Source organism: Erythrolamprus reginae, chromosome 2, assembly GCF_031021105.1.
Source record: "Erythrolamprus reginae isolate rEryReg1 chromosome 2, rEryReg1.hap1, whole genome shotgun sequence".
Lineage (NCBI taxonomy): Eukaryota > Metazoa > Chordata > Lepidosauria > Squamata > Dipsadidae > Erythrolamprus > Erythrolamprus reginae.
In genome coordinates, this window is record NC_091951.1 from 42,042,134 (window position 1) to 42,100,061 (window position 57,928).

At 40.9% G+C, this 57,928-nt stretch overlaps 2 protein-coding genes across 2 annotated transcripts in view; both read left to right on the plus strand.

The window, feature by feature from the left end:
• The window catches only part of LOC139160260 (zinc finger protein 135-like), an 11,587-nt gene extending 772 nt beyond the window's left edge, over positions 1–10,815 (plus strand). The window contains exon 2 of the mRNA XM_070737955.1: positions 3,372–10,815. Within this exon, the coding sequence (XP_070594056.1) occupies positions 3,399–4,589 (1,191 nt within the window). The 5' untranslated portion in view covers positions 3,372–3,398 and the 3' untranslated portion in view covers positions 4,590–10,815. The remainder of the gene's footprint in view (positions 1–3,371) is intronic.
• A 17,645-nt stretch (positions 10,816–28,460) lies between these two features.
• On the plus strand, positions 28,461–53,321 carry LOC139160268 (pantothenate kinase 3). Its single transcript, XM_070737968.1, has 7 exons — positions 28,461–29,130; positions 36,564–36,916; positions 37,963–38,216; positions 39,150–39,326; positions 42,841–42,964; positions 45,542–45,667; positions 45,997–53,321. Exons 1-7 carry the CDS (start codon positions 29,103–29,105, stop codon positions 46,045–46,047), a joined length of 1,113 nt encoding a protein of 370 aa, XP_070594069.1. The 5' UTR covers positions 28,461–29,102; the 3' UTR covers positions 46,048–53,321.
• Positions 53,322–57,928: the final 4,607 nt, after the last annotated feature.

A 57,928-nucleotide genomic window follows, 5' to 3' on the forward strand; every position in this document is an offset into this window, starting at 1 on the left:
GGCTTAGGTTCTTTCTTTCGTTCTTTCTTTCTTTTTCTTTCTTTCTCTTTCTTTCTTTCTCTCCCTCCCTCCCTTTCCTCCCGCTATTTCTTTTTTTCAAAACATAGAAGATTGACAGCAAAAAAAAGACCTCATGGTCCGTCTAGTCTGCCCTTATACTATTTCCTGTATTTTATCTTAGGATGGATATATGTTTATCCCAGGCATGTTTAAATTCAGTTACTGTGGATTTACCAACCACGTCTGCTGGAAATTTGTTCCAAGCATGTACTACTCTCTCAGTGAAATATTTTCTCATGTTGCTTCTGATCTTTCTCTCAACTAACCTCAGATTGTGCCCCCTTGTTCTTGTGTTCACTTTCCTATTAAAAACACTTCCCTTCTGAACCTTATTTAAATGTTTTGATCATGTCCCCCCTTTCCCTTCTGTCCTCCAGACCAGAGGTCTCCAACCTTGGCAACTTTCTGAGGTGTGGATTTCAATTCCCAGAATTCCTCAGCCAGAATGGACTAGCTGAGTCCATGAGCATGGCTGGCTGAGGAATTCTGGGAATTGAAGTCCACACCTCAGAAAGTTGCCAAGGTTGGAGACCTCTGCTTCAGACTATACATATTTCTATAGACCTACCTTCCTTCCTTCCTTCCTTCCTTCCTTCCCTCCCTCCCTCCCTCCCTCCCTCCCTCCCTCCCTCCCTCCCTCCTTCCTTCCTTCCTTTTTAATTTATTATTTTAATTTAATTTTAATTTAATCTTGTTAAGAATGTATTGGTAGTATGCAAAAATATAACAATGTTTATATACATAACACTAGTAATAGAGAAACATTAGGACAGGGGTTGGAAGGCACTCTGGTGCACTTATGCACGCCCCTTACTGATCTCTTAGGAATCAGGAGAGGTCAACAGTGGATTTGGGGGTTAGGTGATGATTCCTCATTTGCAGTCCTGACACATTTTCTGAGGGCAATTCCCCTCAAACTAAGCACAACAAAGTGGCAGAAAGCTTATCTTGAATGTCAGGGCTCAACCCCTGAATTATGGAAGAAAGAGGGTGGGAGAGGAAATAAATAGAGAGCATCTTTACTCCACCCTTGTGTAGTCAATAAATAACGTTGCGTGAAACACTTCCCATCTTCTTGTTTGGAATCAATTTTTTTTTAAAGTAGAATCTCTATAGAAGTGAACAAAAGCAGGACCCAAAATTGCAGGATCAAGCTCGTCATGAAGATGGATGGATGAATAAAAGTTCTACTGCCATCCTTAAACCAAGCCACCTCTTTTCTTCCAGTTGTAGTATAAAAGCAGCTTCCAGATTTTCCAGTCAGAAAAGTCTGTGGTCATTGTTAGCTGTTGAGCTGCAATAACATTCCTGAAGGGCATCAGATTGAAAAAGATTAACTCATATTTGTACTTTGTGGATTAACAATTTTATGGGATTGTTTAAATTGTCTGTGAATGGCAATTGGGGAGTTCAAATAGGTTGGGTTATGTAGTTTCCCTTTGATATGACATGCTTGAAGTCAATTTTGACAAGAAGCATTCCCTGAGATTCCTTTCAAGGTCAAGGGACTGAAACACAGAGTTTCCTACAAATGACCTTGTCAAAACAATGAAGAACTAGATTTCTGATTGCAGGATTCCTAAAACATGTATCTTAATATCCAGAATAGGCAGCTTTAGAGATTGGGGGCTCAGGTTCATCAGCGCAACCAGCTAAGGACAGAGAGATTTTTGACATCATTGGAAGGAGAAAACTGAACATGTTTGGACCATATTTTTTTTCTTTTTTAAAAAAATGGTTTTTATTGATTAAATACATTAAAAACAACAAAAATAGCATAACATATTATTTAAAAAAAGCAACATAATAGCAAGAGAAGCAAAGACTGACGAAGCATTTCACATAGACGTAAACAGTAAATTTGTCAATTATACTGTGGATTGCTAGTTTGCAACTTTCCAAATTAGATACTATCAAAATTTTCTACATGTTTTTGCTATATTTACATTTTGCAACTGTCAGATAGTCATCTACCAAGGGGTTTACTGTTCCTCTTATCTGAAATATAATGATTTTTCTTTTTGAAGTAAGTTGTATAGAATTTTAAATTATTTGTTCATTTCTTTTACCTTTTTAATGCATTTATATTGTTTTAGCCAATTATACCATATTTTTCATTATATTTGGTCTTTTGAAAGTTTATACAAATTTAAAATAGGAATACAGTGATACCTCATCTTACAAGCCTCTCGTCATACAAACTTTTCGAGATACAAACCCGGGGTTTAAGATTTTTTTGCCTCTTCTTCCAAACTATTTTCACCTTACAAACCCAAGCCGCCGCTACTGGGATGCCCCACCTCTCTACTTCTGTTGCCAGCGAAGCGCCTGTTTTTGTGCTGCTGGGATTCCCCTGAGGCTCCCCTCCATGGGAAACACCACCTCCGGACTTCCCTGTTTTTGCGATGCTGCAGGGGAATCCCAGCATCGCAAAAAACGAGCAATTCGCTGGCAACAGAAGTCCGGAGGTGGGGTTTCCCAGCGAGAGGAGCCTCAGTGAAATTGCAGCATCACAAAAACATGGAAGTCCGGAGGTGGGGTTTCCAGGACTTCTGTGTTTTTGCGATGCTGCAACGCATTAATTGCTTTTCCATTGATTCCTATGGGAAACATTGTTTCATCTTACAAACCTATCACCTTACAAACCTCGTCCCGGAACCAATTAAGTTCGTAAGACGAGGTATCACTGTATTTAATTTTCCTTCTTATTTCGTAAAAATTGTATTTCCATTTTTAAGTCAATTAAGTCTTGGAAATCAGGCCAAATTTCAGCAGGACAATTTCAATATGTTCTGAGATGATCCCTACTGAAAATAATAATGTTGTAATGGTTATAATAATGTAATAAGTATGCACACTTAAAATCTGTACTGATTACTCCGATCCTTAGAAAAATCCTATATATTCATCAAATAATTTAATTTAATTGTTTTAATATGCCGCCCAATCCCGTAGGACTCAGGGCAGCATAAAACAATAAAATAATACAATAATACAGTAAAAGTCAAATATTAAGCAATAAAAACCCTGTTTCAATAATTAAAAAAACCCCCAGACTAAAACTATGCAATCATGCACTCATACATACCAAGCAAACCATGATTCGGCCAAAGCAAAGATGTTAACTCTCAAATATTAGATAGTAAGGATTGATTTAATAAAACCTCACAGTGTAATTTATTTAATATAGAAAATCTGCTCCGTTTAATTTTTTAACTTTTGTTTGCCTAATTCCCCCCCCCCCCCGCCCTTCCCTTGTGCTGTTGATTTCCTAACTTCAACTTGCTGATGCTATGGCTTGTATATTTCAGGAATCCTTTTGTTCAAGCGGGTTAAAGATGATGAGAGAAGAGGAGCACCAGGTGAAACAGGAGGAAATTCTTTCAGAGGAGGAGGAGGAGGAGGAGGGGATAAAGGAAGAAATGCTCACAATTATACAGGACGAGGGACCCCTGGTGAAAGAAGAGAGAATATTTGAGAAGGAGGAGGAGGAAGATGAAGAAGAGGATGAGGAAGACCTGGTGAAAATAGAGGTGATTCTCCCAGAGGATGAAGAAAACCTAGTAAAAGAAGAAGTTCTTCTTCCAGAAGAATCTTCCCTTCTGGAAGAATATGAAATCAACGTTTTTCAAATCCAAGGGGATGAAATACCCTGCGACAGTGAACTCGGTCCCGAAATCTCAGGTTATATTCCAAGAAAGAGACTTTGTAAAACTATGCCACGGGCAGGAACAGTTGGAGAACCCAACCAAGCCACAGCCCGGAAGGGTGGGAGAGTCTACAAGTGCCCCGACTGCGGGAAAATCTTCAAGCGCTGTTCGCCACTGATCAGACACCGAAGAACCCATACCGGAGAGAAACCGTACATGTGCCGCGAATGCTTGAAACGTTTCAGCGACAGCTCGGCCCTTGTGAAGCACCAAAGAATCCACGCAGGAGAGAAACCGTACACGTGTCCCGAGTGTGGGAAGAGCTTTTCCCAAAGCTCAACCCTGATCGCCCATCAGAGAATCCACACCGGAGAGAAACCCTATAAATGCTCCGACTGCGGGAAGAGTTTTAGCGTGAGCTCGAATCTTGTCGCTCATCAAAGGATCCACACGGGAGAAAAGCCTTTTGGGTGCCCCATCTGCTTGAAAGGTTTCCTGGTCAGCTCCCACCTCATCAGACACTTGAGAATACACACGGCAGAGAAGCCTTATATTTGCCGGGAGTGCGGGGAATGCTTCACCCAAAGCTCTCACCTCGTCGTTCACAAGAGAATCCACACGGGAGAAAAACCCTACCTGTGTTCCGAGTGTGGGAAAAATTACCGCGGGATCTCCGATCTGATCCAGCACCAAAGGATTCACACAGGAGAGAAGCCCTACAAGTGCGCGGAATGCGGCAAGTGCTTCAGCCAAAGCTCATGTCTCAAGAAGCACCAGCGAATCCATACAGGCGAGAAGCCCTACATGTGCCTCAGGTGCGGGAGGAGATTTAACCGGAATTCACATCTGACGAGGCATCAAAAAACCCACGCGGAGTAATTTCCAGAGAAGGGAATTCTCTGCGGGTCCCTCTCTATTACAGCCCCTGAAGAAATAAGTGATGGATGTCTCAAACAATAGTCTATTCCTCGTCTCCTGTAGGATCTTTTGTCCAAATCCCTTGCTATAAAAAGATTTGGATATGTCACCAGGATGTCTTCTTTTCTGGCACTGGTTAAGATCCTGTCTAGCTTCCCTCCTTTTTCCATCCCAGATTCCAAATAGGATCTTAGAATCTTCCCTGGAATATCCCTATTTTTCCTTGTTACGATTATGAAAATGACCCCCCCATTTCAAACACCTTCAGATATATCAGCCCTTAATTTTCCCCGGATTCTGAGAATATCTTAACCTCCTTACTATCCCTTACTACTCCACAGTGAAAGAATAGGAAGCTGTGAAAAGTTGCATTGATAACAGTGGAGGAGAAACAGTTAGCACCCATATCAAACTCTGATGAGATCGATCTCTCTTATTCGTCACGCAGTAGCACACGAAAACAGCAAATATTACCACCGCATGAAATTGACATACATCCTCCAGTGGACTGCTTCGTGGTTCCGTGCTGCCGTTTTTTAAAGCCAATGGAAAATTGCATGTGAGAAAAAACCTGCTTTACTTTGCCCATGATGGGGGTCTGTCATAAGGCAGAGAAGTGGTCGGGATTTAGCGTACTTCCTTGACCCAATGATCCACCTTTATTATTATTTTTTAACAGTAGCCTATAGAAATTTGACTGCTTGGAATCTTGAGTTATAAACTTAATCGTCCTGTGCTTGGTGGTTCTTCATTGTGGCTGTTCCCAAAGCTGGTAGGTGGGTGAGTGCGTGGGAAGGTCATAGAATACTTGCTGAGAGCCCATTTTTGTATGTAGCAGATCCTGGTTTTAATCCCTTGCTCTTTTTTTCTTGGATAACATGAGTGGGAAAGACTGTTGCCATAGAACAGTGCTGCTAATCAGAATAAGAGTGCTGGGTGGAACAGCTGAACAATCTGATCTAAGCTCCGGTTCTTGGCATGTGCCGCCACGGATGTCATGTTACACCCTAAGAAGCACAAAAGGCAGATGGCCTTCCTTGGTATTACTGAAAAACAACCTGGCATCTTATGTAGCCTGGCCATTGCCATGCATTTGTAGGCTTGTAGTGACAATACCAGAGGTTAAAATTATCAACGCAATTATTTTTCTTATTTTTTTTTCTTGTTTTACTCGTTAGTGGAGCTTATTGAACATTTTGGAGTAGATGTCTCTGTCAGGTGACAATAGGAAAGTAGCTAAAAGACTGAAGTATGTATGGGAAAGGCTTCGGTTTCAGCCTCCTTCCTTTGACAAGTATTTTTTTGGTGTAAAAGCCAGACCCGTAAAATATGCAGTATGGGGATTATAATCCTCATTGGCTTATAAAGTTGGGGCAAAAGTTATAAAACTTGAACATCTTAAATGTGACCTCTGAGCACATTATTACTGTGTTTCTCCTTGGGTTTGGGATACTTTTCACACCCTTTGATGAGAAAATGTGAGTTCTTCTAATACTGGTAGTCCTCAAGTTATGAAGGTTGGCCGTTTTTGAAGTTACAGCAGTACATCAACCCCCTCCCCACCCCACATACAACCTCAGTCTAAGGTTATAACCCCTGCAGTGCACTCCTAGACTGACCAACTGCAGAGATGCTGCAGCATGTCCACTGACTTGTTCCTGCTTCCCCTCCTCCTCCATTTTGTCCTGCAAGGTCCCCACAGACAATAGGCCCTGATTTGCCGCCCCACCCGGTTCCGCATACAGTGGTACCTCTACTTACGAACTTAATTCGTCCTGTGACCAGGTTCTTAAGTACAAAAGTTTGCAAGAAGCAATTTTTCCCATAGGAATCAATGTGAAACCAAATAATGCGTGCAATTGGGGAAATCATAGGGAGAGTGGAGGCCCTATTTCCTCCCAGGAGATTCCTAGAGAGGCCCTACAGAGGCTTCTCTCTGCCTTTTCCAGCTCTGTTTCCTCCCAGGAGATTCCTAGAGAGGCCCCACGGAGGCTTCTCCCCACCTTTTCTGGCCCTGTTTCATCCCAGGAGATTCCTAGAGAGGCCCCACAGAGGCTTCTCCCTGCCTTTTCCGGCCCTGTTTCCTCCCAGGAGATTCCTAGAGAGGCCCCACGGAGGCTTCTCCCTGCCTTTTCCGGTTACAGTTTTAGAGGGTTGGGTTTGTAAGTGGAAAATGGTTCTTGAGGCGGCAAAAAAATCTTGAACAGATAGTTCTTATCTAGAAAAATTCGTAAGTAGAGACATTTGTAGGTAGAGGTACCACTCTATTCTGGCCCACCCCACTTATTTTCCAAAGAGCTTCAGAATTCAGGAAGTCAGGGTAGGGAAGGAAGAAAGGCTGCTCTGGGCCTATTGCTAGGCCATGTGACACAATTGAGGGAAGGAAATCCTTTTATCACTAGTCTTGGCTCCCCCCTGGCTTTTGTGACACTAATTTTATGCTAGTGCTCGGGGAGCCAAGATTAACAACAAAGGAAAAAATGGCCAGATTTCTTCTTCTAGAAGTTGCCATGTTGTCCAGGAACAGATTGGGCCTATCCTCCTTGGGCCTATCTTGATCTCCTTACCTCTGAGGATCTTTGAAAGATAAGCATGCAATTATAATGGAATGAGATAAGGAGGTGGGGAGGGGAGGTCCATAAGGCTGTGGGGACCCCAATGGGCGGGAAGTGGAGCAGGAGGTCTCTTGGGGAAGGGAGACCCCTTGGGAGGCCCAATGCCACCACTTTTGAGACACCCAACCTAATGACAAATGTATTGTCGGCATCGGACCAGAATATCTCCGGGTCCGTCTTCTGCCGCACGAATCCCAGCGACCAGTTAGGTCCCACAGAGTGGGCCTTCTCCAGGTCCCGTCAACTAAACAATGTCGTTTGGCGGGACCCAGGGGAAGAGCCTTCTCTGTGGTGGCCCCGGCCCTCTAGAACCAACTCCCCCCAGAGATCAGAATTGCCCCCACCCTCCCCGCCTTTCGTAAGCTCCTTAAAACCCACCTCTGGGGGAATTGAGATATACCTTCCCCCTAGGCCTATACAATTTATGCATGGTATGTTTGTGTGTATGCTTGGTTTTTAATAAGGGCTTTTAGTAATTTAAATATTAGACTTGTTTTATGCTGTTTCTTATTATTGTTGCTAGCCGCCCCGAGTCTACGGAGAGGGGCGGCATACAAATCTAATAAATAAATAAATAAATTGGGGGGAAAGCGGGAGTCATCAATTTCTTTAGAGATCATACTGCTTACAGCAGGGGTAGGCAAAGTTGTCTCTTCTATGACTTGTGGACTTCAACTCCCAGAATTCCTGAGCCAACCATGCTAGCTCAGGAATTCTGGGAATTGAAGTCCACATGTCATAGAAGAGCCAACTTTGCCTACCCCTGGCTTACAGTAATAAGCAGGCTCCATTACCATTGTAACTCAAGGACTACCTGTATTCCTTTGTGAGGGCTGCCCTGGTTAGAAAGGTCTTTACACAAATAAAGGTGGCCCCTAGAACCTACATAAGGAAGGCAACGGTCCTTTAGCGGCAGAAAACCTTCAGCTTTCAGTTATTTTTCTTGAAAGAACCTTATTGGAATAAGAGAGGGCTTCCCGCTATGGAAACCTTCCTTGGCACTTACAGAACTTTGGTAATGGGGGAAGGAGAAGACAGGAAAGATGGTAGGCTTGCCCCCAATCTCTTTATAGGACAAGAATTACAGGGAAGGAGTAAAAAAATCAGAACATCGTACAAATATGTTCTGAACACGAACAAGAGAAGTTCTTGCCTTCCCTTGAGGCAACTGAGTAAGCTGAAGAGCAGATGGAAGACTCATTTTCTGAGAAATAAGGAGGAAAAAAGACTGATGCCTTAATTTGGATAGCTGCAGAATACGTAAAGTAGTATTTGAATGTTTCTCTTCTTTAAAGCCCTGCTCTATTTTGTATCAGATTGATCTCCATCCCATGATGGTTCAGATATATTATTCTGCATGTACCTTGCAAAAAAAGAGTACCCGATAATTTTCTACTTCTGGTATTGAGAAGTGTGTTGTAGCTTTTGTTTCTCTTGGTCCTTGAGCATCCAAATAAGACGGTGTGTTACTTACACTCCTGAAATATATACATGTCATATGCTTACCAGTGATTGTACTGTGTAGCGCATGCCCACCCATGCTTTTTCAGAAGTTCAGTGTATTTGCAGAGATTTTGTCCAACGTATGTATATAAAGGAAGGAAGGCTACCGTATTTCAAACACAAAAAACAGAATGGTTTTTAAATTTAAAAAAATAATAATTAAGGCTTCCCAATTCTATATTCTTACTTCTGACGTACTGCGGCAAATATTCCATAGTGTAGTTAGTTTTGTTTTAAATTGAAAGTGTGGCAAACCATTTTAGTCTTGTTTGCAATGCGTTAATTAAAGTGATGTTGATAGAGGAAAGGAAAATAGGAGGGTGTATCATATAATAGTGACATAAAATAATATGTATTTGAGCCCTTGTGTAAATTGTACAGGACTGGTGGCCAAGGGACATAGTGAATTGTATCAAATCTATGGTCTCTGGGTCAGAGTTCAAGCCATCTTCCATTTGTCTTGTATTTCCTGCAAAACAATCTTGAGTCCCATTTTTTGGATAATCCGTTTTTTTTCCAAAACGAGGTGTGCTTTTAAGGACTAATTCAAGCACTAGTTAGAATTTTGTAAAAGCATCATAAGGTAGATATTGTACGTAATACTCATTGCAAGTATTCGAAATAACTAGTCAAGCACAGTGTTAGATTCACTTAAAGATACTGTATTATAATCTATTTTTACATTGTTTGCCACCTCTGCAGAATAACTAAGAAGTTCAAAGGGAATGTAAATTTAAATGGAGGCCCATGTAGTAAATGTACGTAGGAAATATTGTCATTTCTGTGCTACATAGGGAAGGTTATCACCCACTGCTGACTGAAAGCTGAGCACAGAAATCAACCTATGATTTGAACTTTACAAATGCACGCTGCTTTAATTCTGATAAATATCTGAGGAGATCCAGGTCATGGTTGCCCCAAAGGTGCTTTTTCAAAAGGCAACTGAACCTCGTTTTTCCTTGAGGACATTTCATTTCTCATCACAGAAGCTTCTTCAGTTCTGACTGAATGGTGGAGAAGGATTTATATCTGGTCATTAGCATTCTTTCTGAGAGTTGTTGAGGCCACTTGGAAGTTAATCTGTACCCTCGGAATCAGCTGGATAGTGCAAATAGGTGTGGAACTTTTTTGGAAAGGCTATCATTTAATTCTGATATCAGTTTTGACAAGTATCAAAGGACTGGATATTGTATTTTTCCTCTTTTGAAAATATGTGGAGGATTGAATACTCCTTTAGCATTAAAAGTGGACATACAGTATAATATATTGAAAGGCTAGGTCCACACAACTTACAAGACTAGGATATACAGTGTTCCCTCAATTTTCGCGGGTTCAAACTTTGTGAAAAGACTGTACCACGGTTTTTCAAAGATATTAAAAAACACTGCGGTTTTTCCCCCCTATACCATGGTTTTTCCCACCCGATGATGTCATATGTCATTGCCAAACTTTCGTCCGCCTTTAATAAATATTTTTTAAAATAAACTTTAATAAATAAACATGGTGAGTAATAATCTAAATGGTTGCTAAGGGAATGGGAAATTGCAATGTAGGGGTTTAAAGTGTTAACGGAAGGCTTGTGATACTGTTCATAGTCAAAAATAGTGTATTTACTTCCACATCTCTACTTCGCGGAAATTAGACTTTCGCAGACCGTCTCGGAACGCATCCCCGGCAAAAATCGAGGGAACACTGTAATACTCAAGGGGAATTTATGATTCAGCATCTTATAGAAATCCAGATACAGTCTTAACTTCCGATGAACTACACTACCACTTTAAAGAATATGTGATTATTCTTTTTTAAACAAACCTCTTGGGCAATGCTTGTTATGTGAACACAGCAAATGTATTTTTAATCCAGTTTTTAAGTACTGCATTGAGCCATTGTATATACCAGATTTCACTCTGATAGTTCACTGGTCAAGATAATTCATCTACCCAAAAATGCTTAATCAAAGTGTTATGAAATGTATTTTAAAAAAATTAAAAAATGATACAAACTAGCAGAATGCCAAATCAACTGTCCCTGAAAGGTCCTTCTTTCAATAAATTTTCAATAATGCTGGTTTTTATCTTTTCAAGCACTATTTCTGTTCTGCAGATTGTAAGAAAGCCGTGTCAGAGAAAGTAGCATAGACCAACTTCTAAATGAAATGAGCTACAGTATTACTTCATTTCCCTTGAAGCAAATATCAGACAATATGAAGTGAAGCCACGAGTGAAAATATAAACTTCAGAATATTCTTGCTCAGAAGTTAAGACTTGGCATGGAAAACATTTAATGTCCTAAAAAGCTTGCCTTAAAATAAATCTTGGTCAGTTCTGTATTTATCTTTCATTATCTTTAAAATGTACCTTGGATGCATGGCTCACCTCCTACTTTATCTTCACAACTATCCTGTAAATTAAAGTAGATTGAGAAATGATTACTGTAAGCTTGTTAATGAAGGAGTAATTTAAATTCCTGGTTCACAAACTCTACTCATCACTCAGGCTGTAACCAGGAAAGTTCATACAACTACATTCTCTTTATCTTGTTTCACATAAGTCTTTAATTGTGATCAATGGTTTCCTTATTTCCAGTTAATACTCATCTGAATTTGAAAGTTTACAATCTACCTTTCAGATCCTGCAAACAAAAATTGGCAACCGCCCTAAATTGTGTTACAGGTACAGCATGGGAAAATATGGACCATGATTAAGGAGCTATTCAGGATGGAGATAAAGAGGTAGAACATTCATTCCCAATAACCAAGCTAAGTAGCTTTGCATGTGGTATGAATCCATCTCCTTAACTGAAACCTAATTACTGTAATCTATCACGTTTTGGATTGTGTCTCTTGGAAAAGATTTGGCTCCAAGGCTGCTCTGATATGAAAACACTGACATGTAACACAGGGGTGTATATATGTTTGAGGGACCTAAGAGTGGAACATGTTCTCCTGAAGTTACGGATTTGGACCCAAATCAGCATGGCTTTACTGAAGGCAAATCATGTCAGACTAATCTCATTGATTTCTTTGACTATGTCACAAAGGTGTTGGATGAAGGTGGTGCCGTGGATATTGCCTACCTGGACTTCAGCAAAGCTTTTGATACGGTTCCACATAAAGAGCTGATAGATAAATTAGTGAAGATTGGACTTAATCCCTGGATAGTTCAATGGATTTGCAGCTGGCTGAAGCGTAGACATCAGAGAGTTATTGTTAACGGCGAGTATTCTGAGCAGAGTCAGGTTACAAGCGGTGTGCCACAAGGGTCTGTTCTGGGTCCTATTCTTTTTAATATGTTTGTGAGTGACATAGGGGAAGGTTTGGTAGGGAAGGTTTGCCTATTTGCCGTTGACTCTAAAGTGTGCAATAGGGTTGATATTCCTGGAGGCGTCTGTAATATGATAAATGATTTAGCTTTACTAGATAAATGGTCAAAGCAATGGAAACTGCAGTTTAATGTTTCCAAATGTAAAATAATGCACTTGGGGAAAAGGAATCCTCAATCTGAGTATTGTATTGGCAGTTCTGTGTTAGCAAATACTACAGAAGAAAAGGATTTAGGGGTAGTGATTTCTGACAGTCTCAAAATGGGTGAACAGTGCAGTCAGGCGGTAGGGAAAGCAAGTAGGATGCTTGGCTGCATAGCTAGAGGTATAACAAGCAGGAAGAGGGAGATTATGATCCCACTATATAGAATGCTGGTGAGACCACATTTGGAATACTGTGTTCAGTTCTGGAGACCTCACCTACAAAAAGATATTGACAAAATTGAACGGGTCCAAAGACGGGCTACATGAATGGTGGAAGGTCTCAAGCATAAAACGTATCAGGAAAGACTTAATGAACTCAATCTGTATAGTCTGGAGGACAGAAGGAAAAGGGGGGACATGATCGAAACATTTAAATATATTAAAGGGTTAAATAAGGTCCAGGAGGGAAGTGTTTTTAAAAGGAAAGTGAACACAAGAACAAGGGGACACAATCTGAAGTTAGTTGGAGGAAAGATCAAAAGCAACATGAGAAAATATTTTACTGAAAGAGTAGTAGATCCTTGGAACAAACTTCCAGCAGACATGGTAGATAAATCCACAGTAACTGAATTTAAACATGCCTGGGATAAACATATATCCATCCTAAGATAAAATACAGAAAATAGTACAAGGGCAGACTAGATGGACCAGGAGGTCTTTTTCTGCCGGCAGACTTCTATGTTTCTATGTTTCTAAGTACCACAGGTTGCCACAGACCATCCAGAGATATTGTCTAAAAGGAGTAGTAGCATTTGGGGGGGAAGACATTTCTGGACTCCAATTGGGCAATGTCAAGCGAAGTGACTGGGGTTCGTCTTAGTCCTGTTATGTAGGATGAGTTTGACCCTGTAACCCCGATGAAGAGGACAAGGCCATAGGAGCGATGAGCGCCTCCACTTGTTTCTGTGACTGGTTTGTGGACCTCCTGGCTGCTTTTGGCCAGTGGGGAGGTAACACGAGGCTGACTCCTTTCCGTAACCTTTAAAGAAAGTGGTTGTGAGGCTTCTCTTCAAGGATCCTTCCCTGGACCCATATTCATTGAATAACTATTGTCCTGTCTCCAAAACTTCCCTTTGTAGGAAATTGCTTTGGTCACGCTGATGCATCATATCTGGGGGGCCCGGGATAGAGGTCACTCCTCTATCCTGGTGCTACCTGACCTCTCAGTTTTCAATACCATTGACCATGGTATCCTTCTGCGACAGCTAGAGGGGTTGGGAGTGGGAGGCACTATCTTATGGTGGTTCTCCTACCTCTCTGACTAATCGCAGTCATTGTTATTGGGAGGACAGAGGTAGCCCCGTTATGCCCCTCCTACGTGAGGTGCCTCAGGAATCGGTCCTCTCTCCTCTCTTATTTAATATCTACATGAAACCACTGGGTGACATCATCTGATGACATGGGGTGAGTTACCAACAATACGCTGATGACACTCAGCTGTATATCTCCACCCCATGTCAGTTCAGCAAAGCAGTGGAAGTGATGTGCCGGTGTCTTGAAGCCATAAGGGTCTGGATGGGGGTTAACAGGTTAAAACACAACCCTGGCAAGACTGAGTGGCTGTGGGTCCTTCCTCCTAAAGGCGATTCCATCTGCCCATCTTTGGTGTTGGGGGGAGGAAGCAATTTCCCCCTTAGATAGGGTCCGCAACGTGGATGTCCACCTAGATCCACAGCTGAGGCTAGAGCAACATCTCTCAGCTAGGGGGACTTTTGCACAAGTCCGTCTTGTCTACCAGTTGCAGCCCTATCTTGACCAGGAGGTGCTCCACACAGTCATACCCTCATCACCTCTCGTCTTGACTATTGCAATGCACTCTACATGGGGCTACCCTTGAAGATTGTTCAGAGACTTCAGCTGGTGCAAAATGCAGCGGTGCGTGCAATAACGGGTATACCAAGATATGCCTGTATTACTCCCAACTTTATGCGAGCTGCATTGGTTGCCAGTTGGTCTCCGAACACAATTCAAGGTGTTGGTTATTACCTTTAACACCCTAAATCGCTCAGGGCCAGTCTATTTACAGGACCACCTCATACCTCGCTGTGGCCAGTAAGGGCCTTCTCCAGGTCCTGTCCGCCAAACAATGTTGGCTGACGAGCCTCGGGGAAGAGCCTTCTCTGTGGCGACTCCGACCCTTTGGAATCAACTGCTCCCAGCGATTCACACTATCTCCACCCTATCAGATAATCAGGAAGCCCTATTAGATGCAAGAATAAGAAGGATGAGATCGAGACAGGAATATCTCTCTAAAAGGGGTCATTGGAGTTGAATATTTCTGTGGGACATTTGGCCATTAAGAACTGAATTTTCCGGCAGGCCTGGAATTAGGTTGATTGCAAATACAGTGGTACCTCAAGATACGAACCCCTCGTCTTACGAACAACTCGTGATACGAACCTGGGGTTCAGAAAAATTTTGCCTCTTCTTACGAACTTTTTTCGAGTTACGAACCGGTGTTTGGAGACTGCTGGGAAGCCGCGCGGCTGTTTTAAAAGGTGACAGCCAGGCGGCGGGGCTTCCCAGAAGCCTCCCGAACGCCGGTTCGTAACTCGAAAAAAGTTCGTAAGAAGAGGCAAAATTTTTCTGAACCCCGGGTTCGGTTCGGGAGGTTGCTGGGAAGCCCCCCAGCCTGGCTGTCACCTTTTAAAACAGCTGCGCCGCTTCCCAGCTGTCTCCCGAAGCCGAACGCGGAAGTTCGGCTTTGCCGTTTGGCTTCAGGAGACAGCTGGGAAGCGGCGCGGCTGTTTTAAAAGGTCGCAGCCGGCCTGGGGGGCTTCCCAGCACCCCCCCGAACCCCGAACCCAGAAGTTCGGCACAAGTTCGGGGTTCGGGGGGGTGCTGGGAAGCCCCCCAGGCCGGCTGTCACCTTTTAAAACAGCCGCGCGGCTTCCCAGCAGTCGCCGAAAGCCGTTTTTTTGCGGGGGTTTTTTGGTTGCACGGATTAATTGACTTTACATTGTTTCCTATGGGAAACAATGTTTCGTCTTACGAACCTTTCGTCTTACGAACCTCCTCCTTGCACCAATTAAGTTCGTATCATAAGGTATTACTGTATGTATGATTTTTTTAATGACATTACTGTTTTTATTGTATTGTTGATTTTATTATTAGATTTTACCTTTTTTTAGAATTGCAGTTGTATTTATTTCTGCTGTTAGCCGCTCTGAGTCCACTTTGGAGTGAGCGGCACATAAATACAATAAATAAATAAATATGTACTGTAAATAAATATATTTGTAGAAGGTGTTTGAGCAGAAAGCTTCTGAAAGGGACACCATTCACACACCCCCATTGAAATCGCTGGCAAGTAGACCCCAATGCCCATATTGTCTACGGAGAGGGGCGGCATACAAATCTAATTAATAATAATAATAATAATAATAATAATAATAATAATAATAATAATATTTGGAGGCTAATTCAGAGGTGACACAGGTGGGGTTGAGCAGTAGAATCTGGCAGCCGAATCTCAGAGCAATGAACTGCTTCTGGACTTTGGCTAGGAGCTTTTTATATCTATAGTCTTTTGACCCTTCTTGCAAGACACATCACTACTAGCTGTTTCTGCCAACTAATAGATATGAGCAAGGTAAGATACTGCTATATCCCAATTCCTACCATTTTGTTGCAAACTAGGGAAGAGCATTCTAATCACTTTTCTCCAGTTTAGTGTAGTCTTTTAAAGCGTCAGCCAGGAAACCAGAAGTGAGTGAGTTTTAGTCCCAATTTAAGCATGAAAGCCAACTGGGTGACTTTAGGCCAGTCATTCTCTCAGTCCATAGTTTATAGTTTATAGTTTATTAGATTTGTATGCCGCCCCTCTCCGAAGACTCAGTGCGGCTCACAACATAATAGTAATACAATATATTACAAATCTAATAGTAAAAGTTAAATCAGTTTAAAAACATTAATACATATTAAAATCCCTAACTATACACATTCAACCTAATCCATCATACAGCGAGGACGAAAACATAAAAATGGGGGAGAAGGTGGTAATTATCCCCACGCCTGGCGACAAAGGTGGATCTTCAGCATTTTACGGAAGGCAAGGAGGGTGGGGGCTATTCGAATCTCTGGAGGGAGTTGATTCCAGAGTGCCGGGGCCACCACAGAGAAGGCTGTTCCCCTGGGTCCCACCAGCCGACATTGTTTGGTCGATGGGACCCGGAGAAAGCCAACTCTGTGGGACCTAACCGGTGGCTGGGATTCGTGCGGCAGAAGGCGGTAATACTTAATCGATCCACTGCAGACGGGGGAGTTCCTACTTAACGCCACTACCGGTGCGACGCACGTACAGCTCTGCATCACCACTGTTTGTGCGCATCCCAGCGAGATTTTGTTTCTGCACATGTGCAGGAAGTAAAATCTCGCCAGAGGACGCGTGTGCACGCAAGATTTTGTTGCGCAGAAGCAAAAAAATTGCCAGAATCACATATGCGTCCCCTCACATGTGCAGAAGCAAAATATCCCTGGCATGCATGCATGCATATGCTGGCGACATGGAGCTGCCACGTCGCTCTATTTTTGCTACCAGTGCACAATGTTTTCCTAATATGTATGTATGTATTTATTCATTCATTCTATTTTTATGCCGCCCTTTTCCTTAGACTCGGGGGCTTACAACATGTTAGCAATAGAACTTTTTAACAGAGCCAGCATATTGCCCCCACAATCCGGGTCGTCATTTTACCCACCTCGGAAGGATGGAAGGCTGAGTCAACCTTGAGCCGGTGGTGAGATTTAAACCGCTGACCTGCAGATCTACAGTCAGCTTCAGTGGCCTGCAGTACAGCACTCTGCCTGCTGCGCCACCCCGGCTCAGTTGTCTGACAACAGGAAGAAACCAAAAAAACCCGATAATTTCCCCCCTGGTTGTAGTATAGTGGTGAAAAGGATAGTATAGATGGCATAGTAACAAGGATAATTCAAAGGATTCAGAGAGATTACAGTATTTGTCCCTGCTGAATTAATGTATTTTATTGACTCGCATCACGCAGAACCAACTCAAAAAGAGTGAGATTTGCACAACTTACAAAGCTTCTACCTCCTAAATACATAAAAGTAAATAATAAATTACAGTTGGTATTGTTCTGTGGCCGGATCAATGATCAGGAATAAATACCCAATTATACTCTGATTCAGAAGCAACCGTAAGCAAAGGCAGAAATCAAAATCCAGGGGAATAGGAAAAACTCTCAGCCCCCAGGCTCTGCTCTCTATTTCCCAACATTGTTTTTCCGCACTCCCTTTTCCCATCAGCCTGTCTTATATACTGCCAGGTATGGCCAAATGTCTCATAGAGATATTCAACTCCAATGACCCCTTCTAGAGAGATATTCCTGTCTCAATCTCATCCTCCTTATTCTTGCATCTAATAGGGCTTCCTGATTATCAAAGTCCCCATCATCCTCTGACTCAGACAATATTCTAACAGGGTTCTACAGCCTCTTGTGGTCCCTCAGTCTCTGACTCTTCGCTCTCACTCTCTGCTGGCAAGAACACTGGCCTGCGATGCCAGTACTCTTCCATCTCCTGGTCCTCGAAATCCATGACCAGCTGAGTTGGACGTGCACCACTGAGAACACATATAACAGTTAACGGTGCTGGACTAGAAAGGAGACTCTGAATTCTAGTCCACTCTTGGGCATGAAAGGCAGCTGGAGGACTTTGGACCAGTTATATCTTTCAGTCCAACCCACCTTTTTTACAGAGTGATTGTTGTGTGAAAATTAGAAGGTAGGAACATTGGGTATGCATGCTGCTTTGAGCCAAAATAGAGTTTAGATAAAAAGTGTAACTAGTTAGGTAACACAACACAACTAAAAGTTTACTTTCTACTTTATATTATTTCTTTACATTCAACTAGAAGGTTGGGTTCCCATGGATCTTTTAGCCAAGCAGATTCCTTCAACAACAATACCACCACCACTCCTTTCTACACATAAAAATTATTCAAGACCCCAATCCAGCATGGCATGGTAGGAAATTATGCCTCCCAAACTATGCTACTTCTCAGTAGCTCTGGTCCTATTTCCAGCATTTTTTTTTTACTCTTCTGTTCTTTCTTCCAAGTATTTTCTCGATCTTTCCTTGTTGCTTTGCCACCACTGAATGCTGAATTCAGTTTTAATCTCCAAATTAGCAATAGCACTAGCACGTATATACCGCTTCACAGTGCTTTACAGCCCTCTCTAAGCAGTTTACAGAGTCAGCATATTGCCCCCAACAATCTGGGTCCTCATTTTACCCACCTCGGAAGGATGGAAAGCTGAGTCAACCTTGAACCTGGTGAGATTTGAACTGGTGAACTACAGCCAGCAGTCAGCAGAAGCAGCTTGCAATACTGCACTCTAACCACTGCACCACCAAGGCTTATATTAGCTGTTAGCAGGTTATTTATTTATTTATTCATTCATTCATTCATTCATTTATTTATTGGATTTGTATGCCGCCCCTCTCCGTAGACTCGGGGCGGCTAACAGCAGTGACAAAAAACAGAATGTAAAAATCCAATACTACAACAGTTAAAAACCCTTGTTATAAAACCAATCATACATACAAACATACCATGCATAAATTGTAGAAGCCTAGGGGGAAAGATTATCTTAACTCCCCCATGCCTGATGGCAGAGGTGGGTTTTGAGGAGCTTACAAAAGGCAAGGAGGATGGGGGCTATTCTAATCTCTGGGGGGAGTTGGTTCCAGAGGGCCGGGGCCGCCACAGAGAAGGCTCTTCCCCTGGGCCCCGCCAACCGACATTGTTTAGTTTAGTGTTTTTCAACCAGTGTGCCGTGGCACACTAGTGTGCCGCGAGACATGGTCAGGTGTGCCGCGAAGACGGAAGCTCAGGTTCCGGTTTCGCAACTTTTTGCTGAGAGAGTGAGTGAGAAAGAGAGAGAAAAAAAAAGCAAGAGAGAGAAAGAGAGAGAGTGTGAGAGAGAAAGCAAGAGAGAAAGAAAAGAGAGAAAGAGAAAGAAGGCAAGAGAGAGAAAGAAGGCAAGAGAGAGAGAGAGAAAGCAAGCAAGAGAGAGAAAAAGAGGAAGGGAGAGAGAGAGAAAAAAATGAGCAAAAAGGGGAGGAAAAAAGAGAATGAGAAAATGATTGAGGCAGAGAATGACAGGAAAGAGAGAGAAACAAAAGAGAGAAAGAAGTGACTCTTGATTTAAAGCATATGATAAAAAGCACCCAAAGAATAAGAGAGAAAAACCCCCAGCCCTCACCTGTTTTTGGAAATGGTTCAAGAATATGTATACACACACACAACACACACATACACACACAACGGTGGGGAGGAGACAGGGATGGAAAAAGAGAGGAGAGTGTCTTAGAGTGTCATTTTTTGTCATTTTGGTTGGTGGTGTGCCCCAGGATTTTGTAAATGTAAAAAATGTGCCGCGGCTCAAAAAAGGTTAAAAATCACTGGTTTAGTTGACGGTACCCGGAGAAGGCCAACTCTGTGGGACCTAACTGGTTGCTGGGATTCGTGCGGCAGAAGGCGGTCCCTGAGATAAACTGGCCCGGTGCCATGAAGGGCTTTATAGGTCATAACCAACACTTTGAATTGTGACCGGAAATTGATCGGCAACCAATGCAGACTGCGGAGTGTTGGTGTGACATAGGCATATTTAGGGAAGCCCATGATTGCTCTCGCAGCTGCATTCTGCACGATCTGAAGTTTCCGAACACTTTTCAAAGGTAGCCCCATGTAGAGAGCATTACAGTAGTCGAGCCTCGAGGTGATGAGGGCATGAATGACTGTGAGCAGTGACTCCCAGTCCAAATAGGGCCGCAACTGGTGCACCAGGTGAACCTGGGCAAACGCCCCCCTCGCCACAGCTGAAAGATGTTTCTCTAATGTGAGCTGTGGATCGAGGAGGATGCCCAAGTTGCGGACCCTCTCTGAGGGGGTCAATAACTCCCCCCCCAGGGTAATGGATGGACAGATGGAATTGTCCTTGGGAGGCAAAACACACAGCCACTCCGTCTTATCAGGGTTGAGTTTGAGTCTGTTGACACCCATCCAGACCCCAACAGCCTCCAGGCACCGGCACATCACTTCCACTGCTTCACTGAGTGGACAAGGAGTGGAGATGTAAAGCTGGGTATCATCTGCATATTGATGATACCTCACCCCATGCCCTTGGATGATCTCACCCAGCGGTTTCATGTAGATATTAAATAGTAGGGGGGAGAGGACCGACCCCTGAGGCACCCCACAAGGGAGTAACCTCAAAGTTGACCTCTGACCCCCCACTATCACCGACTGCGACCGACCGGAAAGGTAGGAGAACCACTGAAGAACAGTGCCTCCCACTCCCAACCCCTCCAGCCGGCGCAGAAGGATACCATGGTCGATGGTATCGAAAGCCGCTGAAAGGTCAAGAAGCACCAGGACAGAGGATAAACCCCTGTCCCGGGCCCGCCAGAGATCATCCATCAGAGCGACCAAAGCAGTTTCCGTGCTGTAGTCGGGCCTGAATCCTGACTGCTGAGGACCTAGATAATCGGCTTCTTCCAAGGACCGCTGAAGCTGGAGCGCCACCACCTTCTCAACAACCTTCCCCATAAAGGGAAGGTTGGAGACTGGGTGATAGTTGTTGAGAATGGCTGGGTCCAGGGAAGGCTTCTTCAGGAGGGGGCGCACAAGTGCCTCCTTGTAGGGAGCCAGGAAGGACCCCCTCCCCAGAGAAGTGTTGACAATCTCCTGGACCCAGCTCCGTGTCACCTCCCTGCTGGCCGAAACCAGCCAAGAGGGACACGGATCCAGCAAACAGGAACTCACAGCTCCAATGGCCTTGTCCACTTCATCAGGTGTCACCAGATCAAACTCTTCCCAGACAGATGGACAAGTATGGGCCCCAGTCACCTCGACTGACTCATTGTCAGTCGACTCTGTTTCCCAATTGGAGTCGAGGTCCGCCCGAATCCGAGCAATTTTATCAGCGAAAAATGTGTTCAAGTCCTCGGCACTACTCTGCAAGGGCTCCCCAACTCCCCCCTGGTTAAGAAGGGAGCGGGTCACCCTAAACAGAGCGGCCGGGCGGGATTCCGCTGATGCCATGAAGGCGGCATGATACGCGCATCTTGCCGCCTCGAGCGCCACAGTAGTGCAGTACAATAGTAACTCAGCTATTTAGTGAGCCCTTGGCACAGCAATTCACAGCATGCAAATCCACTAAGAACCCAATGCTCAAGTGCTTGAAGTTTTCTAGGACATCTCCCCAATGACTGAAAATAACAGGCTTCCAGATCTCAATATTTGTACACAACAGTAAGCATTAGTACAGTCTGCACCCAGCTGCACATATTCCTTGAGGCATCAGATAGTCTGCCTGTCTTTTAATTCAGCCTGAATTTAGTCGTCCCAAGAATTCCCTGAACCTTCCGTGATATTTATAACCTAGACTCTCATTCTACTTGGCTTCCTGCTTCTAGAAATACTGTCAACTAGCATTAGGTGGAGAGGCTGCTTGCGTAAGAATGCCCTGATTGATTTTATGAGAAGTTAAAGCATAATATAACTCTGAAAGATAATAATCTAAATAACCATTATGTTAATATGTAACCTAATATAAACCTTATCACAGATATAAAATGATTAATATAATTGCCTTTCTAGCATAGGCTATGAAAATCACAGAGTAAGAATATTGTTGCCAAAGAGAACAAGTACGAAGAGCGCAGATAGTAGCAAATTGCACTCAATAGCAACCCTCTGGATTCTGCCTATAAAATCACAAACAGCAGTAGAATTCTAAACACTAGTCAAACATTTTTTTTTTGCCAAATTGAATTCAGGTTTCAGGGAAAACCAAAGTAAACAAGCAAGTCTTTAGCCTTTTTTTCCTTAAAATATACAGTGAGGGGCCAGCAGTCCAAGGTCTGGTGCTACTTTGGAGAAGGCCCATTAATGTACGTACAACCTCTTGCAGGATAAAATCATAACTGTTCAGGTTGCTTCACCCATACTGACCATTTTGTAGTCTCTCAGATATTGGTATCAGAACCAGTTCAGGCTTACAGGCAGGTGATCAGTATTATACTGAGAAGTTTGAAAATGCTTAGGTGTTTTCATTTTAATTCCAGTATTCTGAAATAGATTTTAAGGATATTTTTCAGGCAAATGGAAAATGAAATAGTGATTGTCTTTCAAAGTAAATAATAGAATATGGAGTCCATAAAATTAGACAGTCCCCAAATCATATCACAGTACAGTACTGTAGTTGGTGAGCTAATATGAAAGCAAAGGCTGTTACAAAGATTTGTTGCTTAATGGTGGTATGTGATGTTTGAAGCAGATAAATTATATACTGTGTGTGTGTGTGTGTGTGTGTGTGTGTGTAGATTGTTCTGAGTTCGGGTTTTGCCCCGTGTAATATTTTGAGTGTCTACGAATATATCTATTCGAATATATCTATTCGAATATATCTATCTATCTATCTATCTATCTATCTATCTATCTATCTATCTATCTATCTATCTATCTATCTATCTATCTATCTATCTATCTATCTATCTATCTTGGCATATTCGGGTTTCTTCCTGTGTAGGAATTTCTGAGTTCGGGTTTTGCCCCATGTAATATTTTGCATGTCTATGTGACATTTTGGTGAAATCACATTCACCATCATCAGGCTGAAGTTGTAAGCTTCATGCTGTTGTAGATATAGTACTATATATATACTGTATATTCCGAAATGTTTCACAATCTGCAAAGGTTAAAGACCTGAATGTTCAAGTGCAGCAATAAAAATCTTATGGGAACAAACAGATCAGAGAACTTTGATGCTCAAACTACGGATGTTGAAAGCTGATGCAGAATATGGAAGTAGATGGAAGGTCACTGTTAAAATAGCAGAACAAGGGAAGGTCAAAACTTTTTTTGAAGTGATTAAAATATATAATTTTTGAAGAAATCTAAAAAAATACATCATTGTTAACAAAATGTAAATTGCATACATTTTTGCTGTTGTTCATCTTGCCTTCAGAAGTTATGTGTGCTCCATCACTGGAGATTTTAAAGAAGATCTCTTTCAGATCAAAAGCCATTGATCTGAAACAGTACAAGGTCTTCCTACTTAAGGATTGGATAATAAGACATTCAAGGTCCCTTCCAACTGCTATTCGGTTATCTTGAGAGCTTGAACAGGTAAAATGCTTCTTAGACTTAGACTAACTTTGTCACTTTGAATGTGCACTAATCAGCATACATTAAAATGAAATACAGCTCTCAGAAGGTCACCATATCCATGTAAACACTACATCAACATGACAGAATAAATACAAAATTATGAGTATATCCACATATAAAATGCATACAGGGCTTTACCAAGAGCAGCTGTGGGCCATTCTGATCATTGCATGATTCACCTTGTACCTGCTTACAAACAAAGATTTAAAGCCACAAAACCAATAATTAAATCAGTGAGGACTTGGACTGAGGAAGCAAAGTTAAAGCTACAGGCTTGCTTTGACTGCACAGACTGGAATATTTTTAAAGACACCTCTGCAGATCTAGATGAACTCACAGATATTGTAATATCATATGTCAGCTTCTGTGAAGACCTATGTGTACCAACCAGGAACTTGAAAATATACAGTAACAATAAACCTTGGTTCACAGCCAAACTCAAGCAGTTACGTCATTCCAAAGAGGAAGCCTACAGAAAAGGTGATAGAATGCTGTACAATCAGGCCAGAAATATATTAACAAGGGAGATCAGAGCAGCAAAAAGGAACTACTCTGAAAAGCTAAAGAATCAATTCTCAACAAATGAACCAGCAAATATGTGGAAAACTCTCAAAAACATCACCTGTTACAGCAAACCACCTTCCCAAGCTGAAGGAGATCAGCAATTGGCAGATGACCTGAATGTGTTCTACTGCAGGTTTGAAAAGAAGCCTCAACCACTTATGTGCAGAACCTCCATCCCAGACACACCAACAACAGCTAAATCTTCTACAACTGAACCCATCCCATTGTGTTTACAACCCCTAGTGATCACAGAAAAGGAAGTGAAAGATCTATTTCTCAGACAGAAGCCTGGAAAAGCACCAGGCCCAGACAAGATAACTCCTTCTTGCTTAAAAGTCTGTGCTGACCAATTGGCCCCCATCTTCACCCAAATCTTCAACAAATCACTAGAGTTGTGCTATGTTCCTTCCTGCTTCAAACGCTCGACTATCATCCCAGTGCCAAAGAAGCCCTCCATCAAGGAACTGAATGACTACAGACCAGTTGCTCTAACATCTGTAGTTATGAAAACCTTTGAAAGGCTAGTGATGTTCCATTTGAAAGCCATCACGGATCCACTGTTAGACCCCCTGCAATTTGCATACCGAGCAAATAGATCAACAGATGATGCTGTTAATATGGCTCTACACTACATCCTTCAACATCTTGAATCTCCAATGACCTACGCCAGGGTCCTCTTTGTGGACTTCAGTTCAGCATTCAATATCATCGTACCGGACATTCTCTTAACCAAACTAAATCAGCTAGCGGTACCTGAACACACTTGTAAGTGGATCACAAGCTTCCTAACAGACAGGAAGCAGCAGGTGAAGCTAGGAAAAATCACATCAGATATATGTACAATTAGCACAGGTGCCCCCCAAGGCTGTGTACTCTCACCACTTCTCTTCTCTCTATACACTAATGACTGCATCTCATACGATCCATCTGTTAAACTACTGAAGTTTGCAGATGATACAACAGTGATCGGACTCATTCGAGACAATGATGAATCCGCATACAGACGGGAAGTTGAACAACTATCCTTGTGGTGTGACCAGAACAATCTAGAACTGAACACACTCAAAACCGTAGAAATGGTGGTAGACTTTAAGAGAAACCCTTCCACCCTTCCACCTCTCACAATACTAGACAACACAGTATCAACAGTAGAGACCTTCAAATTTCTAGGTTCTATCATATCTCAAGACCTAAAATGGTCACCTAACATCAAAAACATCATCAAAAAAGCACAACAAAGAATGTTCTTTCTGCGCCAGCTCAGGAAGCTCAAACTGCCCAAGGAGCTGCTGATTCAGTTCTACAAAGGAATCATTGAGTCTGTCATCTGCACCTCTATAACTGTCTGGTTTGGTGCTGCAACCCAACAGAACCGACACAGACTTCAGAGGATAATCAGAATTGCAGAAAAAACAATTGCTGCCAATCTGCCTTCCATTGAGGACCTGTATACTGCACGAGTCAAAAAGAGGGCGGGTAAAATATTTACTGACCCCTCGCATCCTGGACACAAATTGTTTCAACTCCTACCCTCAAAACGTCGCTACAGAGTACTGCACACCAAGACAACTAGACACAAGAACAGTTTTTTCCCGAACGCCATCACTCTACTAAACAAATAATTCCCTCAAAACTGTCAGACTTTCTACTAAATCTGCACTTCTATTCTACTAGTTTTTCTCATCATTCCTATCACCCATTTCCTCCCATGTTGACTGTATGACTGTAACTTGTTGCGTATATCCTAAGATTTTTATTAATATTGCTTCTTCATTGCTTATTTGACCCCTATGACAATCATTAAGTGTTGTATCACATGATTCTTGACAAATGTATATTTTATTTTATGTACGTTGAGAGCATATGCACCAAGACAAATTCCTTGTGTATCCAATCACACTTGGCCAATAAAAATTCTATTCTATTCTATTCTATATGACATTAAGAAACAACAGTCTAGTTTGAATGTATATATGTACATGGCAAGAGAATTCAATTGGTCAATTGCAAGCAAACTGACAAAAAGTGGTTGAAATATTCAACTTCTGCAATTTAGCTAGTACTATGTTCTGCTACCTACACCACTCACTTTTTCCTTCTACAATCCAAAGCCCATTTATGAAGCATCCAACTATCCTCTATTCAAGAGCCTCAGTGGTGCAGTGGTTAGAGTGTAGTACTGCAAGCCACTTCTGATCACCGGCTGCCAGCAGTTTGGCAGATCGAATCTCAGTAGGCTCAAGGTTGACAGCCCTCCATCCTTCCAAGGTCGGTAAAATGAGGACCCAGATTGTTGGGGGCAGTATGCTTACTCTCTGTAAACCGCTTAGAGAGGGATGTAAAGCACGGTGAAGTGGTATATAAATCTAAATGCTATTGCTAATGCTGTGGTGTGCTTTTCTTGTCTATGTGAGATGATGCAAATAATTGCCTTTTATTAGCAGCTTTCCCTCCGTTGTCTTACACAACTTAAGCTACCTCTCTGAAATTATGTGTCATTCTGTCCTCCTGCTGGTTCTTGCTTTTGCACAATTTCCACTGGGCTGAATGGAGGAAATTCCACTTGACCAAAAAAACAACTACCACCAACCAGTTCCAAGTCGCGGTAGCATTTTCCAGCAGCGCTATGCGCAAGTGATTATATTACATGTGATTAGTTTACATGCCTGCTTCATTTTGTTGTTGTTGTTGCGGCAGTGTCAACCTAGTCTCACAGTATGAAAGCAAGCTTCTCATTGTAGATATAGATTACTAGGGTTGGAAGGGACCTTGTAAATCATCTAGTCCAAACCTCCCCCTACCCCTCAAGCAGGAATCCCTACATCATTTTAGACAAATGGCAGTCCAATCTCCCTTTGAAAGTCTCAAGTGTTGGAGCGCTCACAATCTTCTGCAGGCAAGCTGTTCCACTTGGTCTCCCCCGTCAGAAAGTTCCTCCTTATTTCCAGGTTGAATTTCTCCTTGGTCAGTTTCCATCCATTATTCCTTGTCTGGCCTTCTGATCAATAGAGGGCTGCAAAACTTTTACTAGCACAGTGAGTGTGGCTTATTTTGTGGGTGTAGCTTGCCAGCCATGTAACCAGGTGGGTGTTGCTTGACTATCACGTGACTGGGGATGGCTTCAAGCAGTGTTTCCCAACCATGACAACTTGAAGATATCTGGACTTCAACTCCCAGAATCCTCCAGCCAGCATTTGCTGGCTGGGGAATTCTGGGAGTTGAAGGCCAGATATCTTCAAGTTGCCAAGGTTGGGAAACACTGGCTTAAAGGTGGCCAACTTGACGTCACTCATGTCAAGGGTTTGAGTTAGGGTTAGGGTGCCTGGTCTCTCCTCACCTCAAAGAGATACAATTTCCCTATGTATTTACTATTACTGAACATCCAAAATATACTATTTAATTCTATGTATATACAGTATGCCATATGTGTACATACATATTACATACAGGCACACCAAAATATATATTATCTACTATTACTGAACATCCAAACTACACTACTTAATTCTATGCATATGTCATGTGTTCATACACAAAAATATAGTCTACTATATAAACTGTATGTGTACGTACACACACGCGCACACACAGCTTTTAAAAAATTATACGCATTCAGCTTCATTTACCGCAATAGGAAAAACATACCCAGAGACCCAAAGGGGGGGGGGGGGTGTCAAATTGTTTTCTACCAGTTCTGTGTATCTGACCCAAATGTTTCTACCGGTTCTGCGTACCTGACCCAAATGTTTCTACCGGTTCTGTGTACCAGACCCAAATGTTTCTACCGGTTCTGCGTACCTGACCGTACCTATAGGAGCCCATCACTGCTTCTGATGCTTTGGAAAACAGCCTGGCCTCCCTCCTCTCTGTGGTAGCCTCTCAAGTATTGGGACACTGTTCTCATGTGTCCCCTGGTGTGTAACGACTAGCTTCTTTTAGCCCTTCTTCGTGCTTTTAAGAGCTTTCCCAGTATGAGCTGGGAGAAACTGGGCGAGGCAGCTTCCCCGTTCCTCAGGACATTATAAGCATTTTAACCCCTTTCTCCTTTAACCACCAATAAAGAATTCCAATTCTAATGTAGGGCGAATGCTACAGGGTTCCTCTCCTCTTCCTCCGCCCCGGATCACACCTGGCAGGGTGGAGCGAGGAGAGCCTTTGCCCGCCATTGGCTTGTTTCCTATGGGGTGAGAGGGGGTGGGATTTGTGTGTTGGGGGTGGGAAGCATCGCTGCTTCGCAAAGAGGGGCCTTCTTCTGACCGCCGCGCTAATAACTACGCTTCCCGGCACGCTCCTGGCCCTCCGAACGCTGGGGGGGAAGGGGACGGCATCGCTCAGTGCACTCTGGGAATTGTAGGCCTTGGCGCTCGCTTCCCATCGGCCCTTGCGCGGCTGCTTGCCTCGGGGCGGAGGCGGAGGGAGGAGGAGGAGGAGGAGGGAGAGGCGCAAGGGAGGTGGCGTTGCGGCATCCAGCGGTAGACCGTCGGCCGGGGTGAGGGTTTTTTAACTCAGCCGGGAGGCCCTTTCCCGCCGACATCGATGTGAGCAGGAGGCCCCTCTGGGGGGGAGGCTTGGGAGGGCGGGCGGGGCCGTGTGTGGGTGGGGCCGGCTCGGGGGGGGGGGGGCGAGAAACCCTGCCGACTTCACTCTCGCGGCTTTAAGAAAGCGCTGCCCCACTCGGGAGTTGAAGGCGTTGTGCCAACGGCACCCCTGGCCTCTCCCCAGCCTGGTCCGTCTTGGGCTGCTGCCTCCGCTTCTTTCTCCCTCCGGTCCCAGCGCCTCTCCCGTGAGCGGTTGGCGCTGTCAGGCCGGCGCGCGCGCACGCACGCTCGCTCTGCACCTCGCTTCCCCCCCCTTGCCGGCACGCGACGAAACCACCAGCCGAGGGAAACCGAAGCGCGCGCTCGCACCTCGTGTGCCCCCCTCCCCTTTGCCGGCAAAGCGACGAAACCAGCCGAGGAAAACCGAAGCGCGCGCACGCAACCTCCTTTAAGCCTCTCCGTCTCCTCCTCCTCCTCCTTTGAGTAACACCCGAGAAGACGCGAAAGCCCACGCCAAACGGCGGAGATAATAATGAAGATCAAAGATGCCAAAAAACCATGTAAGAACGACCTTCCTCTTTTTCCCCCCTCCCGCGTTTAGTTGCATTGGACATGAGTCTATTGCAAAGGACTGTGTTTAAAACTACGGCAAAGAAATGATCAAAGTGTGTGTGTGTAAGTGTGTAAGAGAGAGAAGCATTTACTGGCTGTTAAGCATCTACCTAAAAAATATTCTTTTCTTTTCTTTTGGAGACCTTCCTCTTTTTCCCCCTCTTCTGCTTTCAGTTGCATTGTCATGATTATTGCAAAGGACTGTGTTCAAAACTACGGCAAGGAAATGATTGTCAAAAAATAGAATAGAATAGAATAGAATTTTATTGGCCAAGTGTGATTGGACACACAAGGAATTTGTCTTGGTGCCTATGCTCTCAGTGTACATAAAAGAAAAAGATACATTTATCAAGAAACATGTGGTACAACATGTAATGATTGTCATAGGGGTCAAATAAGCGATGAAGAAACAATAAATATTAATAAAAATCTTAGGATACAAGCAACAAGTTACAGTGTAGTGTGTGTAAGAGAGAGAGAGAGAGCGGCATTTGCTGGTAGTTAAGCATCTAGGTAAAAAAAGATTGTTTCTTTTGGTGACCTTCCTCTTTTCTACTTTTTTCCTTCTTTCTTTTTCTTTTTGCTTTTGAAAAAAGAAACGGGTAATCTGTACTATAGTCCAGCGGTCACCAATCCACAGAGGGGGTCCACGAGGAAATTTTGGTGGTCTGCAGAAAAATGATTTGCATTTTTAATATTGCAGTAAATACTCTATATCTTTTTTTTTTAAAATCATATTAGGGGTGTGTGAGATTTAAAATTATGATTTTAATGGTCCCTCAGGTCTAAATGGTTGGTGACCTCTGCTATAGTCAATACTGGATGCTTCCACCTAGCCTTCTGTGTGTAAGGGTTTTTTTTTGCTTCTATTTGTATTGGACAGGACTATTGCAAAGGGCTGTTTTTAAAACTAAGGCAAAGAAATGAGTGGAGACATTCCTCCTTTTTTTGCTTTTGAAAAAGAAAGGTATGATAGTTATCTGTACTATACCTGTATAGTACAGATTATCTAACTGTATCTAACTATAGTATATCTAACTATAGTGCAAGTTATCTGTACTATAGTTCAGCAGTCACCAAATTATTATTATTATTATTATTATTATTATTATTATTATTAAGATTTGTATGCCGCCCTTCTCTGAAGACTCGGGGTGGCTCACAGGATACAATGTAAACAATACAGCAACAAAGCTAATTAATTAAAAATTACAAATTAAAAGCCCAATATACAGTAAAATCAATCAGCCAATTCATTCACAACCACACGTTTCGTTTACTATCCTTATTTAGACTTCTATGCTGCCCTTCTTGAAGCGACTCAGGGCAGTGTACAACATTGTAAATGCAGACATTATATTTGAAGAAATCTAATTATTTTTAAAAATAATTATTCAAAATTAATAAAAATTCTTTAAAAACCCATGTACAATCATCCACATTCATCCAATATTACTGGTCCACAGGATTTAAAATTATGAATTTAGTGGTCCCTGAGGTCTAAACTGGTGGTGACCCCTGCTATAGTCAATACTGGATACTTCTACCTAGCTTCTGTATAGGTTTTTCTGCTTCTATTTGTATTGGACATGGCTGTTTGGAAGTACTATTTTAAAACAATGGCAAAAAAATGATTGTGAAAGAGCATGTGTGTGCATGCGTGCGTGTGTGTGTGGCGGAGGCATTTACTGGTAGTTAAGCATCCAATGCATATATGCTTTCTTGAAAGTGAGTCCTATTGATGCTATTCAATTTTAGTACTGAGGGAAAAAAGTGTTTTTTATAGTCAAAGCATGAATAACTGGTGTCCTCCAGTTCTCCAATTTGTAAGAGTGCATTTTCAGAAAAATCAGTATTATTGGGGGGGTTTGACCAGTTGCATTGATGTAGGAAACTTAAATTCCAGCTAGAGAGGAATTGATTATGTATGTTACAAATGTTTATAATAGCAATAGCATTTAGGCTTATATACTTCCCTATAGTGTACAGTACTCCATGTCAGAATAGCAGAAATGATCAAGAGGAAGTACAATTTCCTAAGAACAACTTTGCTTTTTCAGAACACCTGTAAAAGTGACATGTTCCTTGTTTTTGTCCTGGCATGAAAATATTTATGCAACACTATTTAAGATGAACTAAAAGTAATGCATTCGGAAACTTAATAAGAACATCCCTATATCCACAATGGCGAACCTATGGCACACATGCCACAGGTGGCACGCAGAGCCATATCGGAGGGCACATGAGGCATTGCCCTATGTCAGCCAGCTGATTTTCGGCCTTCTAGAGCAGTGTTTTTCAACCAGTGTGCCGCGACACACTAGTGTGCCGTGAGACATGGTCAGGTGTGCCGCGAAGCTCAGAGAAAGAAAGAAAACAAGAAAGAGAGAAAGAAAGAAAGAGAGAAAGAAAGAAAGAGAGAAAGAAAGAAAGAGAGAGAGAAAGAAAGCAAGAGAAAGAGAGAGAAAGAAAGAAAGAGAGAGAAAAATAAAACAAGAGAGAGAGAAAGCAAGACAGAGAGAAAGCAAGAAAGCAACAGAGAAAGAACAAGAGAGAGAAAGAAAGCAAGAGAGAGAGAGAAAGAAAGAGAGAGAAAGAGGGAGGGAAGGTGGGAGAAAGACATAGAGGGAGGTAGGGAGAAAGAGAGCAAAAGAGAGAGGAAGGAAGGGAGAGAGAAAGAAAGAGGGATGGAGAGAGAGAGAAAAAAGAAGGGAGAAAAAGAGGGAGGGAGAGAGAAACTTTTTTTAGCCACCCCAACCCCCCCTCAATATGCCCCAGGGTTTTGTAAATGTAAAAAATGTGCCGTGGCTCAAAAAAGGTTGAAAATCACTGTTCTAGAGAGCAGAGGAGAGGCCGTTTTTCACCTTCCACAGGCTTCAGAGGCTTTCCTGAAGGCTAGGGAAGGCAAAAACAGCCCAACTGACCTACCAGAAGTTTGTTTCCGAACTTCCAGTAGGCCTGTTGGGCCCATTTTTTGCCATCCACATGCTCCAGAGGCTTTCTTGGGGCGGGTGAAAAACTGCCCAACAGGCCTACTGGAAATCTAGAGGCTTCAGAGAGGCCTGTGTACATGCAGGAGTGGGACAGTATGGGGGATTTTTTTTTGCATGCATGCATTTGGGGAGGAGAGCATTGCGACATGGGCTCGCACACATGCACTATCGCACGGGCAATGCGCCCTTTTGGGACCCAAACAAAAAAAGGTTCACCATCACTGCCCTATACCCAAACAATTTTTTAAAATTTGAAAATTTAGAATTTTCAAATATACTACTGTACTTGTACCTTTTTAATTCTGTAGCTGGAATGCCAGTATTAATACCTAAAGTACAAAAAAGGGAAGTGGTTAATTTAACCCTTCGACATTTGTAGAAGATTTTATATATGTGTGCAATTGTATTTCTTAGTTTGGGTGCAGTACAGTATATTCTTGTCATTATTGCAAGGATAAAATACTTCCTGATTTATTGGAACTATGTGTTCAAGATGACTGAAAAACCTGCTATACATGCATAATCAGTAAAAAGTTGTTTTAACAAGACAGCTTTTGTATTAAAATATACGTCACCATATTATGGAATAGTACTCCTTAATTATACCAGTGTTTCCCAACCCTGGCAACTTGAAGATATTTGGACTTCAACTCCCAGACTTCTGAGAGTTGAAGTCTAGATATCTTCAAGTTGTCAAGGTTGGGAAACACTGAGTTACAGTATACAGTATTTTATCTATCTGAGGTCTGAGAACAAAATGTTGATGGCTACCTTCAAGGTCACCACTTTCCCTTCCTAACGATTAAAATTAACACAGACCCCTTCAAATGCAGGACTGTGACAGAAATAAGGTCTCTCGGAAATTGTGTTAATGAAAATTTTGCTTCCATAAAAACAAAAAGAGACTGAGAGAGACTGAACTTCAAATGAAAATGTACCTAAATAAAGTTTTCTGAAAACTAAAAGAGCTAACTTAGGTTTAGGTTTAGGTTTATTGGATTTATATGCCGCCCCTCTCCGCAAACTCGGGGCGGCTCACAACAATAATAAAAAACAGTACAGTACATAATACCAAATCCAATGCCCACCCATCTAGTTACAATTTAAATTAATAATCTCATAAAAACAGTATATATAAAAAACAGGCACACAGTCAATCAATTAACAAAACAACATGGGCAAGGGGGAGGTGTTTTAGCTCCCCCATGCCTGACGGCAAAGGTGGGTCTTAAGGAATTTACGAAAGGCAGGGAGGGTGGGAGCAATCCTAATCTCAGGGGGGAACTGGTTCCAGAGGGTCGGGGCCCCCACAGAGAAGGCTCTTCCCCTGGGTCCCGCCAGATGACATTGTTTAGTCGACGGGACCTGGAGAAGGCCAACTCTGTGGGACCTAACCGGTCGCTGGGATTCGTGCGGCAGGAGGCGGTCCCGGAGATATTCTGGTCCGGTGCCATGAAGGGCTTTATAGGTCATAACCAACACTTTGAATTGTGACCGGAAACTGATCGGCAGCCAATGCAGACTGCGGAGTGTTGGAGTGATATGGGCATACTTGGAGAAGCCCATAATTGCTCTCGCAGCTGCATTCTGCACGATCTGAAGTTTCTGAACACTTTTAAAAGGTACCCCATGTAGAGAGCGTTACAGTAGTCGAGCCTCGAGGTGATGAGGGCATGAGTGACTGTGAGCAATGACTCCCGGTCCAAATAGGGCCGCAACTGGCGCACCAGGCGAACCTGGGCAAACGCCCCCCTCGCCACAGCTGAAAGGTGTTTTTCTAATGTGAGCTGTGGATCGAGGAGGACGCCCAAGTTGCGGACCCTCTCTGAGGGGGTCAATAATTCCCCCCTCAGGGTAATGGACGGACAGATAGAATTGTCCTTGGGAGGCAAAACCCACAGCCACTCCGTCTTGTCTGGGTTGAGTTTGAGTTTGTTGACACCCATCCAGGCCCCAACAGCCTCCAGGCACCGGCACATCACTTCCACTGCTTCGTTGACTGGACACGGGGTGGAGATGTACAACTGGGTATCATCGGCATATTGATGATACCTCACCCCATGCCCTTGGATGATCTCACCCAGCGGTTTCATGTAGATATTAAATAGCAAGGGGGAGAGGACCGACCCCTGAGGCACCCCACAAGGGAGAAACCTCGGGGTCGACCACTGACCCCCCACTAACACCGACTGCGACCGACCGGAGAGGTTGGAGGAGAACCACTGAAGAACAGTGCCTCCCACTCCCAACCCCTCCAGCCGGCGCAGAAGGATACCATGGTCGATGGTATCGAAAGCCGCTGAGAGGTCAAGGAGCACCAGGACAGAGGACAAGCCCCTGTCCCGGGCCCGCCAGAGATCATCCATCAGCGCGACCAAAGCAGTTTCCGTGCTGTAGCCGGGCCTGAATCCAGACTGCTGAGGAGCTAGATAATCGGCTTCATCCAAGGACCGCTGGAGTTGAAGGGCCACCACCTTCTCGACAACCTTCCCCATAAAGGGAAGGTTGGAGACTGGACGGTAGTTATTAAACACGGCTAGGTCCAGGGAAGGCTTCTTGAGGAGGGGGCGCACAACCGCCTCCTTATAAAGGGGCGGAAAGGACCCCCTCCCCAAGGAGGCGTTGACAATCTCCTGGACCCAGCTCCGTGTCACCCCTCGACTGGCCGAAACCAGCCAAGAGGGACACGGATCCAGTAACTTGCTTCTGATAACCACATTTAGAATAATTCAAACTCATGTTTCCCGAAAAATCCATACTTCTAACTTCAAATATGTAGTTCATTTTTTAAGGCTGAAAATTATTACTGTTCTATTGCCAGAAAGAATGTTCAAAGTTTCCTTAGTTCATTTAACTTTATTGCACAATAATAAAAAGTTATAACCAGGTGACTTATGTTCCAATATTTGTTTGACGTATGGATTGTACATCTTGAGTACAATTTATGAAGCAATCTATGTAAAAATCTTTAAAGCAGGAATCCCATGCCTCACCTAAAAATTAATACCCCAAACTAAATTAAAATACCCCAGACTAAAGAGCCAGGGTGGCACAGTGGTTAGAGTACAGCACTGCAGGCTACTTCAGCTAACTGCTAGCTGTAGTTCAGCAGTTCAAATCTCACCACCGGCTCAAGGTTGACTCAACCTTCCATCCTTTCAAGGTGGGTAAAATGAGGACCCAGATTGTTGGGGGCAATATGCTGATTCTGTAAACTGCTTAGAGAGGGCTGTAAAAGCACTATAAAGTGGTATATAAGTCTAAATGCTATTGCTAAACATACATGAACTTGAGAAGGGTGAATTTGTTGTAACAATGCAACTCAAAGATGCTTACACCTCCCCTGGAATCTATTTCCACTTCCCCAAGTGTGGTATGTATCTCACAATTTTGGAAATGATGTGTTACAGCCTCTTCAAATGAATCACCCTATTGCAGTGTTTTTCAACCAGTGTGCCGTGGCACACTAGTGTGTCGCGAGACATGGTCAGGTGTGCCGCAAAGCTCAGAGAGAGAAAGAAAACAAGAGAAAGAAAGAAAGAGAGAGAGAGAAAGAAAGAAAGAGCAAGAGAGAGAAAGAAAACGAGAGAGAAAGCAAGCAAGAGAGAAAGAAAGAGAGAGAGAAAGATAACAAGAGAAAGAAAGCAAGAGAGAGAAAGAGAGAGGGAGGGAAGGTGGGAGAGAGAAAGACATAGAGGGAGGGAGAGAGAAAGAGTAAAAAAGAGGAAAGAAGGAAGAGAGAAAAAAGAGGGAGAGAAAGAGGGAGAGAGAAATAGAGCGAAAGGAAGAGATAATTTTTTTGTCCAAACTTTTTTTAGCCGCCCCCCTCCCCTCAATGTGCCCCATGGTTTTGTAAATGTAAAAAATGTGCTGTGGCTCAAAAAAGGTTGAAAACCACTGCCCTATTGCAAAGTACTGTTTTAAAATAATATCAAATTTGTACCCAAACATTTTCATCTAATGTTTGCAAATGCTTAAGCCATTCGGAAACTATTCTGGTTGGTTTTAGCTTCAATTCACTGATTCCTAAGTAATTTAAATAGCTGCTTTTGGGGAAAACAATGAAGTGTGTTTGTTTTTAGAACTGTGCATATGCATACATATTTACATATGCACACTTGACCAGCCCATTGGAGATAACAAAATTTAAACAAAGTTGTCACATATTATATATTGTGTAACAAAATCCTTATGATATATGGGAATCAATGGAAATACATAGAAGTGAACTTGTCCTCTGCTCTTTCTTATGAGAGCTTTTATCAAGAACCAAACAATTTTCGTTAATTGTTAACAGAATAAAGAGGCCTGGCAAATAAAATAATATTTTGTATTTCTAACAGTAAATCTCTCTCCCTCCTTCTCTCTATCTCTCTCTCTCCCCACAGCTTTTCCATGGTTTGGAATGGACATTGGTGGAACACTAGTGAAACTTGCATATTTTGAACCTATAGATATTACTGCAGAAGAAGAGCAGGAAGAGGTTGAAAGTCTGAAGAGTATTCGCAAATATTTAACATCAAATGTGGCCTATGGGTCCACTGGTATTCGAGATGTCCACCTTGAACTTAAAGACCTGATACTCTTTGGACGAAAGGGAAATTTGCACTTTATCAGATTCCCAACACATGACTTGCCTACTTTTATTCAAATGGGAAGAAATAAAAACTTTTCCACGCTACATACGGTGCTTTGTGCCACTGGTGGTGGTGCTTATAAATTTGAAGAAGATTTTCGCACAGTAGGTAGTTCAGTTGCAAGTTCTCTCACTCTGATTGTTTGTGGTGATAAAGTCATTAATCTGTGTGGCAATTAGCGTTTAGGCAAATATATAACCTCCCCATAGCGCCTTACAGCACTTTGAGCAGTTTACAATGTCATTATTTGTGCATTGCTCCTAACAATCTGGGTCCTTATTTTACCGACCTCGGTGATGGAAGGTTGAGTCAACTTTGAGCCCTGTCAGGATCAAACTCCACACTGACTTTTTCTTTGTTATAGTAAGTTCCAATTATTACATGCAAAATAGGAAAGCAATCAGACAAATTTAGATACTTGCTGGCATGTGAACTGAGCGGCACATGCTTATCTTATGTATCTTACCAATTATCATGTGCTGCATATTATGTATACTACAATCCTCTGCTCCAATATGGTGCAATATAACGCTTTCATCATCATCAGCAATCTAAAGTCTTTTTTAAAAAAGTAAAATGATTACAACATTTTTATAAAAGGGTAATCAGTGATGCAGTGGAAATGAAATTTGACTTCCATATTTTGATAGTGAATATATGATGTGGCTCTCTTAATATATTCAATATAGCAAACCTATCAATCAGGGTCTCCACATTTTTTTTAAAAAAAATCATCCTGCTTTTACCCAAGGTGATGACATAAATAATACTCACTCCTCCTCCTATTTACCCCATAACTCTGTGAGGTAAGTTGGGTTGAGGAAATGACTGGCCTAAAATTCCCCAGCTGTCTTTCGTGTCTTCAGGGGAACTAGAATTTATGCCTGGTTTCTAGGCCAGCACATTAATCATTAGCCCAAACTGGCTCTTGAAACTATAGCTTCCAGTATTACCTTTACCATAGCTGTAATTTCAGCTGTAGCTGAAAAATCATAAGCTCTCCTTTGGTGAAGGTGGAGAAAAAAACTAAATTTTATAACAATGCTAGAAAGATGGTCTAGATCTAGAATGGAAGATCAGGTGCCCGTAGCCTCTTAAGTTTTGTTCAGGAACATGTTATGCTAATCAGTATTTCCTCTTCTTTTTGGAGATTGGAGACCTCCAGCTGCACAAACTGGATGAACTTGATTGTCTCGTCAAAGGCTTGTTATATATAGATTCTGTCAGTTTTAATGGCCAGGCAGAATGCTACTATTTCGAAAATGCATCGGAGCCTGAAAGATGCCAAAAGATGCCTTTTAACCTAGATGACCCATATCCTTTGCTGGTTGTAAACATTGGCTCAGGAGTCAGTATTTTAGCAGTTCATTCCAAAGACAACTACAAGAGAGTGACTGGAACAAGGTACGCACATAAATGCATGCCAAGTTTATAATATTGTGCTTTCTTAACTATATTTCAGATAATGTCAGTTCAGAACTATGTCTTTTTCAAAATGCCTTTTGATTTTACAGTATGAGTTTTTATGCTTATGTATTTATGAAATATATTGAATGGCCATCAGGTTTGTTTTGAGAACATCATGGGCTGATAATTATTAGATAAATGATTTTTAAATCATAGGTTAAAAAATGAAAGAAAAGCATCAAGATTAAGAAAATCCCAATTGCTGGTGATGGGTCTTTTGGTAATAGCTGCAGTAATTTATTTGTGGTGTGAGTTGACAGGTTACTTGACTATCTTTAGTCAAGCATAGACATGCATTTTAAAAGACTTACAGTGAATTGGTTTCCAGATAGACATCTTAAGCTGGACTTGTTACAAACAGAGTAATGTTCATAAAGTATCCTATGGAGTGGCAGACTAGTAGAAATTAAAGTGTCTATTTTATTTATGCATTTATGTATTTATTTATTCATTCATTCGATTTTTATGCCGCCTTCTCCTTAGACTCAGGACGGCTTACAACATGTTAGCAATAGCACTTTTTTTAAACAGAGCCAGCATATTGTCCCCACAATCCAAGTCCTCATTTTACCCACCTCGGAAGGATGGAAGGCTGAGTCAACCTTGAGCCAGTGATGAGATTTGAACCGCTGACCTACAGATCTACAGTCAGCTTTAGTGGCCTGCAGTACAGCACTCTACCTGCTGCGCCACCCCGGCTCTTGTTGGTTCATTAAATACACTTCCTGCGTTATAATTTTAGAAATGTTTTTCTCAGTTGATCAAATCTCTTTCCTAATTTTAAATAGGTAAGACATGATCATCATTGCATTAGTATAATGATATAATTTATAATACAATGGTATAATTTTGCAAACATTTCATGTTCAGTCTAGGTGGTGGGACCTTTCTTGGTTTGTGCAGTTTACTGACTGGATGTGAAAGTTTTGAAGAAGCTTTAGAAATGGCATCCAAAGGCGACAGCACACAAGCTGACAAGCTAGTCCGGGATATTTATGGGGGAGATTATGAACGGTTTGGTTTACCAGGATGGGCAGTGGCATCTAGGTAGGTATTGCAAAGTAACAGAGATCCTGAATTTATGACATGTGTTGTGTTCATAATCTATAACCACTGTACTTCACTATATTATTAATGTATCGATATCTGAGAAATATAGAACAGTTAATACATTTTTGAAATGGAAAGGACGTTGGTAGAATGGAAAGACTATCTTTAGTAGTGCTCTCCACTAATTAGATTATATATTTTAATATTTTTCTTCAATAAAGACGTAGAAGAAAATTGAGTAAGACATCTAGGTGAAATTTATTTCCATAGTTTCTGAGAAAAGCACTACTCCTGTGGAAGGTGGAAGGAAAGAGAAGAAAAGAACAATTGGTAGCAAGGTTCTTTAGTAGTAAGAAGCATGGGGGTCATGGACAATTGGTGGGCCACTGTGTGACACAGAGTGCTGGACTCGATGGGCTTTGGCCTGATTCAGCATGGCTCTTCTTATGTTCTTATGTTCAAACTGTTCTCCAAAGCACTTAAAGGCAGGACACATGGAACCTTATCAAAGAGAGTTCCAGCCTAGAACTAAGGAGAAGCTTCCTGATAGAACAAATAATTGATGGGACAACTTGCCTTCAGAGGTTATGGATGTTCCATCATGGAGATTTTTAAGAGGAGGTTGGACAGCCATTTGTCCAGAATTGTATAGGATCTCCTGCTTGAGTAGGGGATTGGACTAGAACAGTGATGGCGAACCTATGGCATGGGTGGCACACAGAGCCATATCTGCTGGCACGTGAGCTGTTGCCCTAGCTCAGATCCAATGTGCATGTGTGTGCAGGCCAACTCACCTGGAGGCTCTGGAAGGTCATTTTTGGCTTCCGGAGAGTCTTCGGAAGGGGATGGGAGAGGGCATTTTTTCCTCTGGAGCCTGGGGAGGGTGAAAAATTGGCCTACCAGGCCCCCCAGAATTTGGAAAATGGGCTGTTTTTTTCAGAGGGCCTCCGGGGTGGGGGAAGCCTATTTTCACCATCCCCGGGCATTGAATTATGGGTGTGGGCATTTGTGCATGCGCGATAGCACACACGCACACACACTTTTGGCACCTGAGGAAAAAAAGGTTCGCCATCACTGGACTAGATCGATCTTCAGGGTCCATTCCAAACACTGCTATTATGTTAAGGTGGATAGACTCAATAACAGTGATGAAGATTACACCATTGGGAGACTTGTAACAGATTAGGAGTCAATCACTCCTAATCACAACATCTGCCTACGTGTTCACTATAAATCGAAAACAACTTGATGGCATATATCAAATCATAACCCATAGAATCATAGTTAAAATTCTAATTAATTGCCTAGCACCAATAGTTGCCATTAAAGTCTTGCAAACGGACTTCCGTGATCAAACCCACCAGTATGCTTGCCCACTGAAATTGATTTAATTATGCACTTCAGTTGAAGAGTCCCCAGTTTATTGTCAGTTAAACAATAAAACGTTTATATCTTGGTATCTTGAAATATCTTTGCAATCATAATCTTAATAATATGATTGAAGAGGTTTTCAACTATGTTTGCTTAGAAAACAGCAGAAGATTGATTTATATTTTAACAGATTAAGGCTTTGTTGCTCAAAATAAGATTCGTTCCCATTGACAAACAATTATGTTTGTTTTTAATTCAGTATCTACTTTGTCAAGTTTTTTTCCTTCACAAAAAAGGGACAGAATTAGCTCATTTATACTATACTTATGCATTAATATTTTCCTTAGATAACAGTGATAAGTAAGTGACTGCTTGGAAGTAAATAGAAGAATCATACAGTTGAAAAGCATTTTGCCAGACCATCAATTAATTGCTTCAATGCTCAAGAATGCAATTAATCTAGTCCTGAAAAATTAAATTCAAAGAACTATTTCCTGTTCATGTTTCTACTACTTAATCTTCAGTACTGCCTGATGAACCTGCCTTTCACAATTTCCGAAACACGTGTGTTTTTGCTTCAGAAGACACAATAGCTCTTCCTTTTATTTGATGCATGGTAATGTTTTTCTTCTTCACAGAGTAGTTAACAGTCCAAAATATGTATTTGACTGCACTCAGTTTTTCTTTCTCTTAAATGAAGAATGCCTACATTACATTCATTGTCACCCAATTTCCTGCTACTTCCAGAGGAGAAAAGCAAAATTAAGTAAAAAATTAAATTGATTCATCAATAAGTGTGATTTGGGAGCCTGGGCACAAAATAAGGTCAGCCAGTTATATCAAAATACTACAAAGCATTTAATATGACCATTGGATGCTTCCAGGCTTTCCCATCCTACAGTCCTTCCAATGGGCTAGACTTAGATCTTGTCGTTCTGACACTGAAAATTTTTGATCTCCCAAAGAGGAAATCATTTCTATAGGTAACTGGAAGAATATAGATCAGCATCCGTTCTAATTGTGGGATTTTGCAAGCTTATTTTTATAAATACAAAGATACTTTCTGTTGTATAATTGTTTGATTATGTGCCAACTCTCAGTGACCACATACCGGTAGATAGATTTTTCCCCTTGAGAATCTGTCCCTGTTTTTTCCAGAATTTTTTTTCTTCGGAGTTTCACAAAAGCTTCCATCCATCAGAAGAGATAATGATTTCTGGCAGTGCACCATCTGGCTTAACTGTATTGAACTTCGAGTTCCAAGGTTGTTGAGCAGTTTTATTGCTTACAGAGCTTACAGAGCATGACACAAGTCCTTTCAAGCTTTATGAGCAGGCTTTATAAAGAATTATCATATTTTTCGGAATATAAGATGCACTGGAGTATTAGACGCACCTAGATTTTAGAGGTGGAAAACAAGGAAAAGGGTACTCTGAACCAAATGGTGCAGTAATATATTATTTAATAAAATACCAGTGTAGCAGAATATTTTTTACAACCATGTATACTTTTTACAACCATGTACACTTTTTACAAACTTCGAACTTGACATCTTTAAGACTAGTGGACTTCAACTCCCAGAATTTCTACTCCAGTCACTCAGGAATGGGAGTTGAAGTCCACAAGTCTTGAACTTGACAAGTTTGAAGACCCTTGTACCCCTAACCCAGGGGTTAGGTTCAGGACTTGTGGACTTCAACTCACATAATTCCTTCCCCAATCATGCTAGATGGGGTAATTAGAAAACAAAAGCAACTCCTGTTTTGGGGAAAAACAGCCATTTTTTTTGCCTTATTTTTTTCACAAAAATGGGGGGGGGGGCAAAGGGTCTGGGAAGCCTACTCCTGGGTGATGGGGGATGACAAAAATGCGCCGGTTTTTGTGCTTTTTTCACAAAAATGGGCGCATTTTTGCCTTTCCCCAGTCGCCAAGAGCTCTCTGTAGGCTTTCCAGACCCACTGTCCACCCCATTTTTGCAAAAATCGAATCAATTTTTTGCAAAAATGAGAGACGGGGGCAGGGCTTTGGGACTGATGCATCTTATACTTCAAAAAATACAGTACTGCTTATCACAGGTGGAGAGAGATAATATTATATGCTTTTTTGATGAACATCAACATTGTAAAATTTTTTTTTCTAGCTTTGGGAATATGATCTGCAAAGATAAACGGGAGTCTGTCAGCAAAGAAGACCTGGCTAGAGCAACCTTGGTTACTATCACCAATAACATTGGATCTATAGCACGAATGTGTGCTGTAAATGAGGTAAACAGTGTTAGGGGAAGGATGTGGAATCTTTGTGCTGTCTTAAATGACAATGGGAAAAATTCTTTGGTTAGGGACCAGCAAGTTCTTTCTCGTTATAATTTCTATTCAAGAGTTGTCCTTTTTCTTTCATTGAATTGAAATACTCCAGAGCAATCCTAAAGTTGATTGGCACTGAAATCTGTCTATCATACAATTTAGAGATTGACCAATTCCAAATGATTCTGGGTGGCTTAATCAGTTTTTCTAAACAAAATCACTAGAGTGCTGAAGGCAAACACTCTATAACAACAACAACAACAAAAACCTGTTACCCAAATGGGAGATGTATAGACCTGTGGGTGGGTGCTCTTCCCTTGAACAGCTCCTGCATAAAGAGAAAGGATGTTTCCTGGGTCCTGATAAATGACACTTTTATCAAAGAACCAGGAAATTAATTAATTAATTAATTGGCTTTGTATGCCGCCCCTCTCTGAGGACTCGGGGCGACTCACAACATGTATAGAAAAACAAGAATAATAGCAATCCAATTAATACATTAAAAAACAGGAATGCCTCTATTCTCACCAATGCTAAAAAACAATTGAGACATGCATTCTATCAGCCAATCCCTATGGCCATAAGGATTTTATAAGTGATAATACTGATCTTGTCTTATCTTCAGAAGCTAATTGATAGCCAGTGCAGCTTGTAAAGCAGTGGTGTCAGCATGCCATCATTGCTTGTTCCATCTTATTCTGGACTGTTGTAGCTGCCAAATGATTTTCAATGGCAGCCCCGTGTACATCTTATTGTAGTAGTCCATTCAATCAAATAAGCTATCTATATATTAATTATGATGTTTGGTCTAGTGCCTGAGGAAAAAGGGGTCTTTGTTTTAAACTAGGTTTTGTGGATTGTTATGGTCATTGTATGAGATGGGCAGCCATATAAGTACTATAAATCAATTGTTTTTATGCAGTATATATTCCTCAGGAAGTTTATGTGGTGATTCTACATTTGCTGCTTTCTGAAGCGCTGCTCTCTGAATTTCTGCGTCTGTTTTTTAAGCATAACCAATTTTGCCCAACAGGAGAAAGAATTAGTTGCTCATTGGGAATATTTCTTGCTGTCTTTGGCTTCTTTACAGTGCTGCCTTGTTGCATATGGATCAAGCAGCATTGTACAGGGCTATGAAGACAGGAAGTAGTGCTCCACTGTAAACTGTATACCACCGTTTGTGTGTATGTCTGCTTTTTAAATAAGGGTTTTTTAGATATTTTTAAATTATTAGTATTAGATTTGTTGTACATTGTTTTTCTGTTATTGCTGTGAGCCGCCCCCAGTCTACGGAGAGGGGCGGCATACAAATCTAATTAATAATAATAATAATAATAATAATAATAATAATAATAATAATAATTGTATTACGCCTAATACATATGGATTTGAGGAATGGTCCATGGTATTTTTGTGTACGCAGGATTAAGATTATAGGGATAGAAATATATGAATCTTTATTTCTGATGAAAGGAATTTTTCGCAAGGACTTATGAAACTGTATAATCTCTTACGAATCCAATGACCTGGGAATCAAAAATGATTTATTATATAACTGTGCAATTGTTGTTTTGACACTTTGTCATGTTTTATTGTTGTTTGTAACATAAACATTTGAAAATTTAAAAAAATTAAAAAGATTATAGGGATACGTGAAAAACCATCTGATGTCATTGCCTAAAGTTTACTTTGATCTTCCATAGTTAGGCTTAATAAAATGCAACCAAAATTTATAAAGCAATTTCAAATTAAAAATGACTCAGTGAATTACTCAGAGGCCTGAGTAAATTGAAATGTATTGGCTGTGTGAAGAAGGCATGAATCTTGATATCAAGTGAACTTGCCTCAAAATACTGTTCCACACAACCATATATCTTTTTTTCTGGACAAATTCAAGAACAATTTAAGTAGGAAGCAGAATTTTTCTGTCATATTCCTACTGATTCAAATTGGATCCAAATGGTATTTTTACTAGGAGAAGCATTCCCTGAGCTGATTTCTACTCAGAGGGTATATCAAAGGGACAAAAGATTTGCATGGTTCAGCTTCCCTTCAACCTGTTATACTAACTGCAGATCTACTGTGGGAGAATTTATAGAAGAGTGTAGGTAGGATATGGTCTGGGAATAGAAGGAGATGAAGAATTGGCAAAAATCTCAATTTCTCTCAAGCACTATGAAGACCTGTCAGTGAGCTGGACACAGACATTTTTTTTATTTGAATAAAAGCAGTGTTTTCCTTCTCAGAGGTCTTCTGATCCAGGAAGACCTCTGAGAAGGAAAACACAGCTTTTATTCAAATTTAAAAAATGTCTGTGTCCAGCTCACTGACAGGTCTTCATAGTGCTTTGAGCGAGTGGTTATGCGTATAAATTGATAAATTTCCACAGTTAAATAAAGTGTAGGTTGTCATAAATCCAGAGAGAATAGTTGCTGGAAATTGTAGTTTAATTTTTTCTTCCAATTTCAGAGAGAAAACCTGAATTGCTTTTGGTTATATTCAAGAATAGAAATATGTATTGTTTTTTTTTCCCTTCAGAAAATAAACAGAGTTGTCTTTGTTGGTAACTTTCTACGTGTGAATACTTTATCAATGAAGCTTTTAGCATATGCACTGGATTACTGGTCCAAAGGCCAGTTGAAAGCTTTGTTTCTTGAACATGAGGTATGTACCAATCATATTACATATCTTTACATACATGCCATATTTGATAAAAATATATGCATAAATGATGTGTTTGTAGTTGATTTATTGGAGAGAAGTTTAAATGCTGGATTTTATGCATAGCTATTATTGGGGGAAAGACACTTCCGAAGAGAACAGTAGGATTCAGTCGAAAGCTTTAGTAAACTTCTCTGTTAGTAATATGTTTGGGAAAATATTTATACAAGGGAAAAAGACTTTATTTAATACTTCTGTATATTATTTTCTAAATTATCAAATATAATGTGTCACCAAAACCTGAATTGTGCAAAATCTTCTTTTAAATGCAGGGGTACTTTGGAGCAGTTGGTGCCCTTCTTGGATTGCCAAATTTCAGCTGAAGTTCAAAGCCACCACAATAACGAATGGTTATCTACCTTTCTGGCATTATTACATGTTGTTTTTATATCAACTGGAAGAACAGAAGGGCTGCAATCTTTTTATAAATGTCTTTAACTGGAGGATAAAACTATCTTATTGTTGACATCTGGGTGCTCCTATAAAGAAGCACCTAGTAGAAGAGTTGATATGGCATTTTCTCTAATCCATTTCATCAACATTCTTCAACTTGGTGCCCCTTCTAATTTCTCAGCTGGTATAGCGGTTAATTATGCTGGTTGCAATACACAAATTAGGGGCATCAAGCTGGGGAATGCCGTAATAGACATTTAATACTCAGCATGTGTCTTACACTCAAAGACTTTAACTCAATTGTCTAGACCCTTCAATACTAACCCTGTTTTGCTTCAAAACTATCCTTAAGCAATTGGGTTGCATGTAATTGCACAAGGTTTGACATGGCTTTCTACTCAAGAGTTCATTTAGATTTCCAAGTCAACTCTAAAACTGATTGTAACCATGAATGAAGAAAGGATCTTTGATGCAAGGTATTGTGTTTCAATGCAAGTAAGTTACAGCATGTTGAAATACTTATTCAGGCATCAGTGTTAAATTTCCAAACATTAAACGTAAAAACATCAGCAATGGTTTTGTACAATTGATTTAATGAATTAATCAAGAATGTGTGTATAACTACCAGTGACAGTAGAAGATGACAGTAAAAAAAAAAAAAACCAGGCAAACCCATATATCTTAGAATTACTGCTGTAAACAGTGCCAGCAGATATGACTGAAATGAAAGCAGCGGTGGTGTGGCAAAGGCTGGAAAGACAGATCTTTAATAAGATGCCTTTGGTGTGGCTTCCCAACTCCAAGAAAGTGAGTTGATCTCATGGAACCTCTATTGACTAAGAATATTAAGTTGGGATTGGGTTGTGTCCATAAACCATTATGGCAGCTATAGAGGTTGAACTGTAGAATCAACAGATCCTGTGTTCATTGCACCCCAGTAAACCGTTCCAGTGGTGCAGTAGTGTGGCCTTGAGATAAACTCCTATACCTAACTGTACATCATTTCGGATATAATGGTAAAGTTTACAATAGTGGCATATTTAATAGACTGCTGCAACAAAGCTTACCATAAGACCTCAGAGAAAAAAAATCTCAGAAAAAAAAAACTTTCTATGCACAAGGATGTAATTATTGTATCCTGAAGGAATATGCAGTTACCCAATCCATGAATTAAAATTTCTAGAAGGGAATCTACCACTGGCTAGAGTTCATCTTGAGTTTTAGGTACTGCTTATTTTACTTGATCAACGTGATATACTATTTTGGCACAGGAATATTTGATACAGCAATATCTACATGAAAAACAACTCCCTCATTCTCGGTTGGTTTAGGTGGGTTTTTTAAAATCATTTGTCTATAATTATATTTCAGTGCTTGATATTAGTAATTGGTTTGTAGTATGTAGCGATCGCCCAAAATATTTTCTGTTTTTAGAACTTGGAAATCTCTTTATAGCACAAAACAACATCCAGAAAATTTGTATGTGCCTCACTGGTTTGAGGAAGTCAGAAAATACAACTTCAGTAAAACAACTCCTCGTAGAAACATACTTGTTTATTTTAATCCCAGTCTATTTTACAAAGTATAATTAATTCCCAACCAGGAAAGTAAAAAAAAAAAAGTTTTTTATTTTGAGTTTTGAAATAACTGAAGTGAGCAGTATTGTCTGTCTTCCTTTCCTGTTGTGAAGAGACTTTTTTGGCACTAATAAAAATTATTTATACAAAGTTTTTTAATTCAACAGGCTTACATCATGATAACATCATAGGTTTTGAATAAATCCCATAAACGAATTCATTGGCAATTTTTATATTAGACTATTTCTATTTTTGCATTATATAATTGCAATTGTAAGAATAGTGCTTTTGAAAAAAATGCCATTGCAATGTTACAAAATTCTACCATTGTTCATGTGAATTCATGCTGTTAGCAACCTCATTTAGCACTGCTGTAAGAGCTTTCTTGGTTGGGAGCAGCAGAGATTTCTCCTGAATAGATAAAGATAAGCCAAGAGAAGGGACATTTATTTATTTTTTCCTCTCCTTGAGAAATTCTGAGTTGAGTGGCTGTTCAATCCCAACAGTCACATGAGTGCCTTAAGATTCCTTTTAGAGTTTCAATGTCATACTCAGTTTTTCCTGACTTTGAATATTGGCAGCTTTCAAACAAAATTCACCCATGATATTGCATTTCTCCCCCACATTTTATTTTCAGCTCTAACATAGTCTCAGAGTCCTTTCTGGTAGTTAACAATGTTCTAAATCGATTCTTAGGGGATGGATTGATGCAGGGGTGGGCTACTGCCCGGACGCGGGGGAACGCAGTGAGGTAGCGGAGATGGAGCTCCGCCCCAGAGCACCCAATTTGCACTGAAATATGTTGAAAGAAAATGCAGGGCGTCCTGTATAAGCCACACCTACAGTGTGGTAGTAAAAATTTTGGTAACCCTTCACTGGGTGGGTGGATAGATAGATAGATTGATAAACACAGTCTCTTAAAATAAGATAATGCTGGCTGTTGAGACGGGTTTCATTTCTTAAACCAGATCATATTTTTAATGTGCTGTTGGAGCTAATAAAATTTTCAGGAGTTATTACATTAAGGTATGGTTGGGTAAGGTCTCCCATGGTCATCCCTTATTAAATTAGAATATTAATGGACCAGTTTTCCCCCCTACATTCCTTGAATTAGTTCTCATTCCATGAAAGCATTCCATGAAAAAAACAAGATTGTATAAAAACCAGATCACTCTTTTTATCCATTTCAGAATATCACGAGAGTGGTCCCATTGATTTGTTAATAAGGCTGCAGTATGGGTTGATTGCACAATCTTTTTGAATCCCACTGATTAAATGAATTAATAGTAGTGTGTTGGTTCTTTTCACTGTACTGCTCCTTATACCGTCAATAGCAAGTTTGTATAGTGACCGTTTGCAAAGTCTTTATAATGCTTGAGATTGGCAAAGTTAGTGTTTTGCCAACCCTAAACATTATAAAACCTTATAATTTGACAATGCATATAAAATTGAACTGCATTTGATCAAGGTTCCTTATGTCTTTTGGATTTGGTTTGTAGGGTGCATCAGGTTTAGCATGATGTAATTTAAGGTGATTGTCTCCAAAACATCCACCAAAACATTGTTAGTATCAGCTGTAGGTGTTGTTTTGTTGTTGTTTTGTTTCGCAATATGCTTTCATGGAATAGATGTATTAGAAGGGAAAGCATCATGCCCCTTGAAAGCCTGAACAGTAACATCCTAAATTTTAATGTCAGAGTACTTCTATTACACTGTTGATCTTTAAAGTTAAATCTTTGGATTAAAAAAAATGATTTTATTTATAGCCAGTTGAATGACCACTCTTCACTAATTAATTGTTTTGTAGATAGTATATTTATAATTTAAATGCTGAACTCAATATATATTTTACTAGGTAAATTACATAATTTAGAATACAGTATTTAGCTTTCTAAAAAGTCAGCCTCCTTTTAGGATTGAGTAGTTTTGTTTGTAAATGGAAATTAATGCTGTATGAATGGTAGAATTTGAAGAAGTAGTTAAGGATTATGACTATAAAGTAATCTACCATTAAAAGTAATATCTTTCATTACCATTCTAATGAACTAAATCTAACTTTACTTTTAAGTATAGAATTTTGATAAAACACAATGAATGTTCGTATTTCTTTGGTTGATATTTCCCCTTCTGCCTCCTCCACCCCATCCTTCTCACAGGCATATTAAACAGTAGTATCAACATATTTATTCCTGTTGTAAATGAAAAGTAACTAGGTTTTTGCATTGCAGACCTTCTGTTTTGGGGAAACAAGATGCTTCCTTAATTCAGAAGTGACCTCCTTTTAAGTATGTTGTAGAATGCATTGCAGCACAATATAAGTGTTCTTACACAAAATAATATACTTTATATTCTAAACGGTTAATGGAAAATTAGTAGGCAATCTACAAGCAAGCATTCTTCTAGGTAAACACCTTAATTATGTTATATTAACACCTTACATTAATTTTCCTTAAAAATTAACATTTGGGGACACATCTGATTTTGGGACATGTTTGAGATGCAGGAAGCATCCCTCTTGGTCACACGGCCAACATGCATTAATCAATTTCTAAAGTTTTTGCCAAATATTTGAACACAAGCCTTACTTCTACAAATGATGACGATTCACATCTCTTATTACCTTTACTGTGTATTTTGTGCATAGGGGACAAATGGAGAGGAATCTAGGAAGCTGCCTTTATTAATTCAGAATATTCTCCATCTTATTAAGTATTATCAACATGGACTGCAGCATTCCTCATTGTGTCAGGCAGGGGTCCTTATCAGTTTTACTGGAGATTCCAGGGAGTCAACCTGGGACATTAGGGTATTGTATAAAGCAGCTCCTCTACTCTTCGGCCACAACCTCTGGGTTACTTGAAAATAAACTATAAAAGGAGTGCCTCAATTACTTAACCACAGCTAGAACTTCTCATGAAACGTAAGGCTGAGAACACCATAGCTTTGTGCAGCCATGCCATGGGAAGGTTAGATCAGTTTGGCTCTACAGTATTTTTATCCTCGGTATGATGGAGGCCAATTTGATATAGGGCAGAACTAGTGCTACCTTAGCTGAATAGGAAAGCAACAGTCCAGAACTCTATTCCTCTATTACAACCCTTTGAATTGCATTGGACAACTTTACAAAACAGCAAAACTCAACTGCAACATGTGCCCAAGCAACTGCTTGTATGGTAACACCTGGAACTTCTTTTAATAGGAATTTTGGAAGAGAGAGAGAGAGAAAAAATTGTGGAAAGCAATTCTGGGTAGTTTAAAGCAGCCTTATCCAGATGGGTTAGACTGTAGCTCCCCTTATACCCAGAGGTGAGTTCCTCCCAGTTCGGACCAGTTACCTGAACTGGTAACGACCTGCTGCTGACATCACAATGATGTCACAAAACTGGTTGGCTCAGGGGCGCTGCCTTAAAAAAAAAGTACGGTTTTTTTCCTGTGCATGTGCAGAAGCTGAGTTTTCCGCATTTTACATGCGTTGTCATTTTGGGTTTTTTGTGGCAGGAGGTTGGATTTTTCAGCATGGGAGGAAGCAAACAGGCAGCGAGGTAAATTAGAACCGCCCCTTACACCCAAGGTTTGAACTGTGGCTTATAAGCAAAGAGTATTAAAAATATCCTATTGCGCCCCAGTTCAGACAATTTGGCCAGAGGAAAGATGTGTGTGTGTGTATGTGTGTAAGCACATGAGTCCTGTTCCTTGTTTGCTTTGTACCAAATCACAAACTGTTGAACAGAAAACGTGCAAGAGTACTAGAATTGTTCCTTAGAATTACTGTGACGGACCGAACAGCTAAGGGTCTTTAATAATGTAATAACTATTACTTGAAGTATTAGCCAATAACTAGGGGAGAAAAAACACTGTAAATGTCAATCTTTTCTATTCCCTCCTATCTTTCTGCTTCCTTTCCACTTTCTGAGGGATATAGGCAGCATGGCAGGAAGGATTAAGCCCTGGAGCTTTCTGAAGGGAGGGCAAAAAACATATCCATATCTCCTTGTGGCTTTGGCATCTCCCTTTGGACGGGAGAAAGGTTCCTTGCAGAAGGGCAGTTCTCTAATTCAATGTTTCCCAACCTTGGCGAACGCTGGCTGGGGAATTCTGGGAGTTGAAGTCCAGATATCTTCAAGTTGCCAAGATTGGGAAACACTGCTCTACTTGACTACCCTGAATTCTGCCTGGCATTTCTTTCTTCGCAAGTGACCCAAAGGGAAGTGGGTGAATTCAAGGAGGAAGCTACACTGGTAGATGCTGCTGCTACTCTTTCTTAATAATTCACCTGCCAATTCATCCTAGTCTTTGGCGTTTTAGAAAGAGGGAGGGAAGTTAGTAAGTGAGAACAATCTCAAGTTGTGAGATTGAACTACTTGGGCCTAATCACTATTACTACCAGGCCTCTGGAATAATATGAGGATGATGATGTTGCTTCTCAGATGGTGAAATCTTTTGTGTAGTGTATTTTGCGCCCTCCCTTTGTTAAGGTGTCCTGAAGGGAGGTAGTATGACGTAAGCATGCTTTTATCAACTGCTTGTTTAAAGTCAAATGTAGGTAAGACCCTTATAGCCCTAGGTGAGGGGCATGGAAAGGAACTTTAAAACAATCACAAGTTAGTCTATAACAATTTCTCATGGTCTTGCTTCAAGCACTGTATCTTGTAGTCAAGAGTTTGTCATAAATCACTGTAATTAGCATCTGTAGGATAAAATACAGAATTTTATTTCCGGAGTTACAAAAAGAGTTGTTCCTGGGTTCATCAGTCATAGTTCAGGTGTGTTTGTGTGATTCAACCAACATATTCCATATTAATTGAATCCTTTGCTATGCTCCCTACCGATTTTTATTGTGAAAACAATTTTTAAAATTTCTGTTGTATTTAGGTTAACTCTATCATTCCATAAAACTTACTAAAATTGCAGGCAATGGTTTTTCTGGAATCAGAATGAATTTAAGTTTTCATTTCAAGCAGTGAAAAGAAATGCATTTTAAGCAATAGTGAACATGCTGCAGTTGGTGATAATTATTAAGTGGTGTTTTTTAAATGAAAGTTTTATAGATGGCCTGGTTTCAGTATTCAGGACATTTTAATATCCATGTTATTTGGAAATATACTCTTCATATTTCCCAGCAAAGTTGGCATTTTAACTTTTTTTTTTAAAAAAAGAAACAAAATCTAATGACTTCAATTGAACCTAGAAACTCCATGACACGCACTTATTTCCAAAATGTATATATATAATATATTGTGAGAACCATTTCTCATATATTGCCTTATTCTGTTGCAGTAAACTTACTGTCTAGGCTTTTAGGATTCTGACAATGGTGTAAAAATGTATGTTTTGCAAATTTAAATCACAGTTACTAAATTATTTAACATATCTTTTGTACAGTGTTTAATTTATTTTTAATGTCAAAGCTTTTCTGTATTGTTTTCATGCAACCAAATAATGGAAATCTATGCTGCATTCATTCCCATCAGAATTGTATAAAAATTCCTGACAGCTTGCATGAGTAAACATGAAATCTAATTTTGTTGTTCAATAATGGGCTTTTGTGTGTGTTTTCCTAGCTTTAGTGTTCTGTAGACATACTTTTACTTTTTTTCTAAATAAAGTCGAATGGATGGTTCCCTCTACTATATTTGATTTAATTTTTTGAAGGTATTAATAAAGGGATGAGAAATCTATTTTATGTTTAGAAGAAAATAAACTTGACTTTGGTGGATAAAGTCACAGCAACAAAGAATTACTGTAATCCTGCTGAGAGAAAGAATAATTAAGCTATCACTAACAGGTTTGGTCTAATCTTTGTAGCATTTTTAAAGTTTTTGGTCATATTTTATCAGTGACTCTTATAAAGACTCTTCATTACAAGTAGGTAATGAAATCTGTTAGAAGTATTACAACATTGGTTTGGTTTTTGCTCCTTCAGATTTTGGAGTATGACTTTTAGTTACTTGAAGTTTTAAGTCCCTGCATACCCACCCCTCTCTTCACCTTATCTGATTCCATAACAAAGAGTTAGGTTTGATAACAAGGTTTTCATTTCTGTGATTCAGTAATAGTCACCTGCTTTCACCCTTAAAGTAACACTAGGAATGTGTTCAAAGGCTCATCCTGAAATTTATCATTCCAATACCATGAAATTATTAAAATATATATATTTGATCCATTAAAATATACATTCCAATAATAACAGACTGAACTCCAGTAACTAGTTTCAGTATAAGCAATCATTGAATTGAAGATCAGCCTTTTTAGCAGAACTTTATTAAATTTCTGGGGGAGAATGGAGAAAAAGCAAAGAGAATAGAATTAAAAAGTGGGGAGGCTAGTGAAAAAGCAAAAATAGTGTGCAGACAGGAAAGGGGAAATCCTGAAAAGAGTACTGTAACTCCTGACCTGTAACTTCTGTCATCATAAAGAAGTCTAATCAGTACCTAAGATTAGGGGGGCATTTTTTTCAGTTTTAATCCAAAAATCCAAGAGTTGTTTCCAAGTATAGAAATGAAGCTAGATGAAAGTATTATTTAATCAAAGCAGTCTTTTTGCCATCTCCACTAACTGCATTAATTTCACCTTTCTTCTATTGTGGTGTGTGAGTCCTTCCATCTCTGCGCATAGGAGAAACCTTGTTGCTGTTGTCTTGCATAAGAACAAAGTTCCATGTTTCTTTCTTATCTGTTTATCCATCAAACCTTAAAAGAAACGCCTCTGACTTCAGTTATACATTCAGGTTAAGAATTGTCCGAGTTAAAATACCTGATTCAAATAAAATCTTATCTTTGTCACATGTCCACCAAAGGTGATAAAAGTGCCTTCAGACTGTGTACATTTTCAACATTTGACACACCCATATACATGTTTAATAATTTATCAGGTACTAAATGCCAAAAGTACATCTTATAAAAATTATGTTTCAAATTATAATTCAGAGTTGATCATTAACTTTTATCTGCATTTTTACTTACCAGGGTTTCTTACACTGACCTCTCAATAGAAGACTTGATTTTCTTGCATAGAGTCAAAATAATTTTTAAGGAGTTTGCTGCTGACTTAAATGTGTTTTTGGAGAATCTCTTCTGCTGTTGGCTTTGTACTGGATGGAAAGATTGTTCTGGGAACACATGGAGCTGAGGTGTAGTGTGTACATTCCCTTAACTTGGTCACAGGCATCTGTAACATTAGCAGGTTTTAAATATGCCCCCTTTGAAGGTTCATCCTTAATTCCTGACTTCTCCATGTAGAGTTGAAAATTTATTTTACCTGAAATTGTGTGTTGTGCTAAAAGGTAAACAGACATAAAGAGCCTGAATGTTCCTTTGCAAACATAGGCCACATTCAAACAGCAGCTTCTTGTGGTTAGGTAGTGTTCTGTCTGGGTGCCCCCAGACTTCAACACCAACTGGAAAAAGCAGCCAGACACGCTGGTAAAAGCAAAAGCACTTTATAGTTTGAAAAATAAACACAGAGAAAAACCTGTTCTTCCCAACAGGCAGGCTATGAGACTTCACAGCAGAGTCCTGATGGCCAGACAATACAGCAGACTTCTTGCTGGCACACCCACCACTGTAGAGAATAAGACCCACACCTTTCCCCCCCAAGGTTTCAGTATTCAAAGTCACAAACCAGAATTCCAAGACGCCAAAGATCACAGCCAGGTCCCAGGACTCCCAAAGATAATACTCCACAAGCCAGGAAGGGTGGGTCTGCCTTTTCAGCCTTTCCAGAGAGCACCACACCCAAACCCAGCTGTTGCCTCTTTAGTGCTGAAAGTACCTGGCTAATTGTCCCCTTCGTTGTGTTGCTCTTCTCTGCCGGAGATCGATGATTGCTTGTGCATTTTCATCTAAGGAATCCAGGCTGCTTGCTGGGGAGAGCTCCCCCTCGGGGGACTCTGGCTGTCCTCCCTCTTCCTCAGCCTGAGATTCCTCCTCCCCGTCTGCCTGAACCTCCTGTTCCTCATCCTCCCCCTCTGAGCAGGAAGCCGGCAGAGGATCAGCCGTTCCCTGAGGGGCCTCAGACGGAATCACAACAGGTAGGAACCAGCGGGATGAATTGCAACAGGGACAAATGCAAAGTCCAACATTTGGACAGGAAAAACCTAAACCATGCATATGGGAGGCAAGTGGACAGCATGACATAGTGAACAGCAGTACTCAAAAAGAATTGGTATTGGTGGATCACAAACTAGAGATGAGCAGCAAGGAAAGGAAAATGCAATGGGACAAGGTTATCACCATAATCATAGCATTAACATAATCATATTGATCAAGTTGCATCTACAATAATATGCTGGGCATTGCATTTTAAGGAGGACATTGAAAATCCCTTGAAAGAGCATCACTATAAAATTTGAGAATTCGGTCTTGATGCTAATGAGAAACATGATATTTTTAGCAACCAGTTTTAAAGTTTATGCCTGGCTGTCTTCATTTCACTGCTTCAATACTAATGTAATAAGGGAAATATTTTAAATTATTTTTAAAAATGGACAGCAATTCAATTTTGATGTTGCGTTAGGAAAATAATATAGATGGGTATGAGAGAGATGGATGATAGATGACAATTTTAGTAATAGCATTTCAACTTATATACCGCTTCATAGTGCTTTACAGCCCACTGTTAGCGGTTTATAGAGAGTAAGCATATATTGCCCCCAACATTCTGGGTCCTTATTTTACCCACCTCAGAAGGATGGAAGGCTGAGTCAACCTTGAGCCTCCTGAGATTCAATCTGCCAAACTGCCAATCAGCAGAAGTACAGTAGCTTGCACTCCTGCACTCTAACCGCTACACCACCTGTTGTGGTTCAGGCTGAGGCAGATCAAAGACCAGCTGTGTCTCTGCTGGCTCCATGCCCAGAGGAGGCTGAGAGTGAAGAGGAGGGGTCTGGGCAGTCGGATGGGGAGATTACAGTCAGGAATGTGACGAGGAAGAACAGCATGGGAGCCCTGGGGAGGGGCTCTCCCCAGCCAGTAGCTTGGAGTCGTTGGAGTCATTAGGTGACGAAGCACAAGCTGTTATTGACATGCGACAGAGACGTATAGATCAAAGGAAGGATCAATTGAAGAAATATCAGCATTGAATACGAAACACCAGGGGTTGGGTGTGGTCCTCATTAGCAGGGAAGGGTTTATAAGGCAGGCAAACTTGCAGCAGTGTGGAGTGTTATCAGATTGGAGTTGCTGTAATCTGCGTGGTTTCTCGGCGTTTCTGTTCCTGGCTTGTGGCCCAGCAGTCTTGAAGACCCGTGGGAGGTGTATGTCTGTTATCTACAGCCTCGTCTTGGCATCAAGAATCCTGTGTTTTTGTATGGACAATTGCCTCTGTGTATCTTTTTGGAGTTCCAGTGTTTCCTGACTTGTAAGGACATTTTCTGTTGGTTATTTTTCTCTTTCTCATTATAAACCTGTGTTTGGATTATACCGGTGTGTCTGGCTTATCTTTTTGGGTTGGTCATAGCTTCCGGAGTGACCCAGACAGAACACCACCAAGGCTCTTTTGTTTGTTATGAAGAAAATTTATATGGCCACCCAACTCAGTGATTGGGCAGCTTGTGGAAGTAAAATCCCAAATACAAAACCCAAATGAACCCTCACCTCCATGCAGTGATGGGCTAACAAAATTTTTACTACCACACTGTGGGCGTGACATGCATTTTGTTTCAACATTGTTCAGTGCAAATTGAGTGCTCTGGGGTGGAGCTCCAAATTTTGCTACCGGAACTGTGTTTCTGACAGTTTCGGTAGGAGCCCATCATTGCTTCCATGTGATGTCAAGCTTCATAATACCCGGCAGGGGGTGGGTTCCAGCCTACTGACAAAACCATATCCATGGCCTTCATAATGATTCTCAAGGTGGGAGCTAGTCTTACCTTTCTGAAGATGATGTAGCCACTACAGAGAAGACCCTTCTTTGTCCCACTAGGACTAGGTGGACCTTTTAAAAAGAGAGGATCCGTAACATCCCCTTCCTTTCCAATCTGGCGGGTGTGTTTGGTAGATGTTAAATGGGAAAAGATGGTGCTTGAAAGCACCAGGCCACCAAGGATTTTAAAGGTGACAACCAGCGCCTTGAAGTGGACCTGGAATCAAAGCATCAGCCAATACAGCTCTTGAAAGAATAGAATGGTGGTTGGGTAAGGGAAGATGGCTACAAACAAATGCAATATGTAAATATCTGAAAGGGAGAATAAAGAAGTGCTATTTAGGGAGGAGATAGAGTTAGAGAAAATAATAAA

Bases quoted from the DNA above. Each gene is read 5' to 3' on its own strand.
- LOC139160268 (XM_070737968.1), top strand. From the start codon at position 29,103: ATGAAGATCAAAGATGCCAAAAAACCAT. The intron at 36,917-37,962 runs GTAGGTAGTTCA...TTCTTTTTGGAG, and splicing joins TTGAAGAAGATTTTCGCACA to ATTGGAGACCTCCAGCTGCA. The intron at 38,217-39,149 runs GTACGCACATAA...TTTCATGTTCAG, and splicing joins AAGAGAGTGACTGGAACAAG to TCTAGGTGGTGGGACCTTTC.